General features: G+C 41.0%; 2 protein-coding genes across 6 annotated transcripts in view; both read right to left on the bottom strand.

Moving 5' to 3' along the window:
• Window positions 1-21,355: 21,355 nt before the first annotated feature.
• LOC143019681 (putative cardiolipin synthase (CMP-forming)) lies at window positions 21,356-46,115 on the bottom strand. Its single transcript, XM_076175621.1, has 6 exons — window positions 45,563-46,115; window positions 44,901-45,038; window positions 35,676-35,805; window positions 35,488-35,573; window positions 30,639-30,799; window positions 21,356-26,536 (listed from the first exon to the last, which is right to left on the bottom strand). The coding sequence occupies exons 1-6, from the start codon at window positions 46,082-46,084 to the stop codon at window positions 26,434-26,436; spliced, it is 1,140 nt and encodes a 379-aa protein (XP_076031736.1). The 5' UTR covers window positions 46,085-46,115; the 3' UTR covers window positions 21,356-26,433.
• A 13,845-nt stretch (window positions 46,116-59,960) lies between these two features.
• Window positions 59,961-61,889, bottom strand: part of LOC143019680 (ATP-binding cassette sub-family B member 6-like) — a 38,567-nt gene continuing 36,638 nt past the window's right edge. For all 5 annotated transcript variants that reach the window (XM_076175618.1, XM_076175617.1, XM_076175619.1 and 2 more), the window contains one exon: window positions 59,961-60,738. In XM_076175618.1, coding sequence (XP_076031733.1) covers window positions 60,716-60,738 — 23 coding nt within the window. In that variant the 3' untranslated portion in view covers window positions 59,961-60,715. The remainder of the gene's footprint in view (window positions 60,739-61,889) is intronic.

Genomic DNA, 61,889 nt, shown 5'->3' with positions numbered 1-61,889 from the left:
ACTTCCATTGTGTTCTCTGTTTCCCTTATGTTTTTCTTTAGTATGTCGAACTGCTTTATTTTCATGTTCACTACTCTCCAATAGAATCTCTCTTTCTCTGACTCCGTTCTTTCCTCGTTTTTTGCCTTAGCTTCAATTCTTTTCTGCTTTTCTGCCTCTCTTTCCTCCTTATTCATTTCTCTTTTTATCCATACCTTTTTATATTGATCATTTGTTGCTAGTTTCCCTGTCTTGGATAGAATTTTCTCTGCCGTTGTTTGTGACCTGAATTTAATCTTAATTGGTCTGGTCTTATCTGTACTATATTTTCCGAGTCTGAATTTTTCCTCAATTTCCTTTATAATTTCTGGTTCATCTTCCTGGACTAATTTTAATAAACTGCTTACCCTTTCATTTTCCTCCTTGATTCTTGCGGTTCTATCTGGGTTATGTTTCTCTTCCATTCCTAATATAATTATACATTTCTTTTTGTCAGCTAATTCTCTTACTATATTCTCCTTCTGTCTCATCACTTTAATAACTGAGTCTTCATTATGTTCTTTCAATTGCTGTTTGACTATGTCAGTGAATGAAACCTTATTCCCTTCTTGAGTTATTCTCCAATTTTTAGCTTCTGTAGCTATTTTCTCACTGTTTTCATTACTATTCTTCTTCAATTTCTCATTCTCCTCCTTTACATTTCCTAACTGTCTTTTTAGGTCCTCTACTTCTTCAGTTAAGTTTCTGTTAGCCTTCTCTAGTTGTTCCAATCTTTCAATTCTCTGGAAGATGGAGTCTACCTTACCTAACTTACGTTCCAAGTCCTCGATCACCTTATCAACTCTCTCCTCTAGTCTTATCAGTCGGGGGGGGGGGTTGTGTCCCCCCCACCCTCTTTAAATCCCTGGAACATATTCTCGTCACTTTCTACTGTATTTCTCCTCTCTATACTTCTAATCTTTACATTTTTATTTGCCATTTCGTCATCCGGTGGTCGTTTCATGTTGACCTTACGCCCGTCTGCCTGGGCCAAGTCCTCCACATCCTCATTTCCTTCCATTTCCCCAGCAATCCCTCCCCTTCTCCTCTTTTCCTACTTACCTACTGCCTCACGAGCAATTTCCCCCCCCCCCCCCTGCAAACACAAAAAGGCACTTCTCTTTGCGTTGGTATCCACAATCTGCACTTTTCTTCAGAGCGTTCGTCAAGCCGTCCGTTCGTTGAAAGTGTGTGTGTGTGTGTGTGTGTGTGTGTGTGCATTTATATATATAAATATATTTTATGTGTGTGTTTGTGTGTACATGTGTGTGTATGTATGTATATATGTATGTGTGTGTATGCATAAAGATCTACCTTCCGCCATTTGTCCGTAAGTTCAGTGTGTTGAACGTAATGTTATATAAATACATGGTCGTACTAATTACCGACAACTACTGTCAAGTCCGATGTCATTGTTTTTTTTTTTTTCTTTTTTTTTATTGTCATGAATAAATTATTTGTGATGCATTTTATCGTATCTGTACGTTTTAAAGCATTTGGCCGCATCAATATTGATATTTAAGATATGATACACTACCGACAACTCGTAGCTTCACGCGAGTTTCGAGAGTTTATGTTTGTTATTGTTTGCTGTGGAAGACGAACTAACGGAAGTCTGAGAATGAACCTATCTGGGATGTTAAGTAGTAGTAGTAGGACTGGAACTAAACACATTTTAATCTTACAAACAAGGAGCTACGATGCAGTTCTGTTACTGCGGTTAACTCCTATCATGCTCACTTTATTATTATTATTCTTTTTTGTTAATTGTACCTTATCATATCATATCTGCAAGTTTGAAAGCACGTGGCTTCGTCAATATCGATATATCAAAGATTTCCGATATGTTCTGGAATGCTGAATTGACTGCGTCGAGTAGTGTGCCACATCTTGTTTATTTCGATATGAATGCGGCTAAATGCTTTAAAATTACAGAAACGAAAAACTATGGCATAAATAATTTGTGCCAATATTAGCTAAAAATATATATAATCGGAATTGTAGGCAGTTATCGGTAACTAGTACGACCGCAAATAAACACATGATCATAGAACCATGCCCTAAATTGTCCTTACCAGAACATTCTCAATGTACTGCACTTTGAGAATGTCCTAGTAAGGACGAAATGTCAGTGAATAAAACTCCATATATATATATATATATATATATATATATATATATATATATATATATATATATATATATATATATATTTATATAAAATATTGTCATGCACGCATACCCACATGCATGCTAGCATGAGAGCAAAAATAATGCATTTGGAGTGTACTAGACCCTACTTTGGTGGTATTGATTGTCAAAACGGCCAAGGAAGGTTGAACACAGGTCAGGTCGGGTCATGAAGTTGGGTCAGTGGCTGTTTAAAAGGGGGACCGGCAGGTGTCGATACTCACGGTTACATGCATTGATTCCAGCCTCCAACTCCAAGTCTCCCGCCCACCCCTCCAAAACCACGACCCCACGAAATAAATATACCTAAAATCGCCCGTTGGCAATAGCCCTCTTTTATACACAAGTATCTTTTAATTTTCATACAGACAACTCTTCCCCTCCTACAACTACCGATCTAGTGTAAGCGGGTGGTCTGTCCTAGGTCGGTCATAGTCCATTTGCAGATGAGATCGAAAGAGTTGAGAGACCTCTTATTAAAAGAGAAATGACACAACGGATGTCGTCCCCGTCTATTATCTCCTCCTGTCTTTCATTTCAAGATTTCTTTCCCCTCAACTACTCTGAATTCTTTCCAAATAAAAAATAAAATGGTAAATAATTGATAAAACAAAAATACTTTTCTCAGAAATCTCTGTCGCCTCGTATCACCCTTCTTAGGGAACCAGTTAAGCTCGCGATGTGGTCCCCCTTTTAGACCTTTGTTCTTTTAGTTCCATTATTGTTCTTTGGGTTTAGTTCAGTGTAAATAGTGTGTGAATAGAACAAATAGAATCTATATTATTGTATATTATTCTTTCATTTGTGTCCACACTAGACTAACCCTGATTCGGTTGCAACGAAACTCCCAGAAGGGAAATTTTTGTAACATGCGAGTATGGGGGCCTGTCCAGAGATGGCCAATCCTTTGTTGGCTTCAGTTTTATTAGATGCATCTTGTTATGAATCAGCATTCTAACGCAAGGGCTTTGCACATCCATGGTTGACCAAGTACCGATGAAGCGGTGACCGGACGTCTCGGCCATTGTTTGGGAACAAATCAGACTTTTCGGCCGCTTAGGTGTAGTCAATAAATAATCAACTTTACTTAGCCTTTTCGGGTATTTCGACGGGGTGTTTCATGTGTCGTTGATAAATCAATTTACTTAGCATTTTCAGCCGCCCAATTATTGTTCAAATATGGCGCATATTATAGAGAAATAATAACAATTATTGGAAAGAAAACACACTGAGTTTTATAATTATTATTTACAATCTTTATTCACAAATACATGTTAATAGCCTTTTTGGGTATTTCCACGGGGCGTTTCATGTGTCGTTCATAAATAATCAATTTACTTCTTCGTATGACTCTTTTAACAGTCTCGGCACATGGCCTTCGAGTCTTCACTACTAATGTCGGACAAAACCCCACCGGACAAAAACCCAGCAGAGGTTTTGAAAAATGCCATACATTTCCCATATACTGTAGTACCAAAGCTGTGACAGTCTAAATCTGCTGGGGTTTTGTCCTACCTCTGCTGGGGTTTTATCCTACCTCTGCTGGGGTTTTGTCCGTTTGGAGCGCTGGGGTTTTGTCTGCCCAACCTTCACTGGATCCGGGACATAATCCCTCCCGGACACAATCCCCCGGACAATATCCCTCCTGGACAGAATCCCTCCACAAAAGTGAGCGGGCTGGACAAAATCCCCCCACATTATTCAGATTAGCATCTCTCCTATTATATACCCTCACATGCCACATGCAAAGCAATTAACATCTTACCTTACCGAAGTGCTAATGCATACAGTACAGATATTTATATACTTGTGTGAATAAATCATTTATGAACAAAGTTTTTTGCTTCACTGCTACACCTTACAAACATATATGAAAACATTATATATACTAAAATACATAGATAAATAGATACTCACATATACAGTCAAATATTATATGAGAATATATACTAAAATACATTGATATATAATTACATTAATATATTGAAATACATAAAAATATACTCTCGGAGGGATTCTGTCCAGGGGGGATATTGTCTTAGGGGGATTCTGTCCAGGAGGGATATTGTCCGGAGGGATTTTGTCCGGGGGGATTGTGTCCAGGAGGGATTATGTCCGGACACCACCTTCACTACATCGGCAAGTTCGACGGTCTGAAATGGGAAGATCTGGTTTGGCTTGTCTAATGTTGTAGCTGCTTTTCTTTTCATATGATGCTTTGCTAAGGCTATCTTCACGTTCGTTTCGTCCGGTGCATGCGAGTGTTCTTTCACAACTTCTGGATCTTCGAAGTTTTTGGTGGTTTTCATTAGGGCCTGACATCTTACGGGCGGATCACGCTTAACACAACGCCATGTTATTTTATCTTCATTCTTCGCCACGGTCTTCTTCGTATACATAAACCCATCCAAGCAAAGTAATGATCTCCATGTTGTCGCTATCAAAAATATTGTTATAATGATGACTTACCCTGTTTTGCTTGTCTTATAGACACCAAGATACGAGCGTTCTTTTTTTTTTCTGAAAAAGCCACATTTTTTTTTAAATGAGGGGGAGGGCTTTGTCCCTATGTATGAAATTAACTTTATTGTAAATGTACGTTTTCAATAAATCTGATAGGCCGAAACATCTTAAGCCGAAATATCCGGGCCGAAACGACCGACATTCCATTGTGTTCGGTGTCATTATTCACGTGGCATCTAATTTCCAACTTCTTCTTGTATCCCACGCTTTCTTTATGTCTGTAGGAAATTATTTCTTATCACAACTAATAGATCCGTCGCGAGTGTGACTTTGGTGAAATCAGTGTTGTTGACGTCTACTGCGTTGAGTCGTCTTGTCAGTTTGTACGTTCCGCCATACACTTCTTTGTAATCCACCTTCTTAATCTGTTCGTGTTACCTGTCCCGACCTTATGCGTTTTTGCTCATATAGTGTGAACCTTTGTTGTGAGTCAGTGTGGACTGTAAATATGAAATAATTATTTTTTGCTTGTCATTTTTTCAAATTAATGTTTTTTTTTATAATTAGTTTTTGTTTTGAAAAGTCTGGTGGGCTGTGAGACTGACTGGCGGGGTGGGGTGGGAGAGTCGACACGTAGTTCGCGTCAATCCCCTCCAAATATTGCAGATATTTCCATGTGCCCAGCCGCGGAGGCGACGGAGTTGGTGTTCTTCTGTGAATCGATTAAATTGGACCGGATGACCCCGTTGAGGTGCATCGTCTTGGGCTGCGTTTCCACCAAGCGAATAGAATCGATTCGTGAAGAATCAACACGATTCATGAATCGAGTTGTTGATTCGCCACAATAGTTTCAATATAACCATGCGAATCGAGCTAATTTATTCGCCTGGTGTAAACGGTGAATCAACAACACGATTTATGAATCGTATTGATTCTTTATGAACTGAATCGATTCGATTCGCTTTGTGTAAACGCAGCCTTGGCCATGCCTGCCTCGGTCTCCAAGGATACCAACGCTGATGTGTACTGTCTCAGGCACAAATGCCTGACCCTGTCTCTACGGGGACTGTTGTCTAACATATGTGCGTTGAGGCTCCTGCCCTCTCATGCTCTCTGGGATTGCCCGTCCAGATGGAGAGTGGATATTGTAGACTTTTATTTTGATATTGTAGACTTTTATTTTCTCCCATTGGGAAAAATTTAAAAGCCTTTTGGGGCGGGGGAGTGCCACGCGCGCATACCCGCATCTATGCTAGCATGAGAGCAAAAATAATGCATTTGGAATTAGAGTGTACTAGACCATACTTTGGTATTACTGATGATCAAAACGGCCAAGGATGGTTGACCGCAGGTCAGGTCGGGTCATGACGTGGGGTCAGTGGCCGTTTAAAAGGGTGGGGGGGGGGCAGGTGTCGATACTATTCTCATGCTCAGCAGAGCAGACGTCGCTCCTAGCTCCAGACCTCGCCGCCCACCGCTCTTCGCCGACCGGTCATAGCAAAGGTTTTCCTCCTCTGCCGCTGACCGGTCCGGCACACGGAAGACTTCGTTGACGCTGGCAAACGGGCTCACATTTCAGACTAATCCACACAATGTACCTCCCCCTTTTTAAAGTGGTGTATATTTGACACGTTCCCTGAGTCACGTAATTCTCTGTTTTCAGAGTTGTGCTCGGACGAAAAGAGATATTTACACAAGTCTACACTCGCCCGCATTGCCCACCGGACCTACTCTCAAGTTTACCCTCTAAGTATCATCCACTGACTTCTGTTAGCAACGCTCTGCCCTGTTAGGGGCCAACTCTCCTCTCCCTCTTTAGGGAGCCGCCCGCCGTTGCTTAAATTGTCAACATCGCTCTACCCCGTCAAGGGCCAGCTCTCTTTCTCTGCTCTCTACTCCTTTCGTAGGAGCCGCCCGCTGCTTGGCCACGGTCAATTACGCTCTGCCTCGCTAGGGGCCAAATATTTTTCCCCGTTAGGGACCATTCTCCTTCGAGAACACAAGCGTGAAGTGAATCCTACTCACTTCTCGTAGGAAGCATACACACACTTACTACGAACATAACTACGCCCCACACGCAAACATCTACACGCATTTTTCTTCGACTAAGATTCGTTTCCTAGGATTCTCTCGTACTACATCTTCTCATTTCAGTTTACCTTCCATTATTTTTTTGCCTGTCTCTACCAATACGCCTCTTACAATTTGTTTTCCGCTTTTGGTTGCTTCAGATGCTGGTGTCGCCCTCCATGTCTCCTGTCCATTCCTCCTGGGTCACGATCATCACCCTTAGAATCGCCCCTAAAATGTGCTTATTGGCAATAGTCGACTTTTATACACTACTATCTTTTCATTTGCTTACAGACTTATATTCCCCTCCCACACACACCGATCCCGCGCGAGAGGGATAATTCAATCCACTCTTCTCAGAGACTCTCCTTCGAGAGACCTCCGTCGCCTCGTCTCATCCTTCCAGGGAACTAGTTAAGTTCGTTACAAGGTTGGGTATAATGAGAAACGAGAAGGTGAGGAGAGGAGCAAGGGTGGAAAAGGAGATGGCAGATAGTGTTGATGAAAAAATCATATAATTATATATATTTTATCTTAACATAATGCAGTGCAATATAACATGATAACAAACGAATGGTTGGCGCCTAATCTTATTGATTAATTTTATATGAGACTGGATTTTTGTCCACTTTGGGAATAAGAATTTGGGATTTCATCCGCCCATTTTTTTTTTTTTTTTTTTTTTTTTTTTTTTTTGTCTACTGATTTTTTGTCATGGTACCAGTGTCTGCAATAACATGGTTTATGGATGGGACTTTTACAACAGCTCCAAGGATTTTTCAGCAATTATGCATCCGAGTTACCCTTGGTCTTTCTGATGTAACGTGTGTGTATGCCTATCCCCTGAGAGGTCACAGCCAGCCAATGAAGAATACCTCCGGGCAATCTTGGATAAATGTAACCATCTGGAATTCAACCCAGATCCCATCATTGTGTTGAGTGATTTTGAACGTGCAATGATCAATGGTATTTCTACAGTTCTACAGTTTCCGCCACAATTATGAAATGTCTACCAGGCAACCATTGATAATGAGGGTCGCACTAATAGTATATGTAAGAGGAGAGTTGGATTTTTTCTTTCCATGAGCTTGTGGGCATGACCACCTAACCATCTGGAAGGATATTGAAAGTATTAGGCTCAAGCTCTTGTAGCTCCAAGAAAACGTGTCAAACATACCTCAAAGGAGCTTCAACAGCGTTTGAAGAACCTATATCTGGATTTTTTCCCCGTGGGGGATTTTAACCTATTTTTTTTTTTTTTTTTTTTTTTTTTTTTTTTTTTTTTTTTTTTTTTTTTTTTTTTTTTTTTTTTTTTTTTTTTACCAGGGGATTTAGTCTACACTCGGTCGTAAACCTATGTGCTTGGATTGGTGGGGCAGGTAACTGTCACTACTGGGAACAGGAGAGGAATGCGGGATTCGAACCCATGACTAAGCTAATGAGAGAACAGCATGCTTCCAATTACACCACCAGTGCACAATAGATAATAAAATAGACTAATTAATACACACACACACACGTGTATATATATATATATATATATATATATATATATATATATATATATATATATATACATATATATATATACTGTATATATATATATATATACATATATATATAAATATATATATATATATATATATATATAAACGCAAAGTAAAGTAGCTACTTGAGTTGAAGTATTGAGAGAAATTAAGTGAATTGCATAATTGAATTTATATTCTCGCAGATAACGAAAATCATTTGGTAGTCTCGTGGGGGTGCCAGAGAAGAAGTTGATAACGGACAAGGATGCGAGTAACTCTTATCTTGGACTTGATGTTGATATGACAGAAATGCGATAAACAATGTGACAAGGCCTTGCGTAACAGGGTTCTGGAGTGTGTAGATTGTAATTTGAAAAAAAAAAAAAAAAACGTCATTGGCTCATTGCAAGCATGGCTTAGACCGACCTAGACCGCAAACTTACTGCATTTGGACGACCACCACTGGCCACCTTGCGGCGGCAGCGAGAAGCAACGACAGCAAAGGCGGCGGCACGTATTCCTTGACGAGGCGAAGAACATTTTTATAAGGTCATCGTAGAGAATAGCAGACTTACGAGTAAGAAATGCATTTTGGAAAGAAAAAAAAATGCACTAGAAATATTATCTAACCCATATTGTATTGAATCAATCAATCAATCAAATCAGCCATTCCGAGTCCACTGCTGAGCAAAGGCCTCCTTCTTAGCATTCCATGATTCACATGACCACGCCAACCTCTGCCACGTCACTCCTGCAAACCTCTCGATCTCGTCTCTCCACCTTCTGTCTTGTCTCCCTCTTCCACGCTTCCTATCTCGCGGCGTCCACTCAGTAACACACTTGCTCCATCGTTCATCAGTCGTTCGCACTAACTTACCTGCCCAAATCCACTTCCTCGATTTTACCCTCTCCACAATATCTTTCATTCTAGTCTGCTCTCTCACCCAGCTCGCTCTCTTTCTGCCTGTCAGCGCTATTCCCACCATTGATCTCTCCATTCTCCTCTGTGCAGTCCTTAGTTATGTTTCCATCACCTTCGTTAGTTTCAAAGTCTTATACCCGTAGATTATTGCTGTCAGAATGCATTGATTGTAAACTTTGTTTCAAACATAAAGGTAGAGAACCTCTCAGGATTTTTTTTTTATACTTACCAAATGCTTTCCAACAAATTGTAATACGTCTTTTTATTTCATTATCATGATCTTTCGTCACTTTCACCATCTGCCCTAAATAATTATACTCCTCAACTTCTTCAAGACTCTCACCATCAATTACAATCTCTTTACTTTGAACTTTCGTGTTAAACATTACTTTGGTTTTACTCTTATTCATTTTAAACCTACTTTGAGACTTTCCTTGTTTAGATCACTCAGCATATCTTGCAAGTCTTCTGCTCTTTCTGAAATAAGAATAATGTCATCCGCAAATCTTAGGTGGTTCAAATATCCGCCAAGAATTCTTAAACCTTTCTCTTCCCAACTCAATCTTCTGAAAGTATCTTACAGGCAAGTTGTAAATAGTTTGGGTGAAATGGTATCGCTTTGCCGTACTCCTTTCTCGATCTTGATATTTTCCGTATATTTATGTAGTAGAATTATAGCGGTACCTTTCGCATAGATCTTTTCTAAAACTCTTACGATCTGTTCGTTTGTACCCTGCTTGCGTAGCGAGTTTAGTATTGCTATTTATTCTACAGAGTCAGAGGGTTTCTCGTAATCTACAAAAGCTAAACACAGAGGTATATTGTATTCTGTCGTTTTCTCGATTAGTTGGTTTATCGCCTGGAAATGGTCAAGAGTCGAGTATCCGCTCCTACAGCCTGCCTATTCTCTCGGTTGGTTTCCATCTTAGTCTATTTGTAAGGATCTTGGAGAATACTTTATATACATTTGATAGCAAGCTAATCGGTCGATAGTTACCAATGTCCTTCTTGTCTCCTTTTTTATGAAGCAAAATCACTATAGCATTGCACCACGCATCAAGAACGCTTTCTTGACGTAAGCACTGGGTGTACAACTGAGCTAATCTAATATGAACTAATTTTCCTGCGTCTTTCAACAGATCTATCGATATACCATCTTCCCCAGGTGCTTTTCCTCGTTTCATATTTTTTAGAACAAATTCAACTTCTTCCTTTGTAATCTCTGGTACACTACTAACGTTTACATATGAATTTACTTACTCAACTACGGTCTTCGACAAATAAAGCTCTCGGTAAAATTCTTCTACTCTTTTTACCATTCTGTCCCTGCATCTAATGATTTCTTCATTTCTACATTTCAAACATATCATTTGCTGTCTTCCTAAAGCATGTCTGCGCTCGGCCCATTTAATACTTTTACCTTTCCGAATAGTTTCCTCTATTTTATCCATGTTTTTCTTTATTTTCTCTAATCTCTGCCTTATAATGATACGCTTGTTTAGTTCTACTCTTTCTATTTCGTCTCTCCTGCTTTTAATCTGCATGGTCCTTCTTCTTTTAATTAGGTCATTTGTAGCTTTGGAGTATTTGTTTTCTCTAATGTTTTTTGTACTTCCTACTTTCTCTGCCGATTCCCTAATACTATTCACTAAATTCAAATTAATATCTTCGAAGGTGTCCCCGTTTGTTCTTAGAGCTTCAATTTTATTTTTAATTTATAACTGAAATTTCTGCTTATGATCCTTAACTTTGCAAGGCCGATTTTCTTTCTCAAAATTAGTTTATTTCTCTCGGCTCTGAAACTGAATTTAGCTGTGCAACCTACCATTCTATGGTCACTACTTATGTTGACTTTATTTATGACCGTAACATTGTTAACGCTTTTGCTCTCATCTCCTAATATGAAGTCTATTTCATTCTTTGTTGTTCCGTTTGGACTTCTCCACGTCCATTTACGACCTACACGCTTTTGGAAGAAAGTATTCTTTATCCTCATGTTGTAGTTCTCTGGAAAATTGACCAACATCTCGCCCCTGTCATTTCTTTCACCTACCCCAAACTTTCCAATGCACGTCTCATCTCCCATCTTTTTTCCCACTTTAGCATTAAAGTCTCCTACTACCAACGTGTACTTACTTTTTTCTTGATCCATTACCTGACTTAAATCATCATAGGACTCAATTTCATCGTCTGAACTGTGTGAAGTTGGTGCATAAACCTGAACTATTTTTAGAGTGTACCTTTTACACAGCCTAATCACAATCCAAGCTACCCTGTCAGAAAAACTATTGAATTTGACTACGTTACTAGCAACCTCTCGGTTGATCAAGAATCCTATTCCACTATATCTTTCTCTGTCCTTACCTCTATAGTAGAACAGGTGGTGACCATCTTGTTCTTCGGACTTCGCTCAGTCCTACGATGTCCCACCTGATATTGTCTAGTTCTTCCATTAAACTCTCCAGCCTGTGGTCTTCTGAGAGACTTCTCACGTTGTAAGTATAGATCTCCATTTTCTTGATGTTGTTTAATGCCCAAGACTTGGATCTGTTTGGGCAGTGGTTACTCACATTCCGTGGCACACTGCCCGTAAGCACACGAGGCAATGCGTTTGGAACTTTAGGAGACGATGATCCAACAGGAACGCCCGGTTTCGTTTTGATTGTGCTGTTCATGGTTGCTATGAAGGGTGTTTTTGGCAGTAATCTCACCTCCGTGCTAACTGGTTTCTGGTGAGATATTTCTGTGGTGTCACCTTATTCATTAAATTCGGTGAAGCCCTATATCTATAGGGTGCCTAATGGTCCACGCCGTCATTATGACGGTACCCCACATATCTATGAGGAATTTCCCTGTTCGCCATCAGGGACGTGCCAGTTACCAGTGGGTCCTGCGACTGTTTGTGTGAGCTGCTCTTTGTTTGATCTCTCTTACAAAACCTGTTCGATATGGGTGACCCTGCAGAGATTTTCTCTCTATCGACATAGCTTTTGTAATCATTAAGATTCTCAACCCCACCACGGATAGGCATGTTGTATTATAAACTAAAAAATCACTATCAGAAAACAATGACTGAAAAAACTGGGCTGTTCTAAATCATATTTTACTTGGAATACTGCAATGTTTGTATTAAGTATAACTTTTTTCTTCATGTTGGTTAATATGAAAAGTGTTTTGTCGTTTGTGGAATCCATATCTTTTCGTGTTTGTCCTTTATGAATTGCATAGCTTCTGGCGTTAGGAGAAGGTACATTACAAACGAAAAAAGACAGTGAAACATATAATCCTATGAGGTGACGCACGTAATACGATGATTATATACAATGTTAGCATGTCACTCGATGATAAAGCACAAAGATCCTTGACGCACTGATTACGCAGCCGTGCAACATACACAGATGGTGACGTGGAGCATTTGTGACGTTAAGAATTGCAAGTGCATGACGTTGGCCACGATATGGATGAATGATACGATGCAAACAGTGTGATGTGATGGTGGGGGTGTGCCGTGATGTGTATTCGGTGCAACTATAAATAGGTGTGTAGAGTCGTGGCTGGCAGAGCTGCTGCGGGGCATTTTTGGTACAGAGGGGGTCTTGCTCCAATGGTCCTGCTATTTCTTGCCATTGTGTAAATGATACTGTATTCTACCATTGTTTCCGTCACCTTCAACGCGTCCTCATAGTGATTATAAAAATATTAAAGGAACAAACATAAATTAATGACTGAACAAGTTCATGAATAAATAAACATTGATTATAATCGTCATGTGGTTATAGTTGATCTGAACTGACTTTGATATTTGTCCGAGTTTGATTAAAAATCAACTAAAGTAATACTTTATCCTTTACACAGCATGGTGTGTGTGTGTGTGTGAGAGAGAGAGAGAGAGAGAGAGAAAGAGAGAGATATATCACGGTGATCTTAATGGTGTCAAGGTGACTACAGTGACCGAAATAAATTCATCGACATTTTCTTAAGTGCAGCAGTGTTACCTGACAGTAAATGCGCCGTCCCGTGTTTCTTTTTTATCTATTTTTATTTGCAATGTTAATGTCACTTGTTTTGCTTTTTGTTTATACTTGCAAAACTATCTTTGGTCAACTACTTCATAAGTGGTTCATAACTAAACTTATTTTAGTATATATGGATTCATGATCTATTTCGATACTACGGTTCGTAAATCAGCATATGTTGATACTAATAAATGAAAAAATCAACGAACAGTTTTACCAAACCGCGCCTGAATCTGATGTTAGATGCTGCCCACGGTGGTTTTGTGTTACTGTGACTGACCTTGAACAGCCCCACCTCCACCCAGCCCCGTCATGGCGGCAAAATTCTTGGTAATGCGGACAGCAGCTGCCGAGTGAAATTTGCTCACACGTTTGGCGTCAAAACTCACTTAATTTAGTGTATGTACTATACTGTGCACCACGGTCTTATATTACGTGTTGGACTCATGATCAATAGCTATTACCCTCTTGGATGAGAGCCCATGTATGGCCCGCTATTTGGATGACCTTGCGCACACACTCAACTGCCCACCAAGGTCCATACTATATGGACCTTGCTGCCCACCAGAGTTGGGGTGCCAGCTCGCAGTGCTTTTCGGCCTATGTCGAGACTCGAACTAGGATCGCAAAATTGGCGGTCGAGAACGGTACCACTGCACTGTCAATTCGTGTGTGTGTATATATATATATATATATATATATATATAATTATATATATATATATATATATATATATATATATATATATATATTTTGGAAGGAGGCCATTTATGATGCATGCGTTGTTGAAGTCAACAGCTGCGATAGCATTATTATGCTTGTAGAAATGCTTTTCTAAGTTGCGCATCAACGTGCGGTCGTCTGGAAGCAGGTTCTTAAGAGAGATATACACCATGGACTTCAGCAATCTGCTTAAGAATCTGCTTCCAGACGACCGCACGTTGGTGCGCAACTTAGAAAAGCATTTCTACAAGCATAATAATGCTATCGCAGCTGTTGACTTCAACAACGCATATATATATATATATATATATATATATATATATATATATATATATATATATATATATATATATATATGAACAAGGTGAAAAAAGTCACGGGTCTCGTTTCGAGTTTTTTTTCAACTTGTCACGTCTCTCTCTCTCTCTCTCTATATATATATATATATATATGTATTTATCCTTGTCTTCAGCCACTCGTACCTCTTGGAGACTCAGTGAGACCCGTCATTATTATTATTATTGACATTATTATTATTATTATTATATATTTTTAAATTTCGTAATCTTGAATAATCCTTCGACAGTTTTAGACAAAAATGTCCTAAATTTTTTTGCGATTTATTTTCATTGATTTATATCCATTGTTTGATGATGCGACCTCACAACACCGCGTATTAGACGCAATTAAGCACCACACTGATAACCGAAGCCACAAAATGCTTCGTTGTACCAATGCTCATTGCTCTACTGACCTATTCAGTGAACCTTTCAATTTTGTCTCTACAATTCCCATTATGTCCGGTTCTTTTTCCTTCAGGTAATCATTCAGTTCGTTCAAGCCTGTTATTAAGCCATCTACATTTGTGTAAGACATTTTTAATTTTCTGCTACTTCCATCGTGTTTTCCGTTTCCCTTCCGTTTTTCTCTGCTATGAACCATTTCCTTGCTTTCATATCCACTACTCTCCAATACAATAGAATCTCTCTTCGTCTGACTCTGTTCTTTTCTCGTTTTCCTTAGCTTGTCTTTTTTTCTCATCCTCTCTTTCCTCTTTATTCATCTCTCTTTTTATCCATACCTTTTCATACTGCTCACTTTTTGTTAGTTTCCCTGTTTTTGCTAAGATATTCTCTGCTGTCGTTTGTAATCTGAATTTAACCTTTATTGGTCTGGTCTTATCTCTATTGTATTTCCCTACTCTATATATTTCTTCAATTTCTTTCCATGTTTCTTGTTCATCCTTTTGAACTACTTCTAATATCTTGTTTACCTTTTCCTTCTCTTTTACTCTTGTAGTCCTATTTGGATTATGCTTCTCTTCCATCCCTAATATAATTACACATTTATTTTTATCCACTCTCTTATTATATTCTCCTTCTTCCTCATCACTTTAATAACTGTGTCCTTAGTTTGTTCTTTCATCTGTTGTGTCACTATATCTCTAATTTAAATTTTGTTCTCTTGGGCTTTTCTTCAACACTGTACCTCTTTTGCTATTGACTCTTTATTCTTCTTCTTTAATTCCTCATTCTCATCTTTTAATTCTTTTAACTGTTTTTTTAATTCTTCTATTTCTTTAGTTAGGTTTTGGTTCTCCTTTAGTTCTTCCAATTTATCAACTCTGTGTAATCCGTGTAAGTTGGCTGAACCTAACCTCCCAATGTTCGTTCATTTTCTCTAGTTTTTCCTATAGACTTGCTAATCGGGGGAGGTTATCATTACCTCCCTCATTAAATCCTTGGAAATAATTATCTCCACTTTCTATTGTATTGTTATCTATATTTCTAATTTTAATGCCTTTACTGATATCATTTATTTCACTTGCGTCATCTGCAGCCCTTTTGTTTACATTCCTTCTGACGTCCGGAGGAGCCCGTTCGTCTCCTTCGCAATTTTCTTCCATTTTCCCCACTAATCTCTCCCCTACTTTTTCTCCCCCTGCCCACTACACCATGAGCTTTCCCCTTCCCTATTACTACAACAGAGGTACTCCCTCGTCGTTGAAATCTACGAAAATTTCGTGTTTTCCGGAGTTCCAATTGTCGCCGTCTCTCTGCCGATCTTGTGTATTTACCTAGTTGTATTATATGGGAAGGGAGCTATGCTCGTAGTGTCCCATCTTTGTATCTCTCAACATCTAGTTTGTTCGTAAATTCTTGTATGGTTTTTACACCTACTATTTTTTGTCCAATATGTTTCAGACATCTATCACTCTATGTGGACAACTATTCTTTTTCATATCTCTTCTATTACTATCCTTTTCGAGTTTCTTTTTGTGTCCTCTTGTTTCTTTGTTCATAAGTCAATTTTGAAAGTGTTGTTGCCATCTTTGTCATTGCTCTTTTTATTCTTTCTGATTTCTTTATACTGTATCCTTTTTTGTGTTGGATATCCATATTGTCACAGCGTATTCTAATCTTGGTCTTGTCAGTGTGACTAATATTTTCTTTACCATTTCTTCATCCATGTAAAGGCCAACTTTATTATTCTTAGTAAATTGTAGGTTTCTCTATTTTGTTTATATGCTTGTCTGGTGACATGTCTTTGCTAATAATCACTCCTAGGTCCTTTTCCAAGCTAACCTTTTTTAATTATTTTGCACCAACCTTATATTGCCCTGATAGTCTATTCTTACTTTTACCAAACTCCATTATACTGCATTTCTTGATGTTGAAGTTCACTTTCCACTTATGGTTCCATTTCCAGACTTTGTCCAGATCTCTCTGAAGTAATTCACAGTCTTTCTCTGTACTTATTTTCTTTATTACTTTTGCATCATCTGCAAAAAAGTTCATATAACATTCAGCACCTTCATCCATGTCATTTATATATATGGCAAACATTATCGGAGCTAGTACTGAACCTTGTGGGCTCCACTTATTTCTTCCCAGGTCGAGTTTTTGTCTCTAACTACTACCCTCATTTTTCTCCCGTTCAAGAAATCTTCCATCCATTTCATTAACTTTCCTTGTACACCTGTTGTTTAAAATTTTCTTATTAGTTTTTGTGTGGTACCTTATCAAATGCTTTTTGTAAATCTAGAAAAGCACAATCCCCTCATCTGTCCCTTTCTTGTATTATGTCTATTAGCCTTGAATAAAAACAAATCATGTTGTGCGTGTGTGTGAGTGTAGGGTCAGAGCATTATCCATAGATCATAAATCAGCTCTGGGCTCTCTTCCAGTAGGGTAGTACTTGTTGATCACAAGTCCATCATGTGATCGAAAACCATAATAAATCCCATCATACACTTACAAACACTCACACACACTAACCATCTACAAAATTATGAAAGGAAAAGAACACCTTGATAGAGAGGACTAATTAAAGTGGGACAGAGGAAAAACAAGAGGACATGCAATGAAACTCAAAAAGGATAACTACAGAAGAGACCTGAAAAAGAACAGCTTCCCACACAGAGTGATAGATATATGGAACAAATTGGATGAAAAAATAGTGTGTGCAAACACAATATTGTACAAGAATTTAAGAACAAACTTGATCTTGCGAGATACAAAAACAGGTCACCACGAGCATAGCTCCTCTTCCCATATAATACAACTAGATACACACCCACAATCACAAACACATGTGCTTGGTGGCGCAGTTGGTAGAGTCCCCGACTGTCATTATGGCGGTCTGGGTTTGAATCCTGCCCAGGGCTGAAAGAATTTCAGTATCAGTGTGCTTTAAGTTGTTACTCCAACTCTTGTGGGCAGGGAGTTCGGGGTGTGTGTGCATGTAAGGTCACAGTATTACCCACAGATTGGTCATACAAGCTCTGAGATCCAATGACCATGGTGAATACACACACACACACACAGAAATCACTACAAGAAGACCTGAACAAAGTCTGGAAATGGAGTCAGAAATGTGAAATGAATTTCAACATCAAGAAATGTAGTATAATGGAATTTGGAAAAAGCAAAAATAGAATATTGGGACAATATAAAATTGGTACAAAGGAAGTTAAAAAAGTCAACTTGGAAAGGGACCTAGGAGTAACTATCACCAATGACATGGCACCAGACAAACATATCAACAAATTAGTCAGAGAAACTTTCAATTTATTAAGATCAATGAAAGTGGCCTTTGACTACATGGATGAAGAAATGGTAAAGAAAATATTAGTTACATTGATAAGACCAAAATTGGAGTACGCTGTGACACTATGGACACCTAGTACTAAAAAGAACATAAAGAAATTAGAAAGAATTCAAAGAGCAACGACAAAGATGGCACCAACATTCCAAATTGACATATGAACAAAGATTGGACAAACTTAAACTATCAACCCTAGAACAAGAGAAAGAGGAGACCTACTAACCATTTACAGAATTATGAAAGTCCTTGATAGAGATGACTTGTTAAAATGGGATAGGAGAAAAACAAGAGTACACAAAAAGAAACTTAAAAAGGATAGTTACAGAAGAGATCTGAAAAAGAATAGCTTCCCACACAGAGTGTGGAACTAATTGAATGAGGAAATAATGAGTGCAGAAACTATACAAGAATTTAAGATCAAACTGGATGCTGAAAGATATAAAAGCGGGTCACTACAAGCATAGCTCTCTTCCTGTAAAATACAACTAGGTAAATACAGAACAATGGTCTTTCCTAGATTGTGGTTCTCAGAATTGCAAACCATATTACTCCCTTTGCAATCACAGATTTCCTCAATTCCTTTCCCCTTTCTAAATTCTTATATTTTGTTTTGTTCATTATTACATCTTTTCAGTAGTAATTATCATAACATTTGATTAAACTAAATTTTATTACCAATGGTTCTCAAATAAAAAAAAGAAATCTTTATTTCAATGAATCATAAAACTTTCTTTTGCATGAGAACTTAGATATGAAACTTGGTTTCTGGTATTGTCCCATGATATATTTCAGTCACTCCCAATGTTGGATTCATTCACACAGCCAATTATATCAGCTTTCATGTTCAGACCATTGTGATGAGAATACTAATTGTTGGTAACATGTAATAGCCAACACCTATCAAAAGTCATCTGAGCATCACTTTAACATTAGTATGTTTTTTGAACTCCAATAATTGAACATTCTCAGATAGGATTAAGTCTGAAACAGCAGCTTTTTTGTCACTTTAAATTGTGATCACTAATAATTGTGCCCTATCTGACAGTTAACACTTTGTCATGGTGGTTGGGGTTGAGTAACTTAATAACTACAAGAGCAATGTCAATAGAGATAAAAATTTCTGCAGGGTCACCCATATTGAACATGTCTTGTACAAAAGATGAAACAAAAAGTAGCACAAGTACAGTCACATGACCCACTGCAAAGTAGCATGTCCCTAATGGTGAAAAGATAATTTCCTCAAAGATATATGGGGTATTATCATTATGATTGTCTGGACCACTGGGAATCCTATACATATATAGGGCTCCACCAAATATACTGAATAAGGTGGCACCAAACAAATATCTCACCAGAAAATAGTTGGCAAGGAGCTGAAAATACTGCCATAATTCTTTCATAGTAAACATGACTTGTACAGCCTAAAGGTCTAACTGCATTGCCTTGTGTGCTTACAGGAGTTCCCCAGATGCAATCACCACACAGAAGACAGAGGACCTCATCATACACTACCTTACCCAGACAACAACATATCTCTTCCTTGGGTGACTTGAGTCAATTCTGTGGCCACATGGGAGCCTTGGGTCTTCTGCAAGAGACCTGGGGCAATGGACTGATTGACTAGTTTGAGTTCATCCTATGATAAACTTTTCCAGTTCCTCCCTCTCCTGTCTGAGAATCACTGTTCTAAAACTGACATACATACATCCATATACCAAGGCTTTTTCCCCCTTCCAAGGGAGGTAGCCAAAAAGGAAAAGGCATAAAATCATTCCCAACCATTCCATCCCTAAATACACTCCACACCCCTCCACCCTCCCTTTATCTTAGTGCCTCCTGGATGACGGCTCATCCCTGCACCTTGTCCACTGCCCTGGGTCAGAAGCAGTGTCGCAAGACACAGCACATCCACAGCAAGGCCGCTTCATTAAATCAGCGACCCCCTTCTCCGTCCCCCCATGCATAATAGGAGTAGATGGGGAGAAATCCCTTCGGGCTGCATCAAATTTTACTCACACATATTCCCTCAACCCCCATCCCCCTGCCCATTCCACCTCATGCATCACAACATCCATATACAACCATTCTCCATTCACCCGTCTTCTGTCCTCTCCCGTCCTTCCTCAACAGACATTCCCCTCTTCCCCAAAGCCCCCTTCACCCCATCCATCCACATCATCCTAGGACATCCCCTCATGTTCACTCCCTCCACATCTGCCTTCCATACCTCTTTTACTAGTCTTCACTCATTCTTTCAATGTGTCCAAACCATCCTAATACTCTTTCATCAACCCTATCTCCCAGCTCCCTTTCCATCCCCGTTCTTATCCTCACCTCCTCATTTCTCACTCTATCTAGCCTAGTAACCCCCATCATACTTCTCAGACACCTCACCTCAAGCACATTCAAACTCTTTCTCTCTTCCTCTCTCATGTTCCATGTTTCTGCCCCATACAGTGCTGTTGGCACAATCACTCCTTCATACAGTTTCCTCTTAGCATCCATTCCCAAATGTCTATTTCTCATTACACTCTTCAATCCACCAAGGCATTTACTCGCTTCTCTCAATCTACATTCTACCTCCACCTTCACTCCACCTTTTCCTGCCACATTTGCACCCAAGTATCTAAAACTATCCACTTTCTCCAGTCGCTCTCCCTTAATGCTCACTTCCAGTCTATTGCTGCTTTCACCCCTTGTACATCTCATCACCTTACTTTTACCCACATTTATCTTTAGCTTTCTTCTATCACATACTCTCCCAAACTCTGTCACCAACTTCCTCAGTCCCTCTTCCGATCCTGCCACAAGTGCAATGTTGTCTGCAAACAACAGCTAGCTCACCTCCCACTTTTCTCCATTTTCTTTAACCATCTCCAATCCCTGACCCACTACCCTTGCATTTACCTCTCGCACTACCCCATCCATGTACAAGTTGAACAGCCAGGTCGACATAACGCATCTTTGACGAAGTCCCACCTTTACCTCGAACCACTCACTCTCCATTTCTAATCCTGACATAAGCTCTACTACTCTCATAAAAACTCTGACACAATCATATTTACATCCCTTTCCCTTGTATAGCAGGACTATGAATGTACTAATACTTTAGCCTTATGTAACAAAAGAAATACTCACCCAAACAATATTCCTCTTCCTTGGATGACTTATGGGCAACAGATTGATTGATCCTCCAATTCATTGCGACACTACAGAAGATAAATAATTTGATTTGATGAAAAGCTTGTTTCTTCACATCTTTCAATATCAACACTCAGTAATGTCTTCAATTCAAATTCACTGGATAAACATCATGTGATGGAGGAACACAATTTTGGACTAATTCTTGGAGGTACATTTCTCTCAAGCTACCTCCCTGACAAGGGGGAAGAAATCTTTGGTAAATAGATAGATACACAGATGTCTAAGGTTTTACTCTCTTGCAGGAAAATGGATAAACTGACATTAGAGCTCAAGCATGAGCCTAGAAGGATGCATACATGGGTGCCTTTTGTACCTTACTTGTGCAGTTTTATTCTTTAGCAGCACCCTACTGCAGCTCACAGTCTAAACTACATTACAGATATTAGCTTTCATAATGGCAGTGTACAGTTCAGGCCCAGCACATTTCTAGAAATGCATCTCGGTTTCCAAACCAATTGCAGGTACCATGGTTTGAATTTCCAGACTACCATAACTCTGAAAGCAAACCAAACTAAGTACCATGGTTTGAATTTCATGGCTACTATGCCTCTGAAAGCAAATCAGCAACAGAAAATCTCCAGATTTATCTCATACAAATGAATGGAATTTCTATAATGATGTAAAATCTGTACAAATCTGTAAAATAAAACTTGATTACAGAAACTACCAAAATACTTATCTTTAGGATGACCAACAAAGCCATCAAATGCTGATTTACATATTTATATATGGTAAACAATACTTTTCTTCCATGAAAAGGCTGATTTCTAAAAATTAACCATTACCAAAATGGAAACTAGTGCACCATCAATTTTTTCAATTTAACATCAGTATTCAGCACTAAATAAATTATTTTATATACTCTACTAATGATCACAAATCAGTAATTTCTTTAACTGGCATTTCAAACTGATCTAATACTTACAAAGTTTATCTACTCACCTAAACTGAATTCTTTGCATTGTCATATAAAATATACTCTACTGAATTCCTATTTCAAACAACAACAACAACTTCTCTATAAAAAAATCTCAGCATCAAGATTAATTTCCTAACTATTGTATATAAGTTCTAAGATATGTTTTAAAAAATCATCCATTTGTAATAAGCAAAAAATAAGTATTTGTTTCTATGCAAATTTATGGAAATCCTTTTAACTTTAGAAACTTTCATTGCACAATCTTCTCTTCTTCCAGTGAGTCCAAAGATTTTACTTTGATTGACCTTTATTATTAGTTATAAATATATAAATGTCACCAAAAACGGGCAAGATGGGGCAGCTTACAAATAAATGGTTATTTTCAGTTACACTTTTCCTGTAATGAACAGGAAAATGACAAATCTGATATCTAGCCCACATATCTGTTAATGCTCAAGAGAAAACCAGAAATCACTATTAGCCAGAGTAAACATGTGGTCACTGCAGTGGCTGTCACCTGAGAAAACTTCCATGAAAGCGAACTATACATTTTGCAAGGGGCCAGTGATGGGTTCTGCTGATAGTGGTCCTGTGAGCCATCAGAGAATAGTCTCCCTGCCGCTTATCTTCAAAAATCATCAACACCATTGTCTTTATCTGAAAGTGCAACTCTACAGGGCTGACACTTTATCTCTATATTGGGCCCCAAGATCTTTCCCTATCAGCCAACTATTTCCTCCACTTTTACAATGATGTGACACTAAACTTATAAATTCTGAAATTGTATAATCAGACTTGAATAAGGAGTAAACTTATCTCTCAAATGTTGCTTCAAATTTCTATCACTAGAAAACTATATGTGACAGATGGTGTGTTAGCGTGGTATGTTGTATATCATACCATTATTATTGTACATTGTACTTGCGTGTTGCTTATTTGGGGAATTATATGTTTCCCCTTCTTTATAAAAATGTCATATGTTTTGTTGTTTGTTGTTTTATTATTTATTGTAATTATGTGTAATCATTGTGTATAATTGTGATTATATTGGATATTGCAAATGCGATGCATGTCTTTTTGCGCCAATTGGCAGCTTGGCGTCAGTTTGGAGCCAGCTCTCTTTGTATTCACACGCATTAGTTGTCAGTGGTATCAGTGATTACAGTGTACTTCCCACTATTTGACTTTCATTTCTTGTAGCCACCCGGTACAATGGCAACTGTCCTTGGGACCTTCCACGTATCTCTTTGAGAAGAAACACTGGACAGCTGTCTACAACTACAGTGTGACTGGCTGTTTTTATGTCATACCCAAATATCAGCCATCCTTGCATAAAAACATGTAAGAAATTTATATAAACTTTGGAATCTGTCACTAGAATACATAGGAGCCAGGGGCTCCATCTCTGTGTGTGTGAAGATGAGGAGAGTTGTTCACGGTGATGTTCCGTTTTGATATCTTTCCTAGAGGACAGCAATATGTAGGTGCTGAATATTGGTAAGAAGCAAACTGTGTCAAGTGCTTTTTATGAAAACTTCATCTGATGTAGCAATGACCATCATTCTCCACTTGCTAATTACACCAGATCTGAGACCCACCTGTGTATTTTTCTGAATTGTGAAAATAAAAATGAGTGGTTTCTAGTTTTATGTAATAGAAACCTATAAGTTCACAGTGGCTGGTAACAATCTTTGGGTCTTCCCATAGGTCTCTTTAGGAAGAAACACAAGACTTTTTTCCGTCTTGTATTGGTGTGGAATTGTACCTCTCACCAGTGTGTATTGTTAAGAGGAAGGGAGCACTAATTGATTGATAATTTTCCATGTGAAAAGCCCTGTATTGACTCCATAAGTTTTATGCAGTCTATGTTAGGGATTTCAGTGACCTCCCCTTTGACCAATAATACAACATTCTTTTATGACTGGAGATTGATCCCGACTGGAAGCTTTTGCTGGTTTCCTGGAAGATGTGGGTCTTCAGGGGACAATGAATTGATTGATTGCAAGACAAATTGTCATTAGCTTAGAGTAATAGGAGGGGACTAGTTGCCAGTTATGTAAAAAGTTGAAAGATATACTGCACAATTGAAATTAGTAGAAATCTACAGCCCAAAATACTGCACAATTGAAATGAGTAAAAATCTATGCCCCAGTGAAGAGAAAAAGTGTAAGTCCCTCAGAGCTACATCTCCAGATGGAGTTGAGTGTGTTGACAGTTTTTACTCACACAACAGACAATCTAAAGTTTCTTCTCAGAGAGATCTATAGGAAGACCAGAGAACCATTGCCAGCCACTGATGGGGTACAAGAAGTACAAGTTGTTTCTGGTGATTAGGGCTTCTTTCTGCTGTCAAAATCCTGTGCCTGTAACTGTTTCAAGTACATTCAGTTTATTTGCCTTCACGACAAGGTCCTCTGTGTAAAAAATGGAAGTCATGTGTGGCTACCTCCCTTATAAGGGGGGAAAAGCCCTTGAGATATAGATAAAGGAAGCCATGTATTAAATGTGAAGCCAAGTATTTTAGGCTTTCATCCACAAGGAGTGAGATTGACAATTTACTTTGACCACTGGGTGTTGATTTGGTTCTATCTGTCAAGAGTAAGCAACACCATTAGGGATTTTTGTAGAGATGCAGACACAATTTTGCACCAGTCGTAACTGAAGCTCATTTTAGGTACTTTTGGCCACTAATCTGTTGTTGAAGTGTTAGATCATCTGAATGAGAGCTTTAGTGGTGCGCTCCAGGTTTGGGATGGGAAGAAGTACAAATAAGTTATTGTCCCCAATAGATGGTTACTCTGACCTGCTTTGCATTCACTACTAGTTTGGAAGTTTGTCAGATATTTCTTGTAACTGTTGTGTATTTCAGTTTCTATCATCTTGTTTGACAGAATATGTCTTGGGACTGTCAGAAACTTTAATATCTATTGCCACCACTATTATCTTGTCAAATGGCAATTTCCTGTTGAAGCTTTTCAGTACTTGTTTGATAACACTTGTGACCAATGTGTTGATGGAATGGATTTCTCTGAATTCATCTTAATTTGGCAAGGTATTTGTATTCTGCTTCTTTCTAAGATTAATTTTTCCATGAGTTTAGATATGGTAAAAAGGAGAGAGGCAGAATTGTAGGATGCTTGGTTCTCTGGCAATTTGTCTTGTGTCAGGATGGGGATTACACGTGTTCTTTTTACAGACTGTTAGAATGTCACTGTGCTACCAAGAATGGTTGAAGCTATCATTCATGGCTTTTATTGCTGCAGGGTTCAGATGTTTCAAGTGGTAGTTTTGTCATGCTGACATTAAATATCCCATCCTTCATTTGAAGAATTGTAGTTCCTTTTATTTGATTGGCATACTGTGAAAGAAAATCATACCATACCAGTTTATGCATTCAAAGCAAAAGTACAAATGGTATATCCAAACACACGTATAGACACACACCAGAAAGAAAAAACTCAGACCCCTATGTATACATGAACAAAATAAGTCTGTAACTTCATTAAAAGATTCAAATAATTCACACAGTCTCAGTCCAACAGGGCATACTGTGCCAACAACTTGTCATCCTATACTTGATCACATCATATTGATAGCTAAGCTAAGGTTGGCACTAATTAACATTTATTCTATATTTCAAATTCAAGAAAACATTCAAGATGAAGAAGACTCTCTCTGTATACTAATTTTAGAGGTAATAACAATTACATTACTTGAGAATCATCCACATCAGTATATAATGTAATGAGGAATTTTATTTTTGTTCAACAAAATTATAAGGATAATACTGAGCACTCTAATGTGCATGTATACATTCATTTACACAAGCATCCATATATATCTAAATGTACATATTAATATAAACAACCTACAAAGTAAATACATGCAACAATAGAAAAACAGACTATAAAAACTCATAGCAATGTATCATCCATATATGGCCCTCATATTCTAATTGGCCTCCCATTTTATCCCACATAAATTGCATTGTTCATGGTATGTAAGGCCTTGAAAATGGCTATGTGATTGATTAACTAACCTAGGGCTCTGAACTGTAAGATTACTTAGCAATCACTTTAAAAAAAAAGGCATTATTAGCAGTCTATTCAAACAATGACCATAACAAAATAATGGTACATAACTGAACCCTAAGTTCAATGAGCAAATTTCTGTATGTTTCCATGTTTTTCTATATGTATGTACAATGAAGTCAATATTCCTCTCATTAGTTGGTCATTATCAAGTAGAGATCTGATTAGATTCTAACTTCAGTCAAGACTTTTTCTGTTCTTCCATCTTTTTAATCATCTTGTAAGTGTTATTTGAGAATATGTAGCTGATTCCTGAGCTCAGTGTGGTTGCAGCAGTAAACCACCTGTAAAATAAAAGTAAAAATGATAAATTTTCATTACTTTAATTTCTATTTACCTATATACCATAGGCTTCTTCCCCCTTATAAGGAAGGTAGCCAAGTCAAAGGCACATACCCACTCCCATCCATTCCACTCCCATCCACCACCCTTGTTTCCCTCTTATTTTAAGCTCCTTGTGGATGAAGGATCATCCCTGTCTCCTTTTCACTGTCCATGTCAAGAGCAAAGCACCAAGACAGAGTAAATTTCCATTGTTATACCCAACAGGTTATTTCACCAGGAATCTGTTTGCTACTTGCTTCCCATTCCTCCCAGCTGGCTTCACCACAATTAAAATCTCCAATAAGGCCTATGTTATTACTTTGTTTAATATTTTTCTTTAGGAAAAGAGCTGTCTCCGTTAACATTGTTTGATATTCAGTTTCATCCCAAGCTCTTGTCTTGGGGAGAACATATGCCACCATCAAATTTCTTTTATTGTGCCCTTTAACCTCTTCAGTACGGGCCAAAATCTCGCGGGCAGCATTAGCTGCCAGACATACGATGTGTCGTAATAATACTCGCATCATAAAATATAGTCACCGCTTATATCGATCGTTCTCTCTTTCACCCGTGAATTTTGATAACCATAGAAAATGTGATGAAGATAGTTTAGAGAGTATGTCATTACACAGGGGCAACTACAATAAATATAATCAAGATGCCGATATGGCAGCCTCGCGTATCCACTTGCTCCTCATGCCGCCTACGTATGCGGCACCGTATGGAAGGGGTTAATATTAATCTTTAGGGGAGTTGCTTCACCCACGCCTACAAATTTGCTTCTTCCACCTTTGTCACTTCTCACCACAAACATTACATCCTTTTTATTTTCTTTGTCTCTTCTCAAGGTGTATTTGTCGTTCCCTAACTGTATATCAATATTTTCTGGGAGTTTAGTCTCTACTAGATACATTATATCAGGCTCATTTGTCCTGAAGTAGTTATCATCTCCAACCTAGCCAAAAATAAAACATCAACATTAGCATATGCTATTCTATGTTTCCGTGTAGTGCTTACTTTGCGATGCTCCCTTCTTGTTTTCCTAGAAACTCTCCTCACCTTCTGATTGACAACTAAAAAAAAAAAAAAAAAATCAACTTTTCTTCTTGTGCTTACTTCCAAGACTTGCTGATTACTTCTTTTGCCACGGCTTGCAACTTGAACTTTATTTTCATTGGACGTGCGCAATATGTCTTACACTTGCCTAACCTATACATGCTATCAATCTGATCTGTTACATCCAAATCCTTCCCTAGAGCTGTTGATATAATTTCACTAATCATTTGCATTTATTTTTCTTGGTGTAACTTCCATGAGGTATTATATTCTTCTTGGTATCCAAAGAGTAAGACGTATCTATACTTGTCTACATTTCTAACGAGAGATTCTCTTTTTTCATATAACCTTGACCATTCCTTCTTCCAGGCTGTCTCCTACCTGTTGCTCCATGATATCTTTAACCCCTTCAATACGGGCCAAAATCTCGTGGGCAGCATTAGCTGCCAGACATGTGATGTTGTGTCATAATACTCGCATTATAAGAAATAAAGTTACCGCTGTATTGCTCGTTCTCTTTCACCCGTGAATTTTGATAACCATAGAAAATATGAAGCCAGTTTACAGAGTATGGGGGTCACGCAGGTACAACTACAATATATATAATCAAGACGCTGACATCGGCATCCTCGCGTACCTACTTGCTCCTCATGACACCTACATAGGCGTCATCGTATCGAAGGGGTTAAAGGTTACTCTGTTACTCCTATCCTTATTTGTTGTTGACCTATCCTACTTTTCCTCCATGGTGTTAAGATTTTTCTCTCATTTATCAAAGTTTCATTTTCCCTTCTCAATTCGTCAATCTTAGTTTTTTGAGCCAGGTTTGTTCCCTTTTCCTGCTCAAGTTTTTTCTCCAGATTGTGTAATCTAATGTCATGTGAGAAAATTAAGTCTGAATCTTTCCAACTCTATAAGAATTTCACTTAACTCCATGGCAGAGTATCCAACTTGAGACCTATCTTCTTTTTCAAATTTATTTTCTGTACTATATTGATTAGTTTTTCTAATGGACTTACTCACCCTTTTGGGTGTGAAGCCTTCAAAATCATTCATTATCAGTGTAGATATAGCAATGAAAGACAACCATTTGTGATGTGTGTGTGTGTGAAAATCACACATCATATAATACTAATTAAGGCTAATGCATTTATCCAGATTATGTGATGAGCTGAGCTTCTACTCTTTGTATGAAGTTATAAACAAAGTTTCTTTAGTAACAGAGATCACCTGTAAATACAATATAAGCACTCAACTTCAAAATCTAGCAAATGCTCTTATCATTAGCAAACCCTACCACTGATCTAAAAATAACTGGATCACGGATCGGTGTCCTGATTATGAGGTCGGCGGCAGCTATGTTGGTAGTACCAAAACAAACCCATGCCACGCGATTGACTGATAGCATTGATAGCGTCCCTTACAGTTCTCGGCAGCTTTCGCTCCTATATACTGGTGTGTTTTACATATTTAAAGCTCATTTTACAATGCCAACTTGTGCTACATTCAACTGCACCAACCGGAGAAAAGGTGGATGTGAGCAGTCCTTCCACTCGTAAATTAAGGTTTTATTACCCAAAACATCCCAATACCCATCAACAAATGATACGGCCATCAGGAGGCATAAAATGTTGCCCACCAACTGTTTTGTTAGGTGTTGTCTTGTTAATGTTATGTATTTATTATCTGTAAGAAATAGATCTAGCAGCAACCCATTTGTCACGAATGTAATCGTGGCAATAGCAGGATAAATATTTATCATTTAAAAGACCTTATAAGGCTCAAACGCTGTCCAGAGCTGTGTAGCTGTATAGAACCGGTTGTTCTTCCTGATTACATGTGTAGGCTTTTTCTATATTGTGAAGTGTGAGGAATTCATATTAGATGGGCTGAATTACTATTCGGGGCACATTAAAAAATTATGTAATGTTTTTTCTGGTGAAATTCGACACCCCCCACCCCATGTACTATTATGTTTCAACTCATAAGAATTTATCCATCTACCGGTCTCAACTACTGTTACGGAAGAGTATGATTTTTCAGGACCAAACATAGCGGGTATGTGTCTTCGTTTCTATTTATTGAATATGAACCACTAGTACTATTGTAACTGATGCATGTACATTCTTTTTACTGAACGATTTCAGTGTCAAAGTTTCTATTTCAGGATCGATGTGAAATATATTGTTTCAAAAGCACCGATGCATATCCATGTATATCACTATCGTCCAATATTTAAGGCACCTGTAATGTGCTGTACACGATACAATAGCAATATTCACAATAAATACTAATGTAGGTTTTGTTCTGTAAAGATTCACTGGAGGTTTCTTGGAATATTGTGGATACGTGTATGTTTAGTGACAGGTGAAATTTGTTTGTTGAAATACATGTGTAGTTAGTTGTGCAAATAAAGTAATTGTAATCCAGTAATTAACTGTGCATTTCAATGACCAGATGACTAGATTTCGAAAAACACCGAAGATGACTGCTTGTCAAGATTCGAGAGATTGAGATTATAACATGTGGTCACACTCACACACACATATGTGAAGGCCTAATTTATGCTTCGCACAAAATAATGTACATAGGATACATAGGATACAACCACTGATCTATATTGTTATGCAGATCAGTGGATACAAGTTAAAACATCTACATGTTCTCTTGTTTATGTCAGTTTTAGCGTACTTGTTTGATTACTTTTATGGTCAAATACCGGTACATGTAGACATGTACTGTTTCATAAACTACACAGGAAAACTTATTTACAGATCACATCACTATCATGCAGCCCATACCAGCCACATAGGCCATGAGAGTAACACGACAGCTCCCATGACCGGCGGAGCGGTTCACACGTGCTAATGTTTTGGTACTACCAATATGGCGGCCATGTCCCGCCTGCCCGCCTCACTCCTGGGGCAGCCCACGGCCCATATATGCTATCCAGGTGTTATACAGATCAGTGAACCCTACAAACATATAAGTTTCGAATACTCTTACCACAGTGCATGGAGCAGATAATGATCTGTGAAGGCAAAAACAGGTGCAGCAAGTGAGGCTGTGATGAGACCTAGTTGGATGGCAGTATTAACTTTGCTAATAGTCGTGGGGGCAAGCTGAGCTGTGGCATGGGTTGCATCAAAGTAACGACTCACTGTACGCTGGTGAATAAAGAGATATATTAGTTGTACAAATACAAATTAAGTAATTATAACATTTGTAAACCTCCCTTGTAAGGGATAAAAAGCTTTGGTATATGTATGTAAACATCATTGCATGAAATGGGTGGATGGGGTGAAAATGGGCTTTTGAGTAAATGGGGAATGTCTGTTGAGCAGTGAAGGGAGTAGGTAAGAGATAGGTATGAGTGGAGAATTGTTGTGACTCACCATCTCACTCCCATGTAGTGGGAAGTGAGAAACCCCTGGTAGGGGAAGCCCTGTCAGTTGTGGCATGCCACTGTTTTTTAGAATGATATTTGGGATTTCCTCCCCGCTTGCCCAGGGCATTATCCCCTTATTTAAAAAGGGTGACAAAAAGAAGTCAATAAACTACAGGCCTATGAGCTTAACCTCAACTGTAGGAAAAATTATGGAAACTATCATCAGATATGATATCAAACATCAATTAGAGAGTAGCTGTTTAATAAATGATAGCCAGCATGGATTCAGAGGGAAATGTTCTTGCATGACTAACTTATTTGAATTCTACAACACAGTCATCTCAAATTATGACAAAAGAAACATACATACATACATATATATACCAAAGGCTTTTTTTTTCTTATAAGGGTAATAGCCAAAAAACAAAGACATAAAACCACTCCCACCCATAGATTTAATATCTTTGGACTCTGCAAAGGCTTTAGATAATATCCCTGCATGAAAGACCACTGGCTAAATTAGTTTCCCATGGAATAAGTGGTAGCCTATTAAGCTGGAATAATAACTGGTTAAACAATCATAAACAGAGAGTTGTTCCAAATGGCAAAACTTCTACACGGAAAAATGTTATGAATGGAGTTCCTCTGGGTTCTATTTTTGGGCCACTTCTATTCATAGTATATATATAAATGATACAGACCATGGACTGAAATCTATTGTCTCCAAATTTGCTGATGATACAAAACTGTGTGGAATGGCAAATGATCACTTAAACCAATTAAATACTCAAGAAGATTTAGATAAACTACAACAATGGTCTGAAAAATGGCTAATGAAATTTAACACAAGTAAATGTAAGGTTATGCATATTATAGGTAAAAGTAACAATAAGTATAATTACAAGTTATTTGGAAATTCATTAACAAAAGTGGATAGTGAAAAGGATCTTGGTGTAATTTTTGTGATCTCAAATCATCTAAACAGTGTATTTCTCCCTCAGAGAAAGCAAATAAGATTCTAGGACTGACTCCATGATCTTCTGATTTTAAAAGTCCATCTATCATTAAAAAGCTATATAAATCATTTGTTCCTCCACATTTTAAATATGTTGTTTACATATGGTCACCAAATCTATATTAAAGACACTGACAGATTAGAAAAAGTACAATTGTAAGTCACAAAACTGATTCCAAATACATACATACATATACAAAAGGCTTTTTCCCCCTTGCAAGAGAGGTAGCCAAAAATCAAAGGCATAAAAAACCATTCCCACCCATTCCATCCCTAATACACTTCACTCCCCTCCACCCTCTACCCTCCCTCTTATCTTAGCACCTCCTGGATGACGGGTCATCCCTGCACCTTGTCCACTGCCCTGGGTCAGAAGTAGTGTTGCAAGACATAGCACATCCACAGCAAGGCCGCTTCATTATATCAGCGACCCCCCTCTCTGTCCCCTCATGCAGAAAAGGAGAAGACAAGGAGAAATCCTTTCAGGCTGCGTCAAATTTTTCTCACACATATTAACTCACCCCCCATCCCCCCACCTCTTCCACCTCTTGCATCCCAACATCATCCATATACAACCATTTTCCATTCACCCCTGTCTTCTGTCCTCTCCCTTCCTTCCTCAACAGACATTCCCCTCTTCCCCAAAGCCCCTTTCACCCCATCCATCCATCTCATCCTAGGTTGCCCCCTCATGTTCACTCCTTCCACATCTGCCTTCCATACCTCTTTTACTAGTCTTTCTTCACTCATTCTTTCCATGTGTCCAAACCATCCCAATACTCTTTCATCCACCCTGTCTCCCAACTCCCTTACCATCCCTGTTCTCCTCCTCACCTCCTCATTCCTCACTCTATCCAGCCTAGTAACCCCTATCATAATTCTCAGACACCTCATCTCAAACACATTCAAACTCCTTCTCTCTTCCTCTCTTATGTTCCATGTTTCTGCCCCATACAGTGGTGGCACAATCACTCCTTCATACAATCTCCTCTTAGCATCCATTCCCAAATGTCAAAAATAAATCATACAAAAATTGACTAAAATATATGAATCTATTTTCCCTAAAAAAGTGTAGATTTAGGGGGAGCTTGATACTGGTATTTAAGATTCTAAAGGGAATTGACATCAAAAGTGACCAATTTTTCACACTGAATGCAAATCAAACAAGAAATAATGGTCTCAAACTGTCAGGAAGTAGATTTAATTTGGAAATGGGTAGAAACAACTTTGTCAATCATGTACAACTACACTCAATCAGCTGATTCCTCTCAAACTACTACACTTACACTTGTCCACTTTTTCCTTTATAAAGCGGAACTATACAGGCACTTCTCCAGTCCTGTGGCACTCTACTCTCTTTTAGACACACATTAAACAACCTCACCAACCTGTCCACCATCACTGTTCCTCTCTTTTTAAGACACTCCGCATGACACCCATCTGACCCAGGTGCCTTACCTGCTGTCATCATTTTAATAACTATTTTCATCTTATCTTTCCTTATTTCTCCTCCATTTTCCTCATTCATCACTATCATTTTCTTAGCCCTACCCAATGCAACTACCTTTTCCTCCCTATCCTCCATCACATTTGGCAACTCCCTAAAATACTCTGCCCATCTTCCTCTTACTGTTGTTTCTTCCATTATCATCTCTCCATCCACACCTTTTCTTCTTTACTTGATTTGCCTCCTCTTCCCCCCTGAATTTCCTTCCAAAACATCTTTTTATTACTTTAAAAAATTCCTCTCATACTCTTACCCCATTTCACATCTGCTCTCCTCTTTGCCTCCTTTATCTTATGCTTTATTTCTCTTCTCTTTTCTTTATACCTCTCATATAATTCTCTCGTCCTATTTCATAACCAATCTGAGAATGCTCATTTCTTCTCTTCTACAACCTTCTTTGCTTCATCATCCCACCACTCACTACCCTTCCTTCTATTTTCTCACAGTATACAAACCTATACATGTATAGGTTTATATACTGTGAGAAAATAGAAGGAAGGGTAGTGAGTGGTGGGATGATGAAGCAAAGAAGGTTGTAGAAGAGAAGAAATGAGCATTCTCTCATTGGTTATAAGCCCTCTGTGAGGGGCACCATCCTAGCCTCCCAATAGGTGGGGGGGGGGGGGTGATGTTAAACCATATAATTATCACATAAACCTATACATATATATGACTTTATTGTCTTCTGAACCTTAAATACCCAGCAGGCCACATAAAAAAATATGTGGATCATATACTCCTTTGAATATGACTCACACTTAATCACAGCTAACTGCTCCACACAGCTGCTCAATTGATGCCCCCTTTTTGGTAAGGCAATTTGCTAGTTGTTGTGATGTGTCTACCCAGACCATCTCTGCATAACCTATTCTCAATTTTTACTCACACAAATCATTTAATGACACTTCCTTTTGTTCATCCATACACACATCACTCACCAATAAAGCCACAAGGTCATTCCTTTTCTTCTTTATGCTCTCTCCATCCCAGGCATATCATTGGGCATGTTCCCAAACTCAACCCCACCTTTCTTTTTCAACCTAGTTTAACCCTAGGCTAACACATCTATTGTTTGTCTTATAAATCTATCACTAACTTCTCTTTCATTTTCTCATTACATGACCAAGCACTGGATTTGCCCTCATAAAACCTCCCCTTTTGCTTTGACTCTTCAAAAGTGAAAAGCGTCTAAAGAGGAATATCTAGTCACCTTGCTCCACACTATTTAGTCACCTTTTACAAAATTGAGGGGATCAATCAATCAATCCGTTGCCCCTGGCTCTTTTGCAGAAGACTGACAACCTTCAGGTAGTTGGCAACATCATTCCTGTGTCCTTACTGCAAGACATACATACTGTATATCCCTACTTTCTATATTTCTTAGTAGTTCTCCATCATCTGTATTAATTTTTTGATAAAGTGTAATGTTTCGTAAGATATTTAAGTCCAAAGGCACGATTATTCAATTGCAACACAGGAAGTTTCACCAAAATTCACCTTCCAACTCCCACAAAGTGAGAAGTGAAAAACCCCAGGTAAAACAAAACCCCGTCAGTTGTTGTTGTTGTCGTTCCCTAGACTGTCTGTCCGAGCAGTCCCGTCTCCCCAAGGAATGCTACAGCCGAAACTGGGTTTTCCCACAAATCCTTTATAGAGTGTATGTTGTGTTGTTTGGGTGCTTCACCCCATACCATACAACACATAATGGAAGACTGCATTATACACAATCATGCACGCAAACAACCCCGTTAGTTGTGGTATGTTACTGGCTTTTTAGTCGGATGCTGGGTCACCTCCCTGCCTGGCCAGGGCTGTCAGGAAGCAGTGAGACAATATGCAGTGGGTCCAGAGAATCAAATTCATGACCACCTGCTCATGAGTTTGCCATGGTATCCACTGAGCTACAATGCAAAATATCTAAACAAAATAATACAAACTGACTTACTGGAGGAGGAAGGCTTTTGAATCGTACAACAGAAGCCCCGCCAATGATGAGGACATCACGGTAGATGATGAGCCCAGTTAGAGGTACTGGAAAAAAATAGGACAAATATAATGTTGCACTTCCAAATACTAAAATCTGGAATTAAGATGAAATATCAAAACATTCTGGATAAACTTAATTTGGCTTACATGGTATCAGACCATTGTAGGTAAGAGTCAGGAACAATACAGCTACCAGCACTTTATCTGCTAAAGGGTCTAGGAAGCTTCCTAATCTTGATGCTTGTCCTGGGAACTGCCTTGCTATCCACCCATCTATCTGTATTAGTAAAATGAAAAATCAATCACTGTGCATTTGCATACTCCTTGTTTAACGATGGGGTTCCATTCCAGCAACCCCATCATTAAGCAAAATTTGTTAAGTGAATTCTCTTTATTAATCTACGAAATTCTTAAAATTACAAAAAAGAAAGTACAAGGAAACTCAAAGGAAACTCAACTTACAAATCATTGTTTTATAACTCAACTTACAAATCATTGTTTTACAACATATGAAATTCTTAAAATTACAGAAGGTACAATATGTTTAATGGAAACTGAGGACCTTACTTTGGTGGGGGAAAAGAATACTGCCACCAAGTATTCCCACTTGGATCGTAAGAGGCGAGAAGAAAGGGACGGGGATTGGGACTAGGCATCCTTCTCCTTGTAGCCCCACAGGGGACATTCCTAAACGAAAAAGTAAAGGCATAAGAGGGTCTGGGAGTTTTCGGATCAGCACCCTAAGGTTTGGGTCTTTTAATGTGCGTGGATGTGGTACAGATGAGAGTAAAAGGGAAGAGATAGGTAGTATGTTTGTGAGAAGAAAGATGGATGTGTTGGCTTTGAGTGAAACTAAGTTGAAAGGGAAGGGTGAGTGTAAGTTTGGGAGTGTAAGTGGGAGGTTATCAGGAGTGAAGAGAGGGCGAGGGAGGGAAGGGGTGGCTATTCTAGTAAATGAAGAGATAGGTAAACGTGTAGTGGAGTGGAAGGAGGTTTCCTCAAGGATAATGTGAATGAAGGTGAAACTGGGAAAGGAGATGTGGGTCTTTGTAAGTGCATATGGGCCTGGCAGTGAGAAGAGTGTAGAAGAAAGGGAGGCCTTTTGGATAGATTTAAATGAGTGCATAGAGGATTTAGGAAGAAATGTCAATGTAATAGTACTGGGAGATCTTAATGCTAGTGTAGGAAATGGTCCAATCGATGGAGTGGTTGGGAAATGTGGAGTTCCAGGAAAGAATCGTAGTGGAGAGTTGATGGTGGAAATGTGTCTAGAAAGAGAGTTGATGATAGCAAATACAGTGTTTCGGAAGAAAGTCAAGCATAAGTACACATGGGAGAGGGTGGTAGATAGAGGGCTAATGGATTATGTAGTGGTAAATAGGATTATGATAGGAAGAGTTAAGGATGTACATGTGCTAAGGGGAGAGGGTGGGGGAATATCAGATAATTTTTTGGTGGAAGGTAAGTTGAGAGTGGAGGATAGATGGAGAAAGAGGAAAGGGACAAAAGGTAGGGAGGTTCTTAGAGTGAACTCTTTGAATGAAAAGGAAAAGGAGAAGGAGTACAGAAAGAAGCTGAAGGAGGAGTGGGAGGGAGTAAAGGATAGAGTAGAGCTGGGTGTGGAGGAGGAATGGGGATGGTTCAAGGAGGGAGTCATAAAGTGTGTAAGGATGGTGTGTGGAACAAGAAGGACAGGGGGAAATAGAAGAAAGGGTAGTGAATGGTGGGATGAGGAAACAAAGAAGGTTGTAGAAGAGAAGAAGCGAGCTTTCACAGATTGGTTACAAAATAGGACGAGAGAATCATATGAGAGGTACAAAGAAAAGAGAAGTAAAGCATAAGATAAAGGAGGCAAAGAGGAAAGCAGATGTGAAATGGGTTAAGAGTATGAAAGAAAATTTTGAAAGTAATGAAAAAAAAATTTGGCAAGAAATTAAGAGAGGAAGAGGAGTCAAATTAAGTAGAGAAGAAAAGGTAAAAGGTGCAGATGGAGAGATGATAATGGAAGACAAGGCAGTAAGAGGAAGACAGGCAGAGTATCTTAGGGAGTTGCTAAGTGTGGAGGAGGATAGGGAGGGAAGGTTAGTTGCAGTGGGAAATGCTGAGAAAATGACAGTGATGAGTGAGAAGAATGGAGGAAAAATAAGGAAGGATGAGGTGAAGGCAGTTGTTAAGATGATGAAAGCAGGTAAGGCACCTGGTCTGGATGGATGCTGTGCAGAATGTCTGAAAAAGGGAGGTACAGTGATGGTGGACTGGCTGGTGAGGTTATTTAATGTCTGCTGGAGAGAGGGTAGAGTGCCGGAGGACTGGAGGAGTGCCTGTATAGTTCCTCTTTACAAGGGAAAAGGGGACAAGTGTGAATGTAGTAGTTTCAGAGGGATTAGCTTGTTAAGTGTAGTTGGGAAGGCTTATGGGAGGATCTTGATTGAGAGGATTAGGAGAGGAACAGAAGGAGTAATTGGTGAGGAACAGTGTGGATTTAGGACAGGTAGAGGTTGTGTAGATCAGATCTTTGTGGTAAGACAGATATGTGAGAAAGCTATGGGAAAGGGGATGTTTTTGGGGCTTTTATGGATCTGGAAAAGGCTTACGATAGGGTAGACAGAAAGGCACTGTGGGAGGTTATGCAGATATATGGGATAGGAGGAAAGCTTCTGGGAGCTGTCAAGAGTTTTTATGAGAGTAGTAGAGCTTGTGTCAGGATTGGAAATGGAGAGAGTGAGTGGTTCGAGGTAAAGGTGAGACTTCATCAAGGATGCGTTATGTCGCCCTGGCTGTTCAACTTATACATAGATGGGGTGGTGCGAGAGGTAAATGCAAGGGTAGTGGGTCAGGGATTGGAGATGGTTAAAGAAAATGGAGAAAAGTGGGAGGTGAGCCAGCTGTTGTTTGCGGACGACACTGCACTTGTGGCAGGATTGGAGGAGGGATTGAGGAAGCTGGTGGCAGAGTTTGGGAGAGTATGTGATAGAAGAAAGCTAAAGATAAATGTGGGTAAAAGTAAGGTTATGAGATGTACAAGGGGTGGAAGTGGCAGTAGACTGGAAGTGAGCATTAACCTCTTCAGTTCGGTTCAAAATCTCAAGGGCAGCATTAGCTGTCAGACTTACGATGTGTCGTAATAATACTCGCATCATAAAATATAGTCACCGCTTATATCGATCGTTTTCTCTTTTACCCGTGAATTTTGATAACCATAGAAAATGTGATGAAGACAGTTTAGAGAGTATGCCATTATGTAGGGGCAACTACAATAAATATAATCAAGACGCTGATATGGCAGCCTCGCGTATCCACTTGCTCCTCATGCTGCCTATGTATGTGGCACTGTATGGAAGGGGTTAAGGAAGTGGATAGTTTTAGATACTTGGGTGCAAATGTGGCAGGAAAAGGTGGAGTGAAGGTGGAGGTAGAATGTAGATTGAGAGAAGCAAGTAAATTGCTTGGTGGACTGAAGAGTGTAATGAGGAATAGACATTTGGGAATGGATGCTAAGAGGAGACTGTATGAAGGAGTGATTGTGCCAACAGCACTGTATGGGGCAGAAACATGGAGTATATGAGAAGAAGAGAGAAGGAGTGTGAATGTGTTTGAGATGAAATGCCTGAGAAGTATGATAGAGGTTACTAGGCTAGATAGAGTGAGAAATGAGGAGGTGAGGAGGAGAACAGGGGTGGAAAGAGGACAGGGGAGTCATATGAGACATACAAAGAAAAAAGAGAAGTAAAGCAAAAGGTAAAGGAGGCAAAGAGGAGAGCAGATGTGAAATGGGGTAGGAGTATGACAGAAAATTTTGAAAGTAATAAAAAGATGTTTTGGAAAGAAATTAAGAGGAAGAGGAGGCGAATCAAGTAGGGAAGAAAAGGTAAAAGGTACAGATGGAGAGATGATAATGGAAGAGATGGCAGTGAGGGGAAGATGGGCAGAATATTTTAGGGAGTTGCTGAATGTGAAGGAAGATAGGGAAGGAAAGATAGCTGCAGTGGGAAATGCGAAGAAAATGAGAGTGATGAGTGAGGAGAATGGAGGAGAAATAAGGAAGGATGAGGTGAAGGCAGTTGTAAAGATGATGAAAGCAGGTAAGGCACCTGGTCTGGATGGATGTCATGCAGAATGTCTGAAAAAGGGAGGTTCAGTGATGGTGGACTGGTTGGTGAGGTTATTTAATGTTTGCTGGAGAGAGGGTAGAGTACCGGAGGACTGGAGTAGTGCCTGTATAGTTCCTCTTTACAAGGGAAAAGGGGACAAGTGTGACTGTAGTAATTTCAGAGGGATTAGCCTGTTGAGTGTAGTAGGGAAGGCTTATGGGAGGATCTTAATTGAGAGGATTAGGAGAGGAACAGAAGGAGTAATTGGTGAGGAATAGTGTGGATTTAGGACGGGTAGAGGTTGTGTAGATCAGATCTTTGTGGTAAGACAGATATGTGAGAAAGCTATAGGAAAGGGGAAGGATGTTTTTTGGGCTTTTATGGATCTGGAAAAAGCTTATGATAGGGTAGACAGAAAGGCACTGTGGGAGGTTATGCAGATTTATGGGATAGGAGGAAAGTTTTTGGGAGCTGTCAAGAGTTTTTATGAGAGTAGTAGAGCATGTGTTAGGATTAGAAATGGAGAGAGTGAGTGGTTTGAAGTAAAGGTGGGACTTCGTCAAGGATGCGTTATGTCGCCCTGGCTGTTCAACTTATACATGGATGGAGTGGTGCGAGAGGTGAATGCTAGGGTAGTGAGTCAGGGATTGGAGATGGTTAAAGAAAATGGAGAAAAGTGGGAGGTGAGCCAGCTGTTGTTTGCGGACGACACTACGCTTGTGGCAGGGTCAGAGGAGGGATTGAGGAAGCTGGTGGCAGAGTTTGGGAGAGTATGTGATAGAAGAAAGCTAAAGATAAATGTGGGTAAAAGTAAGGTGATGAGATGTACAAGGGGTGAAAGTGGCAGTAGACTGGAAGTGAACATTAAGGGAGAGCGACTGGAGGAAGTGGATAGTTTTAGATACTTGGGTGCAAGTGTAGCAGGAAAAGGTGGAGTGAAGGTGGAGGTAGAATGTAGATTGAGAGAAGCGAGTAAATGCCTTGGTGGTTTAAAGAGTGTAATGAGGAATAGACATTTGGGAATGGATGCGAAGAGGAGACTGTATGAAGGAGTGATTGTGCCAACAGCACTGTATGGGGCAGAAACGTGGAACATAAGAGAAGAAGAGAGAAGGAGTTTGAATGTGTTTGAGATGAGGTGTCTGAGAAGTATGGTGGGGGTTACTAGGCTGGATAGAGTGAGAAATGAGGAGGTGAGGAGGAGAACAGGGGTAAAAAAGGAGCTGGGAGATAGGGTTGATGAAAGAATATTAGGATGGTTTGGACACATGGAAAGAATGAGTGAAGAAAGACTAGTAAAAGAGGTATGGAAGGCAGATGTGGAGGGAGTGAACATGAGGGGACGTCCTAGGATGATGTGGATGGATGGGGTGAAGGGGGCTTTGGGGAAGAAGGAATGTCTGTTGAGGAAGGACGGGAGAGGACAGAAGACAGGGGTGAATGGAGAATGGTTGTATATGGATGATGTGATTGTATGAGGTGGAATGGGCGAGGATGGGGGGTGAGGTAGTATGTGTGAGCAAAATTTGACGCAGCCCGAAGGGATTTCTCTCCGTCCTCGCCTTTTATGCAATGGGGGGACGGAGAGGGGGGTCGCCGATTTAATGAAGTGGCCTTGCCGTGGATGTGCTGTGTCTTGCGACACTGCTTCTGACCCAGGGCAGTGGACAAGGTGTAGGGATGACCCATCATCCAGGAGGTGCTAAGATAACAGGGAGGGTGGAGGGGTGTAGAGTGTATTCAGGGATGGAATGGGTGGGAAGGTTTTTATGCCTTTTCCTTTTTGGCTACCTCCCTTGTAAGGGGGAAAAAGCCTTGGTATATGTATGTACAATATGTTTAAAGGAAACCGAGCACCTTACTTTGAATTATATTAAGGCTACTAGGTATTCTTTTGCCTATTTGGTCGTCAAACCAAATGGCCAACAATTTTTCCATCTCATGTATGAGGCCTTTTTGTTTTCTTGTTATCAAAGCACTGTATCCCATTGTAGTCTTGGCCTTCTCCCTCACTTGTTCTTTGTCCTTTCGAATGGTAGATATCGTAGAATGCAGCCTTGACAGGTGCTATTAGCTCCCCAGCATTTCCTGGCATCGTGCCGGTGGATGCAGGATTGACAGGGGTCACTGGGTTGCGGGGCTCTGGTGGGTTGGGGGTACATGTGCTTCGTGTTGGGCCTTTTTGTATGATGAGATGGCACATAAGCTCAAGGTGTCCTGAATGGCTGTTACTCTCAATGTCTCTTATGAGCGGCAGCTGGTCACTACCTCCTGTAGTGATATATTTGCAGAGAGGGAGCTGAGGCATTCTCCAAGTTCATCATCCCTGATGCCCATGAGTATTACCATTTTCAGCTGGGCCTCCACTCAAGTGACAGGGTTGCCGGTGCACAGGTCTACTTCCTCAGCCTTATTCCTTATGTGGCCGTAGAAGTTGCTGAAGGACTCACCTTGCATCTGTCTGCAACAGACCAGGTCATGGCGAAGGAGAGCCTCTACTCGTGTGTCCTGGAAGTGAGCTTGCAGCCAGTCAATCACCTTGTTAGCCGAGAGTCGGGTGTTATGGAGGATGTCTAGGGAGTTTTGTAGCATCCCCTGGACATCGAAGAATAAGCATGACTGGAGCTGTATATCGCGTGGCACCCTATTTACACCGGCTAAGATGGCATAGTCGGCCCAGCCATGGCTGGAATGACTGGAAGTATGTATTGGCCTGCAGTGGTGGTGGATGTGGGACCAAGAGGTTGCCAGCAGCAGAGGAATGGATAGCACCCTGGGGGACCAGGGTGGAGGGCGGAGGAGGAGACGAAGAGTTCAGTGTAGGAGACATTGTGCGGGTGACAATGGCTACGTGAGATCGCAGGGTCTCCCCCATTTGGTCGATTTTCTCACAGTCTCTCTACTGACTTTGCATCACTGCTACGAGTTGTCCGATGTTACTGCCACCATCCAGTGAAGACGTCACATTTGGTGTGAGTGTTGGGGGTACGTTGATGTCACCTGCCTCCGAATCTCGTGAACCACATCTTTGTTTCATATTCCCCTAGGTGGGTGGGCATGGCCTGTGTGGGTCAGCTGGTGGGACGCATGATGTCAGCTTTGCTCCATCTATAGGTTGTGATAACGGCAAGCAGTGCTTGGTATCTTGGCAAGTGGGATGAAAGGCCCCTGTATCACGACCATGTCTAAGAAAGCACATCCCTAACTCCACATGGTGTGGTGTTCATTGCCTAGCATCACACTGCTGCACTCCACACTTCTCAACCACTCTGTCTATTAGTTCATCTCCTATTTTAGCAATGAGATCTCCCAATACCATTACAATGACATTTCTCCCTAAACTATCTATGCACTCATTTAAATCTATCCAAAAAGCCTCCCTTTCCTTTACATTCTTCTCACTACCAGGACCATATGCACTTACAAAGACCCATATCTCCTTTCCCAGTTTCATCTTTATCCACATTAACCTTGAAGAAATCTCCTTCCATTCCACCACACACTTACCTCTCTCTTCACTCACTAATATAGAGATCCCTTCTTTCCCTCATCCTCTCTTCACTCCTGACACCCTCCCCACTACATTCCCAAACAAAAACTCGCCCATCCCTTTCAACTTAGATTCACTTTCTGCAGCTTTGTCTGTGTTACTTGAATCTAAGTTGAAAGGGATGGGCGAGTTTTTGACACACTCAACACATGGTTCATCACAAACAGACTCAAAATAGCTCCAACCAAATCTACAGCAACACTTCTCACCAACTGGACAAAAGAACACAAATACATACCTCATCTCTACATCAACAACACTCTAATACCACACACAAACACACCGAAAATTCTTGGTGTAACATATGATACATCCATGTCTTTCAAACAACACATCACAAACATAAAAAACAAATGCACACCTAGACTTAACGCACTTAAGTCAATCACTGGAACAACATTTGGACAAAACAAAGAAACTAATATAACAATATACAAACAATGCATACGCTCAGTGATGAATTATGCGAGTCCTGCATGGGCTCCTAATCTCAGTGAGACACACCACAACACCCTTCAAATCATACAAAACAAAGCCCTAAAAACAATTACAGGCTGCACAAATACAACACCTACAGACCATTTACACCATGAAACAAAAGTCCTCAAAGTCAAGGACCACCTCGACATGAGAGGCACACAAACACTTGCTGCAGCCACCACAAACACATCACACCTGCTACACTACATAGCAGAACACCCACACACACCAAGAAACATTAAAACTACACCCAAAGACCTTTATTACACACAGATACTCTCTTCTCTTCCTCCACAACCACCAAATACCAGCCTCCGGAAACATATTCATAATCATATCACTCACCGCTCCATTAACACACTGAAAGACAACACACTGCTGCATGCCAGACCCCCTGATATCCACCCTTCTGAATCCTCTCTCCCACGAAAGGACAGAGTCCACTTGGCCAGACTGCGATGCGGTCACCACCCAGCACTTCTAAGCTACCAGAAGAGGCTGGACGACCGTGTTGTGAACAGCTGCCCAGGATGTAACACTTCACCCCATACCATACAACACATAATGGAAGACTGCATTATACACAATCATGCACGCAAACAACACAACATACACTCTATAAAGGATTTGTGGGAAAACCCAGTTTCGGCTGTGGCCTTCCTTGGGGAGACGGGACTGCTCGGACAGACAGTCTAGGGAACGACAACAACAACAACAACAACAACTTAGATTCACTCAATGCCACACATCCATTTTCTTCTCACAATTGCCTATCTCTTCCCTGTTAGTCTCACCTGTACCCCTCCCACACAAATTAAAAGACCCAAACCTTGGGACTCTGGTTGAAAAACTCCTCCCAGACCCTCTTATGCCTTTTACGACTCGAGTGGGAATACTTGGTGTCATTATTCTTTCTTCCCTATCACAAGGTTAGACAAAAATGTAAACTTATATTCAGAGAAATGGTACAGGATAGTATTAAGAGTGAGGGGATACCATAACAGAGGGTCAGTCACAGTATAATATAGAATGATTAGAGATTTCCTTCAACATAGACAAAATGATGTGTGGCTCTGGTCCACAGGGGCACCCCCATATAGACCCTAAAGTATCAACTGCATGCTACTGAGCAGATTTTAACTTCACAGTAACACAGAGCCAATATTATTATTCAAAACATTTGAATAATAATACAATTATATTGCAAAAATGTGAAAAATTTAACTTCTAAAGATACTGTTTTGACCTTACCAAATCTGTGAAACCAGCAAAAATGAAGATGCCCAAAGACCAAGAGTACATTCCTGACACCACTAAATATCCTAGAAACGGTGACATCAAGATGCGGCTCACACAAAGAAAGTTTGGTATGGTCCAGATATTTTCTCTCTGCAAAATAAATAATGTTTTAAGTTGATGGGTAACACAGAAGATAATTTATATGTCTCATATTTCAAATACAAATGAAAAAAGTAAACAGGACAATAATAATTACTCCCATGAGTTTCACACTGACTGGAATTCTGTAGCCCATCAGCGGCTGCCAATGGTCCTTCAGCCCTATAATAGACCTTATTGTGTTTTACACTGGTGTAAGACATTCTATGTCATCAGCTAATGGTAGTAGTAGCAGAAGTTGTTACCAATTGTTAGTGCTTCTGGCATGACGAAGTGGAGAGAATACAGTCAAATATGACAGAAGTCTTATGACTGACTTGTAGACTAAGTATCATCTCCAAATAGAAATGAAGATTAAGATGACTTTTGAATATGGACAGCAAGAATACATTTCCCTCTGATGCCTGTCATGCAGGACCACAATATGCAAGTACCAACTGTTAGCCACAAAAAGCAGCATAACTGGTGGGCTCATAAATTTACAATCATGTGGACATTAATAAACTTTTACATACCTCAACAACTTCCTCCATTCTTTCCATGACCTTGGCCTTAGTTTCTTTAAAATCATCCATCAGTTCTTTTCTAGCTTCCCTAATTTTGTTTTCTTTCTCTTTAAGAATTTTCCACGCTTGTTGCGATCCACTTGGAGTTGATGTTGGGTTCCCCTCACGCTGATCATCAACATTCCGATTGGAACTACTTGAATACAATGTCCTAATACAATTCAAGTTCCATGATAAGGAACTGCACCTCAAAGAATTTTCATCACTGAACTTCTGAAAACTGAACATACTTGAATCACACCAAGTTCGGGTTGATTTTGGCCTTCCGACAAATGAAGCTAAGGATGGGTTAACCTGTTTGACAGTGCTTTCAGCATAAAGCGACAGCATACGATAACCTAAAATAATTAGTGGTCTGTGTTTCCCTCTTTGAAAAACACTTCTCTGAAGTTGTTGCTTCAAGAGAAAATGACAAAAATGATAATGTTTCATTTTTAAACTACACCCGGCCAACAATACACAGCTGACCATGTTTGTTTTGATTCTGTGTTCGTACGCTGGCTGTTCTTAGATTAAATTTCAATTGCATTACCTACATTAAAACTAGTTACCAAAATATTTTTATTGTTACTCTAGTATACATGTATAGATATACTTTCAATAATGTCCAGTCAACTCCAAAAAAATCGTTGCCTCGGTTTAGTGTTGCTGAATATATTTTCAAAGCGTCTCCTGTTTGGATCACCAACACCATACTGATTCAATGCAGGTCAAAAACTGTTGTGTATATTGTAGCTTTCATGAGGGCGTTAAAACCGTTCTGCATATTGACCTCTGACTGGGTGTCTTTAAAAGTTTAGTCTTAGACCCATGAAAAATACAATTTCTTAAAAATATGTGACCTTGTCAGTGCAATGGCATCCTCATGGCAGCCACAAATCAGTTGAGCTTTCGCCCACAACAATTCTTACTTCTGCTCATTTTGTCATAATAAACAATGTGCAAGTCCGATGCGCATACGCTGTGTGGTGTGCAAGTAGACGTTTGTAGTATAACTATTCATTTGTGGCAAAATGAATGAAGCGGCAAATGTTTGAAAAACTCAACATAAACCGGTTATGTCTGCCATGATGACTTCTTGACCCAAGTTTTGTATGATGAACTGGGTAAAAAAAAAAAAATAATAATAATAATGATAATGGAGTAAAACGTGTAGTATTTAATCTTCTATCCTTTTACACTAAATTATATAAGGCGTCAGATAACAATGAAAATTACGATTTTATTTACATTGACTTTAGCAAAGCGTTCGACAAGGTGCCACACCAAAGACTACTAAATAAAATCAAAGCCCATGGCATAGGAGGAAAAGTGTTAGAATGGATTAGAGCTTGTACTAGTAACAGAAAACAGCGGGTCACCATAAATGGAATAAAAACTAGGTGGAGCAATGTTACTAGCGGGGTCCCCCAGTGCTCGGTTTTGGGTCCCTTGTTGTTCATTATGTACATAAACGACTTAGACGATGGGATGAATAGTGATCTTAGTAAGTTTGCGGACGACACTAAAATAGGACGCCTAATTAGGTCAGGAGACGGACGCAGAGATTCTGCAGGATGATCTTAATTAATTGTTAACATGGTCGGTGAAATGGCAAATTAACTTCAATACCTCTAAGTGTAATGTGTTAAACGTAGGGCTACACAACCCCGAAAATAGATACAGCTTAGATAACACGGCTTTAGAAAAGTCTGAGTGCGAGAGGGACTTGGGAGTTCTAGTGAGTCCGGACCTTAAAACCAGGAAGCAGTGTATTAGCGCCAGAAATAAAGCTAACAGTGCATTAGGCTTCATTGCTAGGACGGTAACGAATAGAAGTGCAGAGGTAATTATTAAACTCTATCTAGCGATAGTTAGACCCATCTTTGACTATGCGGTACAGTTTTGGTCTCCGTCCTACAGAATGGACATAAATTCACTAGAATCAGTACAGAGAAGAATGACCAAAATGATACATGGACTCGGAAATTTGTCTTACAAAGAGAGGTTTAGGCACCTTAACTTACACTCTCTGGAAAGACGCAGAGTGCGGCGTGATCTAATAGAAGTGTTCAAGTGGATCAAAGGCTTTAACAAGGGTGATACAAACAAGGTCATCATAATAAAACAACAGGGCAGGACTCGCAGTTATGGGTATAAACTAGACAAATTTAGATTTAAGAAGGAAATAGGCAAGAATTGGTTTACTAATAGGGTGGTCGATGAATGGAATAAACTCAGTAACCATGTAGTAAGCGGTGAAACTATCAGTTGTTTAAAAAAACGATTAGACAACTTTATGGAAGGGGGTGACAGGTGGTGATGGATACGGAGCTGTCTCCTTTATTCTTATGTTCTTATGTTCAACAAATTTCCATAGCGAATGAAAACATCAGACTTTGATATTTGTAATGATGAATACTACACAGAGAAAAGATATTCCGTGATGAGAGGACGCTCCCGCTGCTCTTCTTCGATAACGCCGAATTCGTCCACCCTAGTCACTAGCTCTGTCAGACGTGCTACGATCACTTCCAAAGCGTAAACGTACTGCTACCCGAGAAAATTCCCTCTTCTTTGTGGAATCTCGCTCTGGCAGGATTATGCCCAACATAACTCTCCCTGCACGATCGGCGTAGCCCCTCGTGGTTCTTTTGAAAATCGCCTTTACGGCAGGAGAGGTGGGACCACTTCCATCAAGACAAGCCCGGTCTCGCACGCTCTAGGTGCACTCGGGCCTCGTGTCCATTTGACTGCTTGCGAGGTAGACAGGTTTAGACTTAGCACCAACGCGCTAGTTAACGCCCGCGAAACCCCGCCCCCTTAGATTTCCGTCTTTTTTTCACGTTACCGTTGCGCCTTAAGTAATTTTCTCGTCATCAGTGCCGCCATGGCGGCTACTGATACTCCGACTGGCGTGTCGAAAAGGCGTCGATACGCTCCAGGTTCAGCAGCTCCATCGGATGATGAAGCTGCTGTAGTGATGGCCCCAGCTAGTGTAAAGGGTGGCAAGCTCCCCACCTTCAAGGTCGTACCCTCAGCGGGGTACGACACTGCTTTTGAGGTGGTGAGAGCTCTGGAAAAAAGGCCCACTCCGTGGCAAGCTTCTGTCCCTCCGGCCCCTCGGCGATGGTAACGTGCTGCTGTTACCAAGCACTTACGAACTCGTCGAGGAGCTGGACGGGATCAAGTCGCTCGGTGGCAAGCCGGTGAACCTGGAGCGTCCGAACCCGGAGGACAGGAAACATCGACTCGTGGTTCACGATTACCCGACCAGTTATATGACCGAGGCCATCGAGGACCATAGTCAGGTAATCGCGGCCACGAGGATGCGCCGATGGGACAAGACGCCCACACGCCAGGTCCTTATAATGATTAAAGGCGAACCCTTTGATAAGATAGACCTGGGATGGTATGGCAGGTATGATGTACGAACGTACATCCCTGATCCTCTCCGTTGTTTCAGGTGTCAGCGCTATGGTCATCACCAGGCGAGGTGCACTTCGAAACAGCCCAAGTGCGGCATTTGCAGCATGCCTCATGCCACTGAGACTTGTCTTAACAAGTTCAAGGCTGGGACTGAGACTGTTGCCAAATGCCCTAACTGTAGTAAGAAGCACCACGCCTGGAATACCTCTTGCGCAGTGCGTAAAGTTCAGGCCATTGCCTGTAAGGAGAGGACAGAGAAGCGACAGGACTTCATACTTGCCCCCCCCCCCTAGGAACATTTGTATGGGGCAGCAGGAAACACTTTCCTACCACAGCACCACCACCACCTATACACAGTGCTCCTGATCTGAACAATCAGGAGCACTTTCCATCATTGAAACCAGCTCCTACACAGACTAACACAAAGACACAACCAGCTCCCAAAAAAGCCACGCCCACCTCTAAACCTGTGCCCGCCTCTAAACCTGCGCCCACCTCCAAATCCACGCCTGCCTCCAATCCCACCCCCAAACCTAAAGCCAAACCCACGCCCCCAGTACCAACCCCACGAGCACAGGACCGACGGTCCCCTCCACCGCAATATCCGTCTGATGTCATCCCCCTTAGGGAGGATGATATCGACCTGATTGTGACTGGTGTCGTCTCTGCAGTCGCTACTACCCTCGGGGAGAGCGACCAAGACAAGATGCTAGCGTCAAGAACGTGCTCGAACTCCTAAAAGAGAGGAGGAACCCTAGGCGAAAGGAGAGGACTCCCTCCCCTCTACCTCCTCCTCTCCTGCCTCCTCCTCCGCCTCTTCCACTACCTCTTCCTCTTCCTCAACCTCCTCCTCCTCCCCTTCCACTTCCCCCCAGTCCGCCACACCCACTTTTACCATTGGGAAAGCTACACCCACATCTTCCAAGACTAGGAAAGTGTCTTCTGCTAAGCCCCAACGTCATTTTGCACTGAGGCTTGAAGACTCCTCTTCTGATGAGGAGGGGAACGCTCCCACTGTTACAAAGTCGCAACCCATCTTGTCGTCTGACCGGGGAGAACAAGATGAGACCGTAATGGAAACCGACAGGGAAGAACATCGCCCTGTTCAATAATCACTTAAGGTTGCTACAGTGGAACGTAAACGGGTTCCGCAGCAAAAGCTCGTATCTCCTTGCGCTTGCGCAAGAGCATGATTACGATATCATACTTCTCCAGGAGACATTGGTGAGCGATGAGGTGCGATTTCCGGGATATCGCATCTTCTCCCTCCCTCGCTTACCCACTACTAGGGGGTGCATGATCTTAGTCAAATCATCCATCCCCTGTAGTGAGATCATGGACCCTGTATCATGTGGGGATGGTGTAGAAGTTCTTGCGGTTCGACTTCATCGGGCCTACGAAACGTACACCATCTACAACATATACAGGGGCCAGAGAGCGGAACTGGACCTTGGAGAAGTGTGTGCTCTTGCTGCGGACAGGCTCCTCATCATAGGAGGGGACTTCAACGCCCATCATGATATTTTGATGTCGCCCCATGGGCCCAATGTTGCTGGGCGCCACTTAAGTTACGTACTAGATGAATGCCCTGACATTGCGTTGTTGAATGATGGTAATCCGACGCACGTGCAAGGTGGACGACTTGATCTGACCTTGGCGACGGCCACTCTTCTCCCTAGGGTAACCTGGGAGGTGCATCCTATTGTCATTAGCGATCACTTCGGTGTCTCTGTGCACATACGGGATTCACCACCCATACCATCTGTATTACCTGTTCCCAGGTGGACAGCTTTGGCAAACTGGCCAGTGTTTGAGAGGTCTGTTGAAGAATGGGCAGCATCCTACGTTCCACCACAGGACGTGGAAACGTTAGAAGCTGACTTTTCTGCAGCCATTCAGGTGGCTGCCAACAGAGCCATCCCAAAGACTCGCCAGTCCCCCAGAGAACATAAGAACAGCTGGTTCTATACCCCCGAGGTGAGAGAGGCCAACCATCGGGTGAACATGCTTAGGCGTGTTTTCCGACGGCGCCGAACTCAGACCAATTTGGCCAACTTGCGCGCTGCAGTTCATGACGCTCACGTCATAGCTGCAGATGCCAGAAGAGCTAAATTTCTTGAATGGTGTGAGGGCTTTAACGCTCACACCTCCCTAGCAGAGGTGTGGTCTAAGCTCCGTAAGGCTACTGGCAGGACTCAACCACGACGCACTCATCATGCCCCTGATGCTGAGGCGCAGCGGCTGGTGCAGGAGTTTGTCTCTCGCTGCAGCAGCACCTCACTCCCCCAGTGTGTTCAAGACACACTGCAGGACCTCCAAGGAGTGAGGCGCCATAGTGTTGAGGACATGATGAGTCGATCGGATGATACTGACGCTAGCTTTACGCTTCAGGAGCTACGGGTCACACACAAAACCAGCTCAGACACGGCACCTGGAGAGGACCTCGTCACCTATTCCATGCTGACCCATCTTGGGCCAGCGGGCGATGAGGCACTCCTAAGGGTGATAAACGAGTCTTGGAGGACTGGCAAGCTACCAACAGCCTGGAAGACGGCAACCATAACGCCAATTCCAAAGCCAAAGGAACCTAGTGCTTATCGCCCCATCAGCCTGACAAGCTGCATGGGGAAGACAGCGGAGAGGATGGTGCTAAACAGGCTGCTGTGGAAACTGGGCCCAATGCATGAGCATATCCATGCTTACTGTAAGGGCACTGGCACAGCAAACAGTATAGCAACACTCCTCAATGCTGTCAGTGGCACACCGTCCATCGTGGTCTTTTTGGATTTGGAAAAGGCATTTGAGCTGGCCAGTCCTCTTGTGATATTAGACACCCTTGCTCGCAGGGGCGTAAAAGGCAAGCTGCTTTCTTGGATTGCTGACTATCTCAGTCACCGGATATATGACGCTTTCAGGATCATATATCAGAGGCCAGAATGCTGGAGAATGGCACTCCACAGGGGGGTACTCAGCCCCACTCTGTTCAATGTGCTCGTCTTCAACATTCTGAAACTACCTTTACCACATGGGTGCAAAATCATCTGCTATGCAGATGACATTGCGCTCATAATTACTGGGAAACGGCAGTGCTTCAACAGGGCTCAACGCTGTTTAAGCACTGTGGCGATGGAATGTTGCAGGTTAAGGTTAAAGATCTCCCCTACAAAATCGAAGGCCCTGGCATTGAGACTCTGGAAAGAAGGGAAGCAGCTCACCATCCAGGACCTTAGGCTGGACTGGGTTCACCAGTATCAGTACCTGGGGGTCTAGATTGATGAGAGGCTCACCTTTCAGAAGGAACTAGCCTATCTCAAGGAGAGACTGAAGGCAAGAACCACAGTTATGAGAGCAATGACGGGGAAGGCGCTTGGTGCCACGCATCAGGTCCTTCGCACATTTTATGTGTACGCAGTCCGCAGTTTGGTGGACTACGCTGCCCCAGCTCTCATAAATGTGGCGACTGCCAAGCTTGAAGACCTAGAGCCTTGCCAAAATGCCGCAGCAAGGATTATCCTGGGAGCTCAACCTCGGACTAAGATCGTTAACCTCCAAATGGAGGCTTCATTGCCTTCACTAACATCACGGGTCAGAAGGCTGGAGGTCGACTTTCTTGCCAAGATAGTCCAGAGCCCCAGGATAACCGAGCTGAGTCAGAGCCTTGTGACAGCTCTGGGACGGGTTGATACTCTTATCCACTCCGATACCTGGCTATCACAGGCGGCTGGGATCCTGGACTCCTTCAGGCTCACCAGCAGTCTCCTTGAGAAGGGTAGGGACTCTCCACACCCAGAGTTCAAGCCCCCACCACCATGGCTGTCGGTACCTGCAACCTTCGTTGTCACAAAGCTTCTCAGTAAGAAGAAGTTATGTGATCAGGAAAGAGTACGAGCGCAGGCCCTACAAGGCATCCGCGCACTGTCGGAACCTGGATTGACGGTCTATTACACGGATGGCTCCGTAGATCCCAACAGGCCTCACAGTGCGGGGGCTGCTTTCGTGACGGATGGTTTGACCTACGGCAGGAGACTATCTGATCATGCGTCCACTCTCCAAGCTGAGGCCATAGCGGTCCAAGGAGCGTTAGAGCATGCTCTAATATTTCGAGCTGGTCCTGTGGTGATCCACACGGATTCACAGTCTCTGCTAGGCAGCTTGGAATCGATACAGCCCAGCGACAATGTACGCCTACTGACCTCCATCCTAGCACTCCTGCTGAAGCTGCATCAGCAAGGCAGGAGTGTTACGCTCAACTGGGTGCCAAGCCACGTAGGTGTCCCAGGTAATGAGCTAGCCGACGCCGCAGCTGAAGCGGCGCGCCAAAGACCCGAAGTCGATGTTGTTGTCGTTCCCTAGACTGTCTGTCCGAGCAGTCCCGTCTCCCCAAGGAATGCCATAGCCGAAACTGGGTTTTCCCACAAATCCTTTATAGAGCGTATGTTGTGTTGTTTGCGTGCATGATTGTGTATAATACAGTCTTCCATTATGTGTTGTATGGTATGGGGTGAAGTGTTACATCCTGGGCAGCTGTTCACAACGCGGTCATCCAGCCTCTTCTGGTAGCTTAGAAGTGCTTAGAATACGATGTTGTCGTCCCTCTCAGCAGAAATCAGTTGCGCCTACGCACCAGGGCTCTTAATCAGGTACAACAGCTCCTTCAGCACAGACTGGAGGCAGAGGTGTCAGAGAGGGCGAGGTGGTACAGGACAGTCACAGACTACGAGCCCCTTGTACTTCCTCGCTCCACACCTAGAAAAGTGGAAACTCTGCTCTTCCGTCTGCGACTGGAGGACCGTTGTTTCTGGCAGGTCAAAAGTAACCCAACACCTGAAGAAAGAAGATGCTGCCACTGTAGCCACCCTCAAGCACTACCTCCAGCATTGCCCCGCAACTGCTTTTCTGAGGTGAGGGCCTCCGACAACATCTGAGGGTCTTGTGCGTCGCCTATGCCGCCACTTAAGCGCTTACGAACTGCATCGGCTGGTGGAGTGTCAGCCCCCCTTTTAATTATGTTATATTATTGCACTCGTATACTCTATCATGTCAGGAAGGGTGAATTCACCGAGATGTGCATACATATTTAACATAGGTATGCACATCCGGTAAATGTATGAGTGGGTGTGGCCAAGCCACACACACCCATATATTGAATCACCCCCCCTCTTCTCTAAATTTTATCACACCAATTGCTACACAAACCACTATGACTAAACACACAGTTAATGTTAGGAAGGGTGCATTCACCGAGATGTGCATACGTATTTCATATACGTATGCACATCTTGTGAATGTATGGGTGTGTGTGGTTGGGCCCACACACACTCATAAGTCAAATCACCCTCCAAACGGGCTCACACATAAAGCCCGTGGGAATACTTTTCCCAAAATAAACAGAACAGAATCATGACGCCTTCGCAGGTGTCATCGTATGGAAGGGTTTCGTGTATAGGAGAGTGCGTGACATCCAGATCTTCAGAATGTTTACAGGGATAGAAAATCACAAATTTGAAGATTTTTGTATTAGAAAATAATAGAACAAGGACAAGGGGCATGTTCAAGTCGTTTGGTCGGCTAGCCAGAATACACCGGGCAAACTAAAATGTCTATGTGTTTGCCAACAAAGTTAGGATGTTAGCTAGATTGGCGAGATTTACAGTTGAAAGCTTGGAGCAATTGATTAAAATGACGTTTGTGAATGTTTTCCCAGACCACATATCCGCGGGGCTACAACAAATACAAGATGTCGAGTCTGTGAGCGTAGACGTTTTGGTAGCCCGCGTGAGAATTCTCACGAAGACAAATAAGGTTTAGCATTCGGTAGCGATAACGGCCGAGCAACCAATAGGCGTTTCAGGAGACTGGGGTAGAGAAGGATAGTGTGCCACAGAGATGGAGTCCACCAGCTGAAAGAAAAGGAAAAGTGTGGGAGATCAGGAGAGACTGTTGTGGATGGAGGGGGCCACCAAGAATGATGGAATGTTATCAGTGCGGGAAGTTAGGACATACAGCGAGGGACTGTGGAGAGATACCGGAGTAAGTCATCTGTTATCAACGTGGGGAACCAGGGCACATTGCTCGACAATGTGACCAGGGAAACGGAAGAGGGATGGCTGCTGTGCAAGTTGCTGCCCAATGTAGACACCAACATAGAAATAGTGTTTCCTGGCATTAGGCCGATCGTGGATGTCTGGCTAGGAGGAAGACTGGCAATCATGCTAGTGGATTCCGATCGTTCAAAAACCGTTGTAACGGCCGACTTGGTTAAAGGATTCAGACGGGAAGAGATGACCCTGATGACGGTTGATGAAAGGGAGACAAATCAGGACAGACTCAGCCACAATGGAGGGATGGATCACCCCAATACTAGCTGCTGAGAAGAGAGTACACACAAAGGGGGCAGCAGAGGTCATTGTGAAACAGTGCCTTGGGATCTTGAAGGAATTTACAGGCAAATTGAGCATGAAGGTGAACGTAATCCAAGCGATGTCGGGAGAAGACAACAAAGCGGATGTGCTAACTAGAGTAAAGAAATGTTGGCTTAGACTGCCAGAAGAATGGAAAGAGGAAAAGTTTGAAGTGTGTGCAGCAAGATCCCTCGATGTGGAGTTACACGGGGCACATCACCTGGGCATTGATAGGTCATTGTTCCTGGCCAGGAAAGTTAACCCGAAACAAAGGAAGAAGCCCGGCGATCTGTGAGAGCATATATCCGATGTCAATCAATAGATCCTTCCCCAAGATTGCATGCAATGGGGGAAATCAGCTTAGAAAAGAACTGGGGGAGGTTAGCAGTTGACATAACTCACTTTCGACAGGGCATATACCTGTCAATGGTCAGTTGTGGCCCAAGAGGATTCGCCATCTGGCAGGAACTGAAGACAGAGACAGGAGAGAAAATTGCATGGGTGATGTATGAGATATTTCTAGAAAGGGGTCCAGTGGATGAAGACCTGATGGATAATGTCATTGCGTTTCGATCAAGAGCACTGAAAGAAATGTTGGACAAATGGCGCACAAGATGTTTCTTTAGGGCTGCTTACCGGCTGAGTGGAGATGGGATAGTAGAACACCACCATTGTACTGTCAACCCCATCACCCGAAAGGGCACTAATATTGCCCATGGAGGTAGTTTTCTGGTATGATATGTCCCCTAGGTCAGGCCAAGACGAAGACTCAATTCCTCAAAAGAGGGCCGTATTCAAATGTGAATGGTGACATCCCAGGGTAGTGCCAATGCTACTGGCCAATGTTGAAGAAGGAACTGCTTCAATACAGGTGGGGGAGGAGGTATGGGTGAAACCAAGGGATAGTAAGTGTACCTCACAATGGACGAGAGCTCTTGTAATGGAGGTAAATTCATGGAACAACTCTTCTGTCAAGGAAGTGCCACGACAAATCCTAGACCTTCATTGTGTAGTGGACAGTAGAGAAAATAACAAAGAGAGTTATGACACAGCAGTGGATGGGGAAGCAACGATTCAGTGTTCACAGGGTAACAGATGTCCCCCATGACGGTTGAGGGACTACAAATTAGGAGACAGGGAAGATGAAAAATAGATTAATTTCATGATCAAGGGTGTGTGTGTGCAGTGTGAACAGGTGTGAAAGTGGAGAATGGTGATTATGGGTGAGTAGTTGCTACCCCCCAACATGGGGGCAAAAGTCACCCCATAGAATACAAAGAAAGGCTGTCAGTTGAGGGGACAAGGCAGTATTGAGTGAATGAGGGGAGAGAAAAGGAGTGAGAAATGCAGTGGAAGAAATATAAATACCTGTAATAGTTAGGCCTAAGTGATACAATTAGACAGATATTATTCGTGAGTGAGAGAGTAATTAAAAGTGACATTGTCATTGTGTCCTGCGATGATAAAGGAAGAACAGCGTTAAGTGAATTGTGCACCTCATCCACAGTGGTCTCATAAAACACATTACAGTATATAGTTTCAAAAATAATTTAGACAAGCATGTGACAAATAATATAGGCATCTTTTTATATATTTTAATCTTCATTTTCACATTCTATGACTTGGCACAATGTGGTAAAGAATTATACTCTTTTGAGAACTAACCATAATTACCTGGTATTTTCATATTTACAAGTAACTTCTTATTTTTAGCTAGACATCTCAAAATAGCTCAGACCAAGCATATTGTTTGTTTGGTTCTATTTTATTTTGATCTGAAGTATGTTCTTATGTTCCTTCTGAATGTCCAAATCATCTAGGTGCTTTTTGATCTAACCTATCAGTTTTTCCATCCCCATTCTGTCTCATTCTATCCATCCTTGTATATTGGGTGTTGCCACAATACTTCTTAAATCTATCACACACATTTTGCTTTTTCCATTCTTCTTCCTTCAAATTCCAAGTATCTCCTCTCTACAGTGCCTTGGGTTTAATTGCTCCCTCATGCAACATTCCCTTTTGCAATCAACCCCAGATACTTATCAAAAAAGTTTTTAATTCCTCTTCGACATTTACTTGCCTCATAAGTAAGTTTCCATGGTAAATATTTATAAGTGAGATGGATGACAGAGAGAATTATTGCCCTATTGCTTGACTTCAGATCTCAGTAACATCCTCACCTCTGGAAGGAGGCGAGGATGGGCTGATAGTTTCTAGACTTAGCTTATCTCTATCATAACTGTATTTCCTTCATCTTTTTATTTGAGTTGAAACTCAAGGCAACATATATTAGTCACCTTAAATGGTTTAGTTCTTTTCTTCTTATGTTATTTTCTCAGTTTTTAATTGAAAACTCTCCAGGAAAACCCTTGCTTGTTGTTGTTGTTGTTGTTGTCGTTCCATAGACTGTCTGTCCGAGCAGTCCCGTCTCCCCAAGGAATGCCATAGCCGAAACTGGGTTTTCCCACAAATCCTTTATAGAGCGTATGTTGTGTTGTTTGCATGCATGATTGTGTATAATGCAGTCTTCCATTATGTGTTGTATGGTATGGGGTGAAGTGTTACATCCTGGGCAGCTGTTCACAACGCGGTCATCCAGCCTCTTCTGGTAGCTTAGAAGTGCTGGGTGGTGACCGCACCGCAGTCTGGCCAAGTGGACTCTGTCCTTTCGTGGGAGAGAGGAATCAGATGGGTGGATATCAGGGGGTCTGGCATGCAGCAGTGTGTTGTCTTTCAGTGTGTTAATGGAGCGGTGAGTGATATGATTACGACCTTGCTTCTTGTTCTTTTCTATGGTTATACTTGGATCTTTCCAGATCCAAATATTCTTGAACTTACCTTTGGCATTATCTTGTGACATGAACTTAATTTCTAGTGAATACATACCATCCTTTATTGTGATGACCTAACCTTAACACTTCAATCTTGTCATTTCCCATGATTGAGGATGTAATATTTCAACTTTCATACAGTTCATACTTCCTTCAATCCACTCATGAAATGATGCAATTTTCTTTCCACACTATGACATTTACTTTTGTCGACCTATCAGTCAGTCCATTGCCACAGGTCTTTTGCAGGAGACCCACAACTACAACTACAAGGACTGTCAAGATCTGTTCAAAGTTTGTTGTTTATCACATTCCTCACAAGTGATTACCTCTATTTTTTAGTATTTTTGCCACTCTTTCTTCCATTTGATCTTGTTAGTCCCTTTTTTATTGTTCCATTATCCTTTGTCAGTTCCACTTCACAAAGGAAAAGGGGACAAATGTGACTAGTAGTTTTAGAGGTATCAATTTGTTGAGTGTAGTTGAGAAGGCTTATGGGAGGGTTTTGATTGAGAGGATTAGGAGAGGAACAGAGGGAGTAATTGGTGAGGACCAGTGTAGGTTTAGGAAAGGTAGGGGTTACATGGATCAGATTTTTGTAGTAAGGCGGATTTGTGAGAAAGTTTTGGCAAAAGGTAAGTATATCATTTGGTCCTTTATAGATTTGGAGGTTTATGACAGGGTAAACAGGAAGGCTCTGTGGGAGGTATTGCAGATATATGAGATTGGAGGAAAGCTTTGAAGGGCAGTCAAGAGTTTTTATGAGAGTAGTAGTAGAACCTGTGTTAAAACTATAAATGGAGAGAGCAAATGGTTTAAAGTAAAGGTGGGGCTATGTCAGGGATGTACCATGTTATCATTGCTGTTCAATATGAACATGGATGGGGTGGTATGGGAGGTAAATGAGAAGGTAAAGGGCAGGGACTGGAGATGGTTAAAGATAATGGAGAGAAATGGGAGGTGAGCCAGTTGTTGTTTGCTGATGACACTGTGCTAGTGGCAGGGTCAGGGTGGGGATTGAGGCAGTTAATGAGAGAGTTTGGGAAGGTATGCAATAGGAGAAAGTTGAAGGTAAATGTGGGTAAAAGTAAGGTGATGAGATGTACAAGGGGAGAGAATGGTAGTGAGTTGGAAGTATGTCTTAAAGAGGTGGGAGGAAATGGATAGTTTTAAATATTTGGAGTTGCATGTGGTAGAATATGGAGGAGTGGGGGGTGGAGGTAAATTGTAGATTGAAAGAAGCAAATAAATGTCTTGGGGCATTAAAAAATGTCATGAGAAATATGCATCTGGGAATTGATGCAAAGAGAAGATTATATGAAGGGAAGATTGTGCTGATGGCACTGTATGAGGTAGAGACTTAGAGTTTGAGAGAGGCAGAGAGGAGACATTTAAATGTGTTTGAGATGGTGTCTGGAAAGTATGGTAGAGGGTACAGGGTTGGATAGAGCAAGAAATGAGGAGGTGAGGAAGAGAGTGGGGGTGGAAAAGGAGAGGGCAGATAGGACTACTGAAATAGTATTGGGATGGTTTGGACACATGAAAAAAAATGAGTAAAGAAAAATTAGCAAAAGAGGTATGGAAGATATTGAAGTGAACTTGAGGGGATGAACGAGGATGACAGATGTAGTGAGAGCAGCTTTGAGCATGATGATATCAATACAAGCTGTACAATGTATATTTAGGACCTGAATGTTAAAAGCAAAATCAAGAGCCTACTTTTTATTTTCCTTTATCTCATATCAATCATATTATACATACATTGATATCTTTATTACGCTAAGAATACCTACTGTTCAGAATGAGAGTTAAAATAATAAGAGGTAAGAATCATACTTAAATACTTTTACTTAAATATTTTCACAATGCATTTTAAGTTATTTTTACAAACTAAGCAACACTATTATTCTGAAATATTGTCCAATGCAGATTTAAGCTCTTTCAATTAGAATACCACACTCCTATTGCACAACTTAGTTTTCAAATATGCTTGTATTATGATAGTTTTCTTTTCTGTTGCCAACTGAAAACATCAACTTTCATTTAAAGAAGTTTCGTCTATAAAATAATATAAAGTAGGTTTATGCTAATATTATAAAAGAGAAGATCTTTTTTATCAAATGCTTGAATACCAAAGTTCAAATGTTTCAATATACAGATTCCAGTGAAAAAATTCATTTCATTTGTAGCCTACATATCCTTCACTGTATCTCAACACTTAACACTAATTAAAACTACACTGTACAGAGAATACTTGTTTTTCTTCCTCTATGACAGTCCAATTTAGAATGGTCTGCCAATTTATGTAACTTTGCCTTTGTAATAACACAAAGTAATATATCCTTGTGGTCACATATCACTTACGTACATGAAATAGCTAATGACGAGCAGCTAAAACATAAAATGTACTAATAATTATTAAAAAAAATACAATATAAATAAGATCAAGGAGAGTTCTCTATTCACATCTTTGTACTCGACTGACCTGAAAAGAGATAAATGTATTGTCAGTTACAGCACATCAACTTGTATTGCATATGTATCAGAAAAACTGTTAGTTACACATTAACTAGTACAGTGAGACCTCTCATTAATGGACATTAATTAGCTGTGTTTGCTGTGTTTTTGGTGTTTTGGGTGCTGTTGTTTAGTGCGTGCAATCACTGCCACCCAAAAACCACTCCAAAACACCGAAAACACAGCAAAAACACCGCAAACACAGCTAACTAGCGTCAGTTCATGAGAGGTCTCACTGTATCACCATCCCCATCCTCCATACCTACATGGGGGAAAGGGCCATTTGGCATATGCATTTGTATGTAACCACATTTTTCACATGCTGTGCAGTGATTTATATAATAAGACTGTTGCTCAAACCATGCAACACATACCCAACAACTTCCATATTTGAAAACTACCTACAAAATTTCTCAGGTCTACCGAGACCATCTGCAAGTGATGGTTCTGAACAGTAAACATCACACAAAGTCTCTTAACTGCTCATCAAAATCCTCACCTTCACCTGGCAGTCCCCAATAACCTGCTACTGAGACTCTAGACTGGTTCCAAAATTTCCCTCAATTAGACTGCACTATTTTTTCTTCAATATTTCTCACTAGGAAAGCTGACAACTAGCAACTGAACCCCTCCACCTTCTACTCGCTAAATTTGCAGAAGTAGATCCAAACTATACCTTTTCATCCTCAAATGAAAAAATCTGATGATCAGATTAAAACAACTGAACTACATTTTAGAATACGTAAATGTCAATTTAAAATAGTTCCATTTATCTATTTATATACACTGCCAGCCAAGGATTCACTCTGCCCATTCCACTCTCATCAACCACCCATGTTTCTCTTTCACCTTAGCTCCTTGTGGATGATGTCTCCTGCCAACTGCCTGGGTCAGAAGCAATGCAGCAAGATATAGAACATCCACAGCAAGGCCACTTCCTTTACATAGTGACCCTCTCTCCATGTCCCCTCGTTTGAAAAATGGAGAAGACAGGGAGAAATCCCTTTGGGTTGTGTCAAAATATCATCTATACACAAACATTCTCCACTCACATCTATTCTCGGTCTATTCCCTGTTCAACAGACATATAACAACTGAACTATAATCTGAACTGCAAAT

This window comes from Oratosquilla oratoria, chromosome 37, assembly GCF_046742065.1.
Source record: "Oratosquilla oratoria isolate Oo_2021 chromosome 37, ASM4674206v1, whole genome shotgun sequence".
NCBI lineage: Eukaryota > Metazoa > Arthropoda > Malacostraca > Stomatopoda > Squillidae > Oratosquilla > Oratosquilla oratoria.
The sequence above is the reverse complement of the archived record's forward strand: the minus strand, read 5'-3'. Positions and strand labels throughout refer to the sequence as shown.

What these genes read in the sequence shown, in the direction of transcription:
- LOC143019681 (XM_076175621.1), bottom strand. Translation starts at nt 46,084, where the DNA reads ATGGTCAGCTGTGTATTGTTGGCCGGGTGTAGTTTAAAAATGAAACAT. An exon ending in GAATGGAGGAAGTTGTTGAG is followed by an intron (nt 45,039 to 45,562) that starts GTATGTAAAAGT and finishes TTTATTTTGCAG; the next exon opens with AGAGAAAATATCTGGACCAT. An exon ending in TCAAAAGCCTTCCTCCTCCA is followed by an intron (nt 30,800 to 35,487) that starts GTAAGTCAGTTT and finishes TTTATTCACCAG; the next exon opens with CGTACAGTGAGTCGTTACTT.